This window comes from Bufo gargarizans, chromosome 6, assembly GCF_014858855.1.
Source record: "Bufo gargarizans isolate SCDJY-AF-19 chromosome 6, ASM1485885v1, whole genome shotgun sequence".
NCBI classification, from domain to species: Eukaryota; Metazoa; Chordata; class Amphibia; order Anura; family Bufonidae; genus Bufo; species Bufo gargarizans.
This window is the reverse complement of record NC_058085.1, coordinates 366,893,597-366,945,359: the sequence shown is the minus strand read 5'-3', so window position 1 is coordinate 366,945,359 and position 51,763 is coordinate 366,893,597. Positions and strand designations below refer to the sequence as shown.

The 51,763-nt window shown below is 44.4% G+C and overlaps 1 protein-coding gene across 1 annotated transcript; it reads right to left on the bottom strand.

The window, feature by feature from the left end:
* Positions 1-19,531: 19,531 nt before the first annotated feature.
* LOC122940665 (transient receptor potential cation channel subfamily V member 6-like) lies at positions 19,532-47,573 on the bottom strand. The gene is made up of 15 exons (XM_044297355.1): positions 47,474-47,573; positions 42,493-42,590; positions 39,280-39,402; positions 37,188-37,325; positions 33,129-33,227; positions 32,388-32,560; positions 32,070-32,216; positions 31,271-31,483; positions 26,735-26,821; positions 25,359-25,435; positions 23,969-24,134; positions 23,303-23,369; positions 22,402-22,670; positions 20,550-20,656; positions 19,532-20,270 (listed from the first exon to the last, which is right to left on the bottom strand). Exons 1-15 carry the CDS (start codon positions 47,539-47,541, stop codon positions 19,826-19,828), a joined length of 2,277 nt encoding a protein of 758 aa, XP_044153290.1. The 5' UTR covers positions 47,542-47,573; the 3' UTR covers positions 19,532-19,825.
* Positions 47,574-51,763: the final 4,190 nt, after the last annotated feature.

Here is a 51,763-nt window from a genome sequence, read left to right as displayed (position 1 = left end):
GACCGCGGGGATCAGAAACTTTAGTGTCCCTCAAATATAGATTTTACACCCCCCCCTGCACCCCTGCATGATTTTTTGCCGGCGGGTGGTGCAGGGGGGGAGTTGTGGGCGGTGGGGGCGGTGCGGGAGGTGCGGCAGGCGGGATCGCGATCCCCCGCCCGCCTCCCCTTGAAAATTCGTTGGTGTAGAGTGGGTATACCAGGGTGCCAGCACATTGCTGGCACCCTGGTATAAACGGCTGACATCGGTGATGCGATGTCAGCCGTTTAACCCTTTCCATACAGCGGTTCGTACGGACAGCTGTATGGAAAAAGTTAACAGTAAGAAGTAGCTCCCTCCCTCTCCCATCGGGGGGCTGCTGTGCCTTTGCAGCCCCCCGAATGGAGAGGGAGAGAGCTCCCAGACAGCCCCCCGAAGCCCCGTCCTTACCCTTCCCCGTCTGCGCAGTCCTGACCACTACTGAGCAGACGGGGAAGGTTCCCATGGCAACAGGACGCCTTCTCAGGCATCCTGCTGTCCATGGTGCTGAACAGATCTGTGCTGAAGGCAGAGATCTGTTCAGACAAAGTGTAAGTAAAATACAGTACTGTACAATATATATTGTACTGTACTGTATTATACAGACATCAGACCCACTGGATCTTCAAGAACCAAGTGGGTCTGGGTCAAAAAAAAAGTTAAAAAAAGTAAAAAAAAAGTAAAAATCAAAAAACACATTTATCACTGAATAAAAATTAAAAAAATAAAATTCCCTACACATGTTTGGTATTGCCGCGTCCGTAATAACCTGATCTATAAAACGGTCATGTTACTTTCCCCGCACGGTGAACGCCATAAAAAAAAAAAACTATTAGGAAATTGAAATTTTGCCCACCTTACTTCCCAAAAAAGGTAATAAAAGTGATCAAAAAAGTCGCATGTACGCCAAAATAGTACCAATCAAACCGTCATCTCATCCCGCAAAAATCATACCCTACCCAAAATAATTGCCAAAAAACTGAAAAAACTATGGCTCTAAGACTATGGAAACACTAAAACATGATTTTTTTTGTTTCAAAAATGAAATCCTTGTGTAAAACTTAAATAAATTAAAAAAAGTATACATATTAGGTATCGCCGCGTCCGTATTGACCGGCTCTTTAAAAATATCACATGACCTAACCCCTCAGGTGACCACCGTTAAAAAATAAAAATAAAAACGGTGTAAAAAAAGCCATTTTGTCATCTTACGTCACAATAAAGTGTAATAGCAAGCGATCAAAAAGTCATGTGCACCCCAAAATAGTGCCAATCAAACCGTCATCTCATCCCGCAAAAAATGAGACCCTACGTAAAATAATCGCCCAAAAACTGAAAAAACTATGGCTCTTAGACTATGGAGACACTAAAACATTTTTTTTGTTTTAAAAATGAAATCATTGTGTAAAACTTATATAAATAAAAAAAAATGTAGACATATTAGGTATCGCCACGTCCGTGACAACCTGCTCTATAATATTACCACATGATCTAACCTGTCAGATGAATGTTGTAAATAACAAAAAAAAAAAACGTGCCAAAAAATCTATTTCTTGTTACCTTGCCACACAAAAAAGTGTAATATAGAGCAACCAAAAATCATATGTACCCTAAACTAGTACCAACAAAACTGCCACCCTATCCCGTAGTTTCTAAAATGGGGTCACTTTTTTGGAGTTTCTACTCTGGGGGTGCATCAGGGGGGCTTCAAATGGGACATGGTGTCAAAAAAACAGTCCAGCAAAATCTGCCTTACAGAAACCGTATGGCATTCCTTTCCTTCTGCGCCCTGCCGTGTGCCCGTACAGTGGTTTACGAACACATATGGGGTGTTTCTGTAAACTACAGAATCAGGGCCATAAATAATGAGTTTTGTTTGGCTGTTAACCCTTGCTTTGTAACTGGAAAACAAATATTAAAATGGAAAATCTTCCAAAAAAGTGGAATTTTGAAATTGTATCTCTATTTTCCATTAAATCTTGTGCAACATCTAAAGGGTTAACAAAGTTTCTAAAATCAGTTTTGAATACCTTGAGGGGTGTAGTTTCTTAGATGGGGTCACTTTTATGGAGTTTCTACTCTAGGGGTGCATCAGGGGGCTTCAAATGGGACATGGTGTCAAAAAAACAGTCCAGCAAAATCTGCCTTCCAAAAACCATACGGCGCACCTTTCACTCTACGCCCCGCTGTGTGGCCGTACAGCAGTTTACGGCCACATATGGGGTGTTTCTGTAAACGGCAGAGTCAGGGCAATAAAGATACAGTCTTGTTTGGCTGTTAACCCTTGCTTTGTTAGTGTAAAAAATGGGTTAAAATGGAAAATTAGGCAAAAAAATGAAATTCTCAAATTTCATCCCCATTTGCCAATAACTCTTGTGCAACACCTAAAGGGTTAACAAAGTTTGTAAAATCAGTTTTGAATACCTTGAGGGGTGTAGTTTATAGAATGGGGTCATTTTTGGGCGGTTTCTATAATGTAAGCCTCGCAAAGTGACTTCAGAGCTGTAGTGGTCCCTAAAAATTGGGTTTTTGTAAATTTCAGAAAAATTTCAAGATTTGCTTCTAAACTTCTAAGCCTTGTAACATCCCCAAAAAATAACATATCATTCCCAAAATGCTACAAACATGAAGTAGACATATGGGGAATGTAAAGTCATCACAATTTTTGGGGGTATTACTATGTATTACAGAAGTAGAGAAACTGAAACTTTGAAATTTGCAAATTTTTCTAAATTTTTGGTAAATATGGTATTTTTTATGCAAAAAAATTAACTTTTTTGACCCAATTTTAGCAGTGTCATGAATTACAATATGTGACGAAAAAACAATCTCAGAATGGCCTGGGTAAGTCAAAGCGTTTTAAAGTTATCAGCACTTAAAGTGACACTGGTCAGATTTGCAAAAAATGGCCAAGTCCTTAAGGTGAAATAGGGCTGAGTCCTTAAGGGGTTAAGAAGGGGCATTTATACTGGCACACTATGGGTGCAATAAGACGGATCTGTTTGCTATTGTGTAAAAAAAAAAGATCCATCCCCATTGACTAGCATTGTGGGTCATGACGGATACGTCAAGCTCCGTATCCCAGGATGGAAATAAAACTACAACATGCTACGGTTTGCTCTCCAGTATGAGAACAGAACGGAATACATTTTGAAGCGCTCCGTTCTGCTCAGTTACTGACAATGAATGGGGACAAAAGGGAAATGTTTTTTTCCGGTATTGAGACCCTATGACGGATCTCAATACTGGAAAATATTAACGCTAGTGTGAAAGTAGCCTGGATTTTGTGAAATTCACTCATCTCTCATTATATATGCTGCAGATATGCCATGTCTTTGCTTCTTTTTGGAAAATAAGCAAAAAAGCTTAACAAAAATCATCATGTGAAAACCTTGGTGGACATTTATTAAGACTGATATTTTGTATGCCAGTTTTAAAAGGAACCTGTCAGAAGGTGATTCACCTTTCACTAAGAAATCTTTTGCTTCTGGTTCCTATATACTGTAGCAGGCATCCTGCTGGCTCTGCTGGTGTGAGATACACCACAATTGTTAAAAGGCGCTACCTCTTCATATTTGTGGCTCATTTCAGCGGTTTTTGCACCAGAATTAAATTCTACACCAGCAAAGGCATATTTTAACTGGTCTCCTGATTTAAATTATAATAAATTTGCCAGGCTAGCACTGACCACTTCCTGCCTGCTCCACTCACTTTTTGGGAAAGTGGCAAGTGGGATGCAACACCCCCAAAAAGTTGCACATTTTTAGACAAGGGTGGCATGTGCCAAAATTTGTGACTTTTTTGGTGTGTGGCTTTTGTGTCATACGTGACAAATAGGTCATTGTGTTTTTCAAAGCTAAAATATTATTTAAATTAGGAGCACCATGCTTAAAGGGATTCTGTCATCAGATTTAACCCCTATAACCTAAACGTATGCTCATGTCCAGACTAATAAGAAAAATCCTAAGCTTATTAAACCTCACTGTGGCTCTATTTGCCCAAAAAACTGTTTTTTATAACCTGTTAATCACTTACTTAAGGTGCCCAAGGGGAGATCCGTTAATACAGGGTGCCCGGCCGCACCCCTCGCCGTCTGGTGCTCAGTGCCGCCTTCCCTGTCTTCAGCGCTGCCTTCTACAGCTCAGCACCGCCTCCGCAATCCTCCCCGTCCCTCTGCCAGATCACTGCGGACTCCTGGCAGCTGCTTCGTTGATACTACGGGATAAGGTGCCAGTTTTATTGGTACTATTTTGGGGTACATATGATTTTTAATTGCTCTATATTACGTTTTTTTGTAATGCAAGGTAACCAAAAAATTGATGTTTTGGCACCGTTTTTATTTTTATTTTTATAGCGTTTACCTGAGGGATTAGGTCATGTGACTTTTTTTTTAGAGCAGATCGTTACGCACATGGCAATACCTAATATGTCTACTTTTTCTTATTTATTTAAGTTTTACACAATAATAGCATTTTTTAAACCGAAATAATGATATTTTAGTGTCTCCATAGTCTGAGAGCCATAGCTTTTTTATTTTTTTAACGATTCTCTCAGGTAGGGTCTCATTTGTTGCAGGATGAGGTGACGGTCTGACTGGTACTATTTTGGGAGGCATACACCTTTTTGATCACTTGCTGTTGCAATTTTAGTGATGCAATGTGACAAAAATTTGCTTTTTTTTTACGCTGGTTGTTACGGACGTGGCAATACTTAATATTTATATATTTTTTTACGTACCGTAAATACTCGAGTATAAGCCGACCCGAGTATAAGCCGAGGCCCCTAATTTTACCCCCAAAAAATGGGAAAAATTATTGACTCGAGTATAAGACTAGGGTGGGAAATGCAGCAGCTACTGGTAAATTTCAAAAATAAAAATAGATACCGTACCAATAAAATTCGATTTTGGGGAAAATAACAGTTCATGCGATTTTTTTGCGAATTTTCGCAATCAAGAAAATACCCCTCCCTACTTCATACTTGGCCAGGGAGGGGGGGGCTGTCCAGGGGGAGGGGGGGATGTCCAGGGGAAGGGAGGGCTATCCAGGGGGAGGGGAGGCTGTGCAGGGGCCGGTACTTACTGCCGGTGTAAATCTCGCGGTCTGCTCCCAGTGTAAATCTCGCGGCCCGCGTGTCTCGCGAGATTTACACTGGGAGCTTAACAGAGGTGCCGCGCAGACGTGCTGGGAGCTGACCGGAGCAGCTGTAAAGGTAAGTAACAGCTTCTCCGGCCTCCAACATGTCATGGTCTGTATTATGGCAATGTAAGTTGCCATAATACAGACCTAGACTTGAGTATAAGACGAGAAGGCTTTTTTGAGCACAAAAATATGTGCCAAAAAACTCGTCTTATACTCGAGTATATACGGTATTTCACTTTAGCACAATAATGGCAGTTTTGAAACAAAAAAAATTTAGTTTTAGTGTCTCCATGTTCTGAGAGCTATATTTATTTTTATTTTTTGGGCGATTGTCTTAGGGTCTCATTTTTTGCGTGATGAGGTGATGGTTTTATTGATACCATTTTGTGGGACATACGCCTTATTGATCGCTTGGTGTTGCACTTTTTGTGATGTAAGGTGACAAAAATGGCTTTTTTTTACACTTTAAAAAAAAGAATTTATGGTGTTTATCAGACAGGGTGGATCCTGTGATATATTTATAGAGCCGGCCATTATGGACGCGGCGATGCCTAATATGTGTGTTTTTATTTTATTTTCTGTTTTTTTTTGTATAAAATAAGGGGAAAGGGGCATTTTTTTTCTTTTTTACTTTATTAATTTTATTAAAAACACTTTTTATTTTCCTTTTTTTTTCCGTTACTTTATTTATGACATTCACTTTTGGGGGTCTGATACCCTCTGCAATGCATTACAATACATCTGTATTGTAATGCATTGCCTGTTAGAATATGACACTGAGTTATAAACGAACAGGTTGCCTAGAAGACCCAGCCTGAGGCTGGATTTCCTTGGCACCTGTAGAAGGCAGTTCCCGATGCCGTGCAAGGCATTGGGCAGCCTCTGCATGGCATCGGGCTGCCTTGTGTCGCACCAGGTCCCTGCCACAGCAGCACGGGGACTCGATGTGATCGCTCACCCGACACAAACCTCTTCTATGTCGCGGTCAGTGCGGACCGCGGCATAGAAGGGGTTAACCCGCCGGCGGATACACGGCCTGCCGGACCCCTGCAATGATCTTGCGCGCACCGCTTCGGTGCCTGAGCCATCACTATGACGTACTATTACGTCAAATTGCGGGAACGCAGTGGTTCCCATGAAGTAGTAGTACGTCATAGGTCGGGAAGGAGTTAAATTGTTCTACAGTTTGTTTTGGGTTGTATTAATGTAAATAAAAGTACATCTTATTTGCCGTTCTGCGGTGCAGTTACATTGTACTACAGCTTTTTTTGGGGTGCAGTAGTGGAAAAAACAAGTACGTTTTATTTGCCGCTCTGCGGTCAAATTGCATTGTTCTACAGCTTTTTTGGGGTGTATTAATTTCCTTTTAATTTAATTATTTTATCTAACAGTTTGTCAGACAGACAAGTGACAGGTCCTTCAAAGGGAACAGGCAGTGGCCAAAATGTTTCTGTCGCAGGCAGCAGAAGAAGGGGGGTGGCAGCAGGAGTCGCAGCGAGAGGCCTGAGCTCCCAGTGTCATCTAGCGGCCGTGTCTTCACCAGCAACCCAGCGGTGCTTGAATGGTTGACTCGGTTTTCTACTTTGTCGCAACAGACATCAGACACCCCCAGCCAAGAGTCGGTGGGTTCTTCAGACACAACGCTTAGTTAGCATGGCCCGGGAGCAGGTCCTGTGCACTCACCTGTCCTCAACCTGCCTTTGTCCTTTTCTGTTCCCTCTGCTAGAGAAGTATTATATGCTGTGTAGTGTTGATCGAGCATGCTCGGCCGAACACCAGTTAGGCTTGAGCATCTCGATGCTCGGCACATGGCGGTACTCAGCTGAGTACTGCATGCGCTCGAGCTCAATGCTCGAGTCTCCTACCCGCACGTTTCTTGCCTGCTACTCAGCCAATAAATGTGCGGTTAAGTATTGACCTCACTGTCATGCCGTAGCCATGTTGGTTACTGGCATTAGAGTGATTGGCTGGCCGGAACGCGTCATCGGGTGCTATATAGCACCCGATGACGCATTTTCGACTCAGTCTTAGTCAGGGAGAGCTGAGGATAGGAAGGACAGACAGTGTAGGGAGTGTTATTGGAAGATTTTTATTTGAAAAACTTTTCAGAGACCCAAAAGTCCTTTTAAGGACTATTGTGCGGACTATTGTGCAATATATATTTTTAGTGCTAAATAGCGTCTAATAGGCCGCTGCGGACAGTTAAATTATCCCCTCCACATCTCCTGTTTAAAGTGTGCGCATACCAAAAATATCTGACATCCAGTGTACTTTTTCCGTAGACGGTGTCCGTTGCGGACAGTGACATTAGCTGCGCCACATCTCCAGTGTAAAGTGTGCGGATCCAAAAAATATCTGTGACATACAGTGTGCTTTTTCAATAGACGGTGTCTGCTTCTGACAGTGACATTACCAGTGCCACATCTGCTGTGTAAAGTGTGCACTTCAAAAATTTATCTGTGACATACAGTGTACTTTTTCCGTAGACGGTGTACGCTTCTGACAGTGACCTTACCAGGGCCACATCTGCTGTGTAATGCGTGCACTTCAAAAATTTATCTGTGACATACAGTGTACTTTTTCCGTAGACGGTGTACGCTTCTGACAGTGACCTTACCAGGGCCACATCTGCAATGTAATGCGTGCACTTCAAAAATGTATCTGTGACATGCAGTGTACTTTTTTGCATAGGTGCTGCAGACAGTGACATTACTGGAGGTACCTCTCCTGTATAATGTTTCCTCATCCTAAACACCTGTGACATTCCCTGTAATTTTTCATTAGCCGCTTGTGAGAGCATTGACATTATCTGCATGATATCTCCTTTGTGACGTTTCCACATCCCAAATACCTTTTTGAATTTGTTTGCGCATACACTTCCAAATCCTGCGCTACTGTATGTGTGACAGACTTTCATTCATATACATTTGTTATGAAGAAGGCGAGCAGTAGGGACAGGGCAGTGGCCATGATGCTGATAGTGCACACAGAGGCCGTGGCACTGGGCACGGTGAAACTGTGCCTGCTGCCAGAGCACAAGAAAAACAATCATCCACGATACCTAGCTTCATGTCCCAGTTTGCATGGCGGTGCAGGACACCACTCTTGAAGTCAGACCAGTGCGACCAGGTGGTCGGTTGGATTGCAGCAGATAATGCTTCCAGTCGCTTTAGCACCACCCTGTCTTCCACCAAGTCCAATCTCAGTAGCCAAGAGTCTGCTCAATCCAATCCTCACCCTGATCCTCCTTCCTCCCACCATGGAGAGTCTGGGCAAATAAGTGATCCCACACTCAGATATTCCGAGGAGCTCAACGGCAATTACTGTCTCAAGAGGTTGATGAAGAGGATGAGACACAGCTGTCAATCACTGAGGTAGTGGTTAGGTCAACAAGTCAGGAGGATGAGCAGAGTGAGGAAGCGGAAGAGGAGGTGGTGGACGATGAAGTCACGGACCCAACCTGGGAAGGTGGCAAGCCGAGCGAGGACAGCAGTACGGAGAGGGGGGATCTGCTGCACCGCAACAGGCTGGAAGAGGCAGTGGGGTGGCAAATTGGAGAAGGCAGGTCACACCAAACAGGCCCACAACTGTTCCCTGGAGCACACCCTTGCGGAAATATCCCTTGCCAAGGGGTAGGTGTTCCGAAGTCTGGTGCTTTTTTGAGGGAAGTGCGGACGACAAAAGAATTGTAATTTGCAACCTATGCCATACAAAAATGAGCAGGGGCGTGAACACTAGCAACCTCACCACCACCAGCATGATCCGCCACATGGCATCCAAGCACCGTAATAGGTGGGCCGAATGCCTTGGTCCAGAATCTGTGTCTGCTGGTCACACCACTGCCTCCTCTTCCCCTGTGTTACATGCTGGCCAATCCCCTGTTGAAGCCTCCCGCCCTGCACCAAGCAGCATCAGCGACCACATCCACTTCTGTGTCCCAGCGCAGCGTACAAATGTCCTTACCCCAGGCATTTGAATGCAAGCGCAAATACCCAGCCACCCACCCACAGGCAAGAGCACTAAATGCGCAACTTCCCAAATTACTGGCCCTGGACATGTTGCCATTTAGGCTTGTGGACATTGAGGCTTTTCACAGCCTCATGTCGGCGACTGTCTTGCGTTACGCAGTTCCCAGCCGTCACTATTTTTCAAGGTGTGCTGTGCCCGCCTTACACCAACATGTGTCCCGTAACATCACCTGTGCCCTGACCAACGCAGTTTCTGGGAAGAATGGACAAGTGCATTCGGCCAGGGACGCTACATTTCCCTGAGGGCAAACTGGGTGAATGTTGTGGAGGCCAGGAGCGAGTCGTACCCTGGGATGGCACAGGTGCTACCGACGCCAAAGATTGCAGGCCCTAATTCCATCAGGGTTTTCGCCAGCACCTACGTTAGTGGCTTCAACCTTCCTCTCCTCCTCCACTTCCACCTCCGAATTATCCGCGTGCAGCACCAGTCAGCCATCAGTCGGTTGCTGGAAGCAGTGTAGCACTGCAGTGGGGAAGCAGCAACAGGCCGTGCTGAAGCCAATATGCTTAGGGGACAAACAGCACACCGCTGCAGAGCTGTGGCAGGGGATAAGAGACCAGACTGAGCTGTAGCTCTCGCCACTCAACCTAGAACCAGGCATGGTTGTGTCTGATAACTTGGTGGCGGCTTTGGAGCTCGGCAAGCTCACACGCATCCCATGCCTAGCCCACGTCTTCAACTTAGTGGTTCAGTGGTTTCTCAAAACCTACCCCAATTTGCCTGAGCTACTGGTGAAGGTGCGCTGCTTGTGTGCCTATTTCCGAAAGTCATCGACAGCTTCAGCTGCTGTGCAACATAAGCACGCGCTGGAACTCGACGTTCCACATGTTGGCCAGACTTTGTGAGCAGCAGAGGGCAGTAGTGTAATACCAGCTGCAACAAGGTTGTTGCTTTTCCAGTCAGCTACCGCTATTTACAAGCGAGAAGTAGGCATGGAAGTCTGACCTCTGTGATGTTTTAAGAAACTTTGACGAATCAACACAGATGGTGATCGTCGATAATGCAATTATCAGCGTCACCATCCCACTTCTGTGTCTACTCAAACGCTCGCTGCTCACAATTAAGGAAGACGCTTTGCATGTGGAAGAGGTAGAAATGGGGGAAGACATTACACAGGGTGATAGCCAGACCACCATCAGTTTGTCTTCTCAGCGTGAATTGGACGATAAAGAGGAGGAGGAGCAGGAGACGGTTGCCTCCGCTACAGAGGGTAGTACCCATGGAAGTTTAATTCCATCTGTTCAGTGTGGGTGCGCAGAAGAGGATGAGGAGATTGAGAGTGCTCCTCCTGATGACGACAGTGAAGTCTTGCCTGTTGGTACTCTGGCACACATGGCTGACTTCATGTTAGGCTGCCTTTCCAGTGACCCGCGCGTTATATGCATTTTAGACAACACGGATTATTAGTTGTTCACCTTTCTCGACCCCCACTACAAAGAGAACTTCTCATCTCTCATTCCTCTGGTGGAGAGAACGAGTAAAACGGTGCAATACCAGAAGATCCTTGTTGATAAATTGCTCCAAAAATTTCCATCTGACAACGCTGGTGGCAGAGTCTGTACTTCCTTGGCCAACCGAGGAGGGGAGACAAGGGGAACACACAGCAGTTCCAACAGAGGAAGGGCAACACTCTCCAAAGCCTGGGACAGTTTCATGACACCCCGCCAGCACCCTCACCCTGATGCGCGGCCTAGTGTCACAAGGAGGGGAACATTTTGGAAGATGGTTAAGGAGTTCATGACAGACTGTGTCAGCGTCCTCAATGATCCCTCAGTGCCTTACAACTACTGGGTGTTCAAGCTGAACACGTGGCATGGCGCTCTACGCCTTGGAGGTGCTGGCCTGCCCTGCCGCGTTTTGTCTGAGTGGGTATTTAGTGCTGCTGGTGGCATTATAACAGATAAGCGTATCCGCCTGTCAACTGAAAATGCTGACAGGTTGACGGTTATAAAAATGAACAAGCCCTGGATTGATCATGACTTCTCGACTCCACCAGAGGAAAGCTGATGAACATAAAGGCACTTTAAATATGTTGTTTATAATGTACTGTATACACCAGGCATGCTCAACCTGCGTCCCTCCAGCTGTTGCAAAACTACAACTTCCAGCATGACCGAACAGCCTACAGCTATCAGCCTACAGCAGGGCATTGTGGGAGTTGTAGTTTTACAACAGCTGGAGGGCCGCAAGTTGAGCATGACTGGTATACACTGTATTCCCATGCACCCCTTCCACCACAAACAAGGGTATATGGTTGAATCTTCCTTTTCTCATCCTCCTCTTGCATTATATCAACATGCTTATTTGTCGCATATATGCCCTTTGCATATAATGTTTTACAGGACCTCGCATATAATTTTTTTTAGGAGGATCAGCTCAGCTGCAGGCCCTCAACTAAAATGTTTTACAGGGTCAGCTCACTAGCAGGCCCTCACATATAATGTTTTACAGGGTCAGCTAACCAGCAGGCCCGCACCTAAAACCTTTTACAGGGTCAGCTCACCTGCAGGGCCTCGCATATAATTTTTTTTAGAGGGTCAGCTCACTAGCAGGCCCTTACCTACAAGTCCAGTCTCATTATCCAAGAGTCTGTTCAACACAATTCTCACCGCCGGGGGTACCGTAACTAGTTATCACGGAGGAGTCTTGTTCGTGATCGGAATTAACCAGACAAAAAGCTCCACCAACTAAGAACGTCCATGCACAACCACCCACAGAATTGAGAAAGAGCTATCAATCTGTCAATCCTTTCCGTGTCTGGGCCAGGTGAGGTTTCCCGTGTTGAGTCAAATTAAGCCACAGGCTCCACTCCTGGTGGTGCCCTTCTGTCAATTCAACCATACTCCCCCCGAAACCCAAAGACTTTGGTTTCCCGGAAGCTGTTCGGCGGGTCACGGGAATAACGTTGCCGGATCACCGGTCGTAACTACGATGGTATCTGATAGTCTTCAAACCTCCGACTTTCGTTTTTGATTAATAAAAAAACTTTCTTGGCAAATGCTTTTGCTTTGGTTCATCTTGCTCCGCTCCAAGAATTTCACCTCTAGCGGCGCAATACGGATGCCCCCGGCCGTCCCTCTTAATCATGGCCCCAGTTCCAAAAACCAACAAAATAGAACCGGAGCCCTATTCCATTATTCCTAGCTGAAATATTCAGGCGACCTGGCCTGCTTTGAAGACTGTAAATTTTTTCAATGGTCAGCTAAGCAGCAGGCACTCTCCCATAATTTTTTTTAAATGGTCAGCTCAGCAGCAGGCCCTCAACCATTATGTTTTAGAGGGTCAGCTCAGCAGCAGGCCCTCACCTACAATCTTTTACAGGGTCAGCTCACCTGCAGGCCCATACCTAATTATACCTAATAGGTAATTTGCGCACATGCTGCCTTGCTTGGAAGTGGTAGCCGTAGCTGTTTCTGAGGCTCCCTCTCGGGAATCAAAACCTGATTCCCTGTTACCCGTTGTGACCCTGGTTGGAGCTGAAAATAACATCAAAAGTTAATAGGGCAGACATCCGAATGGATCGTCGCCGTCACAGGGACGTGCGATCGGGCCCAGGTTATCTAGAGTCACCAAAGCGGCAGCAGGCCCTCGCCCCATAATGTTTTAGATGTTCAGATCAGCAGGCCCTTGCTCCAAAGGTCACCAGAGGGTCACCAGCAGGCCATCAATCATAATTTTTTAAGACTGTGTATGATGCCCTCATTTATGTGTAATAAAGGGTGTATTGGAGTGCCGGTTTCTTGTAATTTTTGGCAGCCCTTTCACTTAGTGCATAGGCTTTATGAGTGTAGGAGTCCCACTACCTGAACAATTGTACCACAATGTGAATGAGGCCCTCCTTTATGTGATATACAGGTTGTATCGGAGTGCCTCTTCCTTGTAATTTTTGGCAGCACTTGCACTTTATATACAAGTAAATATATAGGAAAGAATATTTCCTAACAATTTTTCTTCTAAAATTGATTTTATCTTTGGTTTTGTGCATATTATTGTCAGTCTGTAAAAGTGGCGTACTACTCGGACAACATCTTTCCCAGCAGCAACCTGGGAGTCTAAGATGCATCCAGACATTCTCCTCATGCTGTTCCCGAACCATTTCGGGGGTGTTTTCATCAATTTCTGACCCTTTCTATGAACCAGACACCCTCCCCTCTTCAGAGCAGGGGCTGCCTGATTTAATGCTCGGGTTCTCCCATTGACTTCCATTATACTCGGGTGCTCGCATCCCAATGTGTTCGGCTTTGCAACCATAACATAGTGCTCGATCAACACTAATACTGTGGGTTCAGCACCACTTTTCAGCGAGGACAAGCTACTAGAGCACAGTCAGCAGCTACTGCCAAGCCAAGATCTGGAAGTGCCATTACAGTTTCCTCCGGTAGGTGGGCAAGTAGTGAAGAGGAGAGTCGCGTGGGAGCTGATGTTGTGAGCGGTCAGGCTCCTGGCCCTGAGACCATTAAGGGGGACATCAGTGACGTTCAGACAGTAGCGAGTGATAATGAAGCCAATCGCACTTGGGAGCCGGGTGAAGAAGGGGCTTCATCATCATCAGGAGAAGAGGGTGGCAACATGCGAGTGAGGCAGCGGCTGAGCCAGCAAGGTGGTAGCGTGGCCCGGAGTCAGCAGGGTGGCAGCAGTGGGAGGTCGGGAGCCAAACATGCCTGGGGTAGACTGCCCACTTAACAGGATACTACCTGCCCGGGAAGAAGAGGTGCAGGGGTTCATAGCAGGCAGTCAGTACGGAGTATTGGGGGGAAATGTCATACTGGGCGGTGTGGCAATTTTTTGTTAGGCCGCCAGAGGAGGTGAACATGACCATTTGCCGAATTTGTGGGCAGAAGGTGAAGCGTGGGCAGGGTGCCAATTTTGGCACCACTGCCCTGCGTCTACACATGCAGCATCATCATAAAGTTGCCTGGGCGAACTGTGGCTATGAAATGGTGGTCCAGCCTGCCGCAGCAACCGCTGCATCACCCAGTGGCATGCGCCCAATTTAATGCAGTCAAGGCTCCACCACCGCAATCAAAGGGAACTGTCTTTCCTTCCAATCATCTGCTGGTCGAGTTGCTGGTGCTGCAGTCCCTCCCTTTCAAAGTAGTGGACTCTGCACCTTTCAGAGAACTGATGGCTTGTACCGAGCCAAGGTGGAGAGTCACAAGCAGTCATTTGTTTGCCAAAAAGGCAGTACCAGCCCTGCACACATATGTTGAACAGAACGTGGGCGAGTCCTTCAGCCTGTCGGTGTCTGCCAAAGTGCATGGCAGCGCCGACGTGTGGAGCTGTAACTACATTCAAGGACAATACACATCCTTTATGGCCCACTGGGTAAATGTGGTTCCTGCCCAGCCACACCAGCACTGTGGTCAGGTGACGCCGCTTCCGCCTCCACGTTCTCACGTCATTGGTCCTGCAACAATGTCTGGCGCCTCATCCTCCACTGCAGGGACAATTCCCAGTGCTCCACCAGCATACCACATGTGCAGGGCACGGCGGTGTCATGCTGTTCTGCACCTAGTTTGCCTGGGCGAATGGAGTCACACAGGGGAGGAACTGCTCCGCATCCTTCATCAAGAAATCGAATCCTGGCTTTCTCCTTGACAACTCAAAATCTGAACGATGGTATTTACGCTGCGTCAAGTAGCGCTGAGCCATGAGCCCTGCATGGCGTACATGTTCAATCTGGTTGTAAAGCGTTTCTTGAAGTCTTCCGCCAATCTGCAAGACATTCTGAAAATGGCAAGGAAACTTTGCATGCACTTCAGACACTCATACAATGCAAAGCACACACTCCTTGAGCTTCAGTGGCAGAACGGCATCCCCCAACATAGGCTGATATGCAACGTTTCCACCCGTTGGAATTCTATCTTCCATATGTTGGACCGATTATATGAACAAAGAAAGGCCATAAACAATTTCTTGATGATACAGGCAGACAGGAGTACTCCCCTGTGTAACGTAGATGTTAGCCAGTGGCAGCTCATGAGTGACACCTGCCATTTGCTCGGGCCCTTTGAGGAGACCTCTTTATTTGTCAGTTGCCAGGACTATGGAATGAACAACATCATTCCACTGATTCATGTCCTGGAACAGATGCTACTAAATCTGGCCAGCCAGGGGACAGAAGTGGCAACTACACAGGGGGCTGAACTAGAGGAGGAGGAGTACAAGCAAAGCGTAGAGAAATGGGTGGTTTTTCTACACAGGTGAGAGGAGAGGAGGAGCATGAGCAGCCGGAGGAGCTACAGGGCGATGAGGAAGATGAAGCAGATGACCCAGACACACCGTGGCAGTATGTAGTGGGAGTCCCTCCAAGTCACTTGTGCAAATGCATGCTTAGTTGCTTGCATAGTGACAGCCGAATTGTCATTATTGGGAAGAGGGATAATTACTGGCTCTCCACCATGTTAGACACTTGCTACCGGTCCAAAATTGGGGCTTTTTTTTTTTTTTACACCCGCCTAGAGGGAGGACGAACTTAACTACTATCGAGACATCCTATGTAGTCAGTTGTCCGCTGCCTTTGTGCACCATCGCCCATCCTCGTGCTGGTCTGCCCGTGGAGGCCCTCTGCACTCACATTCCACTGCCATGGCTGCTGGGGGGGCGGGTTGGGAGACAGGAGCAGTACCAGCTCCATTAGCAGCAACTTAAGTCTAGAGTCACTGATTAGCAGTTTTCTTCACCCGCCTACTGAAGAAACTACTCCCCAGCAGCAGGAGCTAGACATAGAGCAGAACCTGAACCAGTAGGTGGTGGCATACTTGGAGTGCACCCTGCCACTCAACATCGAAGATCCCCTGAACTACTGGGCAGTCAAACTCGATTTTTGGTCTCAGCTGGCTGAGTTTGCCCGGGACAAGCTTTCCTGCCCGGCCAGCAGTGTGGCATCAGTGGTGTTTAGTGCTGCGGGGGCCATAGTTATCCCAAGGAGAAAACTTTGGAGAAACTGACCTTTGTGAAGATGAAGGACTCACAGATTGAACATAACCCTGTCCAAAAGGGACTATACTAGACTATGGTAATTAAGGTAGGATTCACATAAATACCACTTCATCTAAAACATAACCTTTAATGATATAAAAATAAAACGCCAATATACCCTTATTACAAATGAAAGGAAAATAATCCAAAAACTAAATTTAAAACCTCAAGAGAGGTAACTATTCCATTATCAGATGAATGTAGAAGGATTGGCAGATACGTTATAGGCCTAAATTGGGGGCAATATCCCTCGTTCTAGCCCTATATCTGTCGCCCTTCCTGCAAACGGAATAGTCGTCCCCATAGGGGCGATCCCGTGTCTCGTGCCACCTGATAGCCCTTGGGTGACCCTGACACGGGGAGGAAGAAAATTCCAACAATGTGGAATAGGGCCCTAGATAAGGACCTGGACTATTCTAATTATCAAAATTGTTTAAACTCCTGTGGTTTTTTTTTTTGTATTAGCAATACTGATGGATTACTGACCAAATGCTGACCAAGTGAAGGCGGATGCTCAACAGACAGGATTCATTTTTTTGGGGGGGTTATTGTTCTGATGGATCTGAGGAAGGGCAAAATAATCAGTGACGTCAACACAAACTTACTGCTGACCCCATCTCCAGGGGAGCTCTACTTGTAAAAGCGTTTAATGAAACAGAGTCTGTAGACATCTATGTGGAATCAGCTGGCCACTTTGTAAAAGGAGAGCGTTCCTTCACGCTACAGTAGGATCTTGGGCCTCTGTATGTTTTTTTTATACCTGCCGCTAACATCGACCTGTAAGGCTGAGTTCAGACTTCAGTTATTTGGTTAGTTTTGGTTCACAATATTGTTTCACTACCACAGCAGACTCCCTCTGCGTGTTACTGCAAGGCACAGTGTTCTACACCACTATACAGGCTCTCTGCAGCCAGGAAATAGTTGGTTTTAAACGCGATTCCCCAGAAATAAATTCGGATCAAATCTAATATTTTCGGAAAACTCGGCGAACCGACCAAATCAAATTTTTGAGAAATTTGCTAATTTCTAAACACAACCATAGATGCTGTGATGAACCCTCTGTAGAGCCTCTCCAGAACCTGCATTATAACATAGCATAAAATGAAAAATAATTGTTATGGATGAAATTCTTTGGGAACAGGCTCAATTCATTTGGGCAATCAATATGTGCAACTACAAAACAGATTGGCATAGGGATTTTTTTTTTCTAACAGACAGGAAATTAACAAGAAAACAACACTGATTCTCTGTAAAATACAATGCCTGTGTGGTTATTAGTAGCATTCTAGGCACACTTTAGAATAATTTGTCCTTATTCTAAAATGTTCCACACGTGGTAAAATCGGTGACATACTGTAGCTATAGTATGTAGGATGCAGAGTTTCATGATTAGGTGCTCTAGTAACTTCAACAGCTACACAAGCAGACAGAAGCATTACAAATGGTAAGTTGAAAGTCAGAGGCGCTCCAGGTAAATTTTGACCAGGGCCTACGATCAAACCCCAGGAAACCTTTCATTAAGGCCTCATGCAGACGACCGTTTTGCGGTCCGCAAAAACGGGTTCCGTGATCCATTTTTTCTTCCGTGGGTCTTCCTTGATTTTTGGAGGATCCACGGACATGAAGGAAAAAGTCGTTTTGGTGTCCGCCTGGCCGTGCGGAGCCAAACGGATCCGTCCCGACTTACAATGCAAGTCAATGGGGACGGATCCGTTTTTGACGTTGACAATATGGTGCAATTGCAAACGGATCCGTCCCCCATTGACTTTCAATGTAAAGTCAGGAGTCCCTATTATACCATCGGATCAGAGTTTTCTCCAATCCGATGGTATATTTTAACTTGAAGCGTCCCCATCACCATGGGAACGCATCTATGTTAGAATATACCATCGGATTTGAGTTACATCGTGAAAACTCATATCCGACAGTATATTTTAACACAGAGGCGTTCCCATGGTGATGGGGACGCTTCAAGTTAGAATATACTACGAACTGTGTACATGACTGCCCCCTGCTGCCTGGCAGCATCCGATCTCTTACAGGGGGCTGTGATCCGTACAATTAACTCCTTAAGTGCCGCACCTGAGGGGTTAATTGTGCGTATCATAGCCCCCTGTAAGAGATCAGGGGCTGCCAGGCAGCAGGGGGCAGACCCCCCTCCCTCCCCAGTTTGAATATCATTGGTGGCCAGTGCGGCCCCCCCCCCTCCCTCCCTCTATTGTATTATCATTGGTGGCCAGTGTGCGGCCTCCCCTCTCCCCTCCCCCCCCCCCAGATCATTGGTGGCAGCGGAGAGTTCCGATCAGAGTCCCAGTTTAATCACTGGGGCTCCGATTGGTAACCATGGCAACCAGGATGCTACTGCAGTCCTGGTTGCCATGGTTACTTAGCAATATTAGAAGCATCATACTTACTTGCTGCGCTGTCTGTGACCGGCCGGGAGCTCCTCCTACTGGTAAGCGACAGATCTGTGCGGTGCATTGCTTAATGATCTGTCACTTACCAGTAGGAGGAGCTCCCAGCCGGTCACATACAGCGCAGCAGGTAAGTATGATGCTTCTAATATTGCTAAGTAACCATGGCAACCAGGACTGCAGTAGCGTCCTGGTTGCCATGGTTACCGATCGGAGCCCCAGCGATAAAACTGGGACTCCGATCGGAACTCTCTGCTGCCACCAATGATCGGGGGGGAGAAGGGGAGGTTTTATGCAGACAGATCTGCGGATCCGTCTGTATCAATGTAGCCTACGGCCACGGATCACGGACACGGATGCCAATCTTGTGTGCATCCTTGTTTTTTCACGGACCCATTGACTTGAATGGGTCCGTGAACTGTTGTCCATCAAAAAAATAGGACAGGTCCTATTTTTTTGACGGACAGGATACACGGATCACGGAACGCAGATGACAAACGGTGCATCTTCCGAGTTTTCAACGGACCCATTGAAAGTCAATGGGCCCGCAGAAAATCACGGAAAACGGAACAACGGCCACGGGTGAACACAACGGTCTGTGCATGAGGCCTAAATTGTACTATTAGGCTGGAAAATTTGAATCAGACCTCAGCCTAAAATTTTAATCAGGCCACAGAAATAGTATCCTAGGGAAAATTTTGACCAGGTCCGGAGAATTTCTAGTTGCACTTATGGCGACATCACTTAAAAAGAATATTAACAGTTTGCACATTTATTATAAAATAAAATTTTTGTTAGTCAAGTACATTTTTGTGTAATTCCTCTTCAGTAGGGAGATGGTTAAAACAGGTTTGCTTCATCTAATAAAACGTCCACATTGTCTACTTCTTAGGTAGTGATACACAACATTATTATATGACAGCTTCCCCCAGGATTCTGGTAGCCTTAGCCAAAAAATATATAATACTGTTTTTTGATGGGACCAATTACCCCTCCATAATCCTTGACTTCTTGTCCACAGTTTCTGTCAGGTCCTTTCGTCATGTATAGCAACATTATTTGTAAAAAGCAAACACATGTGTTTGGGTTCAAAACCAGAATTTAACTCATTGAGTTAAGTTTTTTTTCTTGAGGAGAAATTTTTGTACTAAATATCTCCACAAACTGTTCAGAAGACACCATTGCGACTTTTGAGATCCAATGATTCTAACTATTGTATTAGAACACTGAGGTATTATTTTATCAGACATGGTGTATTTCTTCCTCAGCATCACTATTGGCTTCTTGTGGTACTTGTAGTTTTTGTATAGTAACTGATCTCAATATCTGCCACCCACGACCGCTACCTTTTTGTACTATTGATGATGCTGCAGCATTTGAATGTTGCAAATCTGACCTTTGTGGCTCTACATATACTTGTGGTAGTTTAAGGTGGGTCTTGTGTGTGCTGTGTATGGAGGTTCTGTCCTCATCTAATGGCCTAGATTGACCAGTTCTTGGTGACTCATGTGCTTCCACCTCTGTGACCGTCACAATGGGAAGATGGAGTGTCCTGGTTGAAGAAACAGTTTTGTCTGATTTAAGGACATCGTGAGAGTTCTTATCAAGGTGGTCTCCTTCAGGTCCTTGGAAAGCTTCAACGTAACGACGGATCTTCTGCTGACTGAGGTCCTTCCTCACTACCACTCTGTAACACAACCAGAAGTTAATTCTAAGCAGTTTCTCAGACCTAACTTTTTTCTCTCCAAATGAACCCCATAGATACATAACAATAAGTTGTACAGAAGGGCTAGCTTTACATTGTGCGCCTGGGCCAAGTACCTACACATACCAACCCATCTGATATACCACTATCTTTAGCATTACCTATTAAATGTCAAATGATCCCTCATTTTCAATCTAATACAACTCTGATATCTTTACCCAAAAATTTAATTTTGAAAAAAGGGCTTTGACTTGAACTCACCGTAGGTACCAATGGTCCACTAAGCCATACTCTGTGCCACACACTCCGGTTCGAGGCCAGAGACATCGTGGGAGCTTCCTCTCTAACATAACAGTGGTAGCAGCAACCTGAAGTAGCAGAAGAAAGGCGGGTGATGAAATAAGCTTCCACAACCACAGGGCAATCTACAATATCCAGCATATCTTCATTTCTGTGGCATAATGAATGATGGTTTACAAAAAGATGCTCCTGTATCTTTCTTTACTGATAGAGATGAGTGAATTTCCCAAAATGTGTTTGGGGTCTGATTCAGTCTGAATATATGAAAATTTGCCCCATTTGCCCTAAAAAAAATAAAAATAATGTACGACACCCTGTGGTCTCATAGGACTGGATTCAACCCCGTTCAAGGTCTTTTCATGCCAAGACAGCATTAGTAATGTCAGAGTGACAGTGACATATATCTATTATTAAATGAATGGAAACCAGTGGTAACACCGCCTGTTTAATAACATACAGCACTGATATTTATTTTTTTATTAAAAAAACTAACAATCTAAAAAATTACCCCTGTTTTCTGATCTGTAAAATAGCGGCTGCCATTTGTTCAAAAGGTTTGTAATATGGATTTAGACAAATCAAATTCGATACAATTTCCTCAAATTTGCCAAATCCAAAACTTCTGTCATTTCTACCGCATAAATGTTCAATTTCATGCGGTAAAAATCACAGAAGTTTTGGATTTGGCAAATTTGGGGAAATTGTATCGAATTTGATTTGTCTAAAATCATATTACTCATCTCTAGTGAGTAGGTCTAATATTTGAGTTGACAGCATGATATTGATGATTGGAATGGCCCATCAAAAGCCTGGCCACAAGAGGGCTCAGGATGTTCACCTGAAATTAAATTTAGTGCAACATGTTATTCTTTATTATACAACATATGATCTGAGGATGAATTTGCTCATAAGTAGGGATGAGCGAACCCGTGGAAGTTCGGGTTCACCGGGTTTGGCCGAACTTCAGGTCAAAGTTCGGGTTCGGGAACTGAACCCGGACCCTATTAAAGTCAATGGGGACCCGAACTTCACTTTTTACCACATGGTGAGTGCGGTGACATCATCGCAGGTCCTTTTGCAGGTCCTGCAGAAAGAAGAAGATACTGGCTGCACAATCAATTGAATGAGATGAGTTTTTAAAAATTATTTTTAACCCCTCAATGGCCATTCTATCTAGCATTCGGTCTTAAGAATGCTATTATTTTCAGTTATAACCATGTTATGGAAAAAAATAAAATCACACAAACACCGAACTTCAGTGAAAAAGTCCGGGTTCGGGTCTGGGTACCCGAACTCGCAAAGCTCGGTACGAACCCAAACTTTGCAGTTCGGGTTCGCTCAACCCTACTCATGAGCTGTAGGTTAGTCTCAGAATCCTTCTGGTGGGCCCATTGTACTCAGTGCCTACATCCTACATCTTCACTTTTTTTTGGATCCCCCTTCCTAACTACTCAATTTTACAATGAGGCACATGCTTTATTCTCATAACATTTTCAATTAAGATGTGCAATGGGCAAAAAGGAGAGCAAAACTTATCAAAACTAAAAATTAAGTGTAAAGTTATAATACAGTAAAATACATAGAAAAGAATGTTAATGTATTGAGGAGTTGCACTAGCTAAATAGTTGTAAGCTAATTCAATTTTCCTCAGGATCCTAATACGAACAGATTCAACCCTCCTATAACCAGAGTGGTGACGATATAGCTCAGTAGCGCCACTGTGCAGAATGCTCAGATACCACTAGATTCTGTTTTTGCTTCCAAAGAACTTTTTTTAAACATACAAATCTTCAAACCTTTGTAGGTACTGTACCTGAGCTCTCCACAGCTCATCTCTGTCCTGTGCCACTCTCCAGTGAGTATCCCCCATCATGGCTATCAAGAGGTTTAACATGAGAAGATTGGCAAGAATGGTGAAGGCAAAGTACACGATTTGGAATATATCAGGGAGATCAACATCGTAGTTTGTTGGAGCGTTGATAACATTGAGGAAAAGTTCATAGGTGGTGAACAGGGCCATAGGGTAGCCGTAGAAGTAGCCAAACTGGTTGGGGTCCACGGTCTGGAATATGATGTAAAAAGCTGGGGGAGATAGAGAGCGTCATATTGCTACAACATTTCAAATTTTCTTTAATAGCATTTCCTCTGTTTTGTTAAAAGGGGTCTGTCAGCAATTTTAATCTTGCTATATTGCTGACAACTCTAATTAGGGGTAGGGGGACAGCAGTACAAACATACTTTTGTAACTCTTGTGAATAGTAAGTTTTATTCTGACAGGTTCTGCACCAGCAAGTACCCAGGGGTCAGAGCTTTAATGTGAAGTGCTCTATATTGCTTTGCATTGAGGTGTTTTACAGACCCTTCCTTCTGCTCTGAGTGGCAGGAGGCCAGGAGACCACTACAGATGTCACTACTGGAGGAAAGGTGAGGTTATGAAGCAACTCAATCCAGTAAAAGAGAGAGAGTGAGCAGTTTATGTTAAAGCTCCACCTCTTGGGCACTTGCAGGAGCAGAATTGGGCAGAATAAAAGTTCATATCCACACTACTCCTGATAATAAAAGCTCCATAAAAATATATGTTTGTAATGCTCTCCCTGACTCTTACCTGGTGCCAGCAGCAGTTTAGCATGGTCAAAACCGCTGACAGACTTCCTTTAAAGAAGAAATGTTCTTTCTGGTATTTTCCATGAAAAAGTTCAATGAGTTACACTTACAGGTAGCAAATCCAAAGATCACCACAACCATCAGCCAGCAGAACCTCAGAAGGTCCCCAAAAATCATCTAGGAGAAAAAAAAAAAAAAAAGGAAACTTTTATCAAACGTTGCATTATTTTTGCTGATTTCAGAAACTGTCTGAATGTCGAACCGAGAAGGAAGTGTCTTGTTGGCCAAAATTACAGACTTACAAGGTAACAAAATTATAGGTGATGGCTAGGATGAAGATTATCACCTAGAGTTGTTCATTAATTGAAACCTGATACTGAAGCATATTTTTTCTAAATTGTAGATTTTTAAATTCTCTTTGCTTTACAGCAACCACATGGATCCTAGGAGCCTGTAGGCTGAATATGTTCATTGACTTCTATGGGAGCCTGTTGAGGGGGTGAGCTGTGACATCACCAATTGTGAATGGTGGATCCTGTGCTATACCTAGGTGTGTATATATATATACACATATACACACACACACACATACATATATACACCTTTCATTGTAATCCTATCTGTGACAATGAGATAACTGTTGTTAAGTGATCAGGAAATTTTCTGATAATACATTCCCTTTAAGAGGCAACATGTTCGAGGGTCCTCTTTTTCCTCTGAATTTATATCAAGAGGACTTTAGATGAGACCTACCGTACATCATGAAATTTGCTTACCTTTTGAATCATAATGGTGAAAGGTCCAAGCATCTCGAATCCACGTGCAAAATACATGACGTAACACCAACCCAGTACTAGCAGGATAGACATGGGGATGACCTCTCCATCGGTGCCAGTTAGTCTTAGGATTAGTAACACCAAGACCAGACATGGGAAGCAGGTGCTGTTGGTCCATAAAATACATATGAATAGAGCGCAGTCTACACAGTTTGTATGTTTAGTACTGATTCTATTTGTGCCAAAAGCAAAATAGATTCTCCCTACCTAACATAACAGGGTGCCATGACCCTCATTCTGCAGGGTGAGGTGGCCCACAGTGGCCACATTTAGAAGGAACATAAATGGAGAGATGGCTGCACATGTTGGAGACTGTCTATTGAGCCTATTTGAATTGGATTGCTGAACAGGATTCAGGGGATCCTCATCTCGACAGGAGAATAGGACTTGACAGTAGAGAAGGACTTGGGAATAGTTGACTGTAAACTTAAAGGGGTTTTCCAGGATTTCACTATTGATGGCCATCAATATCTGATCAATGGGGGTTCGACATCCCAAACCCCTTTCGAACCACTGTTCCAAGTATCTCTGATGCTGAAAGTCAGCTCCAGATCTACACAGCTACCTACCAAGTGTAGTGGAAGGAGCTGGTTACTGCAACTCTACTTCTATGGAAGTAAATGGTAAACAGCTTCTTCCACTAAACAATGTGTAGATCCAGTGCTGACTTTTATTAAGGCTTGCAAAACAGCGGCATCTGTCTGGTTGAATCCCGGCACTAATGTTGGAAAAATGCCAGATCCCTGCGGGGTTCCCTCTACCGGAACAATTTAACACTAGTGTGAAACTAGCCTTAGTCAGACAATAGGCTGAACTGGATGGGAACATGTGTTTTTTCAGCCTTACAAACTGTGCTACTATGCCATAAAAGGTCAACGATAACAACATTGCTGACCTATACTCAGGATCGGTCACCAACATCTGATTGGTTGGGACTGAACTCCTTGCATCCCCACCAATCAGCTGTTTGAAGGGACCATGGTGCTCCGGTGAATGCTGTGGCCTACTCACATCTTACCAAACATAGCCCCATTGTTGTAGTGGTTGTGTCTGGTATTGCAGCCCAGGCGCATTCAGTTGAATGGGGCAGAGTTGCTCATAGGCCATGTGACCAATGAACATGACATCACTAGAGTGCCGTGGCCCTTCAAACATCGTCGAAGGTGCCAAGAGTCAGACCCCTACAAATCAGATATTGATGGGCGATCCTGAGGATAGGTCAACAATATGTATATATAGTGCTTCTGGAAATCCCCAAGAACTGTGAACTAAAGGCCAATAATAAATATCTACAATATTGTCACCAAGAAGACCAGACTGAGATGCCTACATAATAAGTGTGAATGGTCCTCCTTGTACTGCTTGAGTGAGAAATCTTGCTTCACGTATCTGAAACAGGTCCGGGATCTACAGAGAGATATTATAGATACAATTAGCTATGGTACATGGCATGAAAGAGCACTTGTCTGCTCTCCTCACATACATTCTTCCATTTTCTTAGAAGTCTGGGTTGTGCCGTCCCTCTGTTATTTTTCTTATACATTTTTAAAATAAATTGACAATTGGATGTTTCTACACAAACTGACTGCAATCAGAGCCAACAAGAAGAATGGTAACGTCCAATTGTAAATTTATTCATAAATTTCTACGCGGAATTACAAAGTAACGGCACAAAACAGTTCTAGAATTAAGGCTCCAGAACTATAGGGAATTCAAGTATTTAATATACTGTGTTTCCCTGAAAATAAGCCCTACCCCGATAAGCCCTAGCGCTATTTTGTAGGGTTTTTGGAGTAGGCTTAAAATATAACCCCTACTCCAAATATAAGCCCTCGATACAGCCGTATTTTATTTTATATAAAAGGGAAGGTGGGGGAAATGTGCGGGCTGCAGCAGCTCGGGAGCGCTCACTAATGGCTCCTGAGCCACCATGAAACTGTGGGCGGGCAGGCAGGCTTCAGTTAAGTGAAGCTGCCTGCCCGCGCATACATCACGGCACTAAGCAGCATCTGACGGGCGGCTGGCAGCTTCACTAAATGCTAAATTATGCCGGCAGCCCGCGCTTCCCTTCACTTTCACGTTGGGCGGCTGGCGGCTTCTCTGTATGCCCTGTACTGCCGCCAGCCCGCACGTTCTGGAGGCAGCAGGAGGATCTCCTTCTCCTCTCTGCTGCCTGGAGGAGCTCCCTACATCTCTCCCGTGCCGTATCTGCTCTCCCTGGTACCGTAGATTGCTGCCTAGGTCCCTTGGGTAAGGACAGCTCAAGGGCAATATATGGTACCAGAATGAAAAAAATGTGTGGCAAATATGACTATAACCCCTCTCATCCATAGGAATGCACCTATGTATTGCAGTATATGGGTGCATTCCTATGGATGAGGGGGGTTATAGTCATGTTTAATATACACACACTGTCCAGGCACTGTTCTGTAATATGGCATGTGTCTATATAAAATATGTTCATGGAGCCAAAATAAGCCCTACTCCAATAAGCCCTAACCCCTTTTTTTCGGAGAAGAAAAATAATATAAGACCTGGTCTTATTTTCGGAGAAATACGGGTAGCAGACACGTCAAGAGAGTCGAATCACAACAACGTACATGAATGTACCAACAAGTTGGAGACCCCTTCAATGGAAACCACCCTCAGGAAGCATATTTAGGTTGTGAAATAGTTCTGTTGGTCCCCTGATGCTCCAGTTCTTACCTTTAATAATAGTATTATAATGGCTCCTATGACACTAATGATTTCTCCCGCCAGACGTAGGTAATCTTCCGACGTGACATACGCTTCCTACAAGAAAACCATAAAATTCACCATTCAAGTGAGGTTGGGTGAGATCTTCCCTGCATCGTCTAATTTTATCGATTATTTGGAATTAAGATGGTGCGAGGAAGTAGATGGCTAACCTTATGAATTATGAAGGGACTTACCTTTAGATACACCCCAGTGGTAGAGGTAGGGTAGGTTGTCCCCACACTGCTTGTTGAGCACAGGTTGTCCAATTCTAACTTTTCATATCATGTCCAGATAGAATAGTGCTCCAAAGTAAAACTTAAAAATAGCTCCACCCTCTTAATTCTTCATCCCAATGTCTTGCATGTGTGAATTTTCTGTAGCCTTCAAGGGGTTTCTGAGGACAGGTCATCAATATCTGATCGGTGGGGGTCCGGCTACCATCACCCTCACCAATTAGCTGTTTGAAAAGGCAGTGGTGCTTTGCTGTCTACCTAAGCCAATGACGTGACGTTCGCATTCAGTCAACGCACAATGGCCTATTGTTCTGAACATATTTAGCGCATATTTACAAATTATGACTATTACTTGGGCACTATATGGCAGTGTTTTTTTTATATTTTTTCAATATTTCAAGAATAGGACACCACACAATGGCCCTTTGACCGAAACAGATCTTGATTTGCCTCTACCCCAACATGTTCCCAAATATGGGACTGGTCATTTAAAACGACCACCCAAAAGGACTACTCCAAAAATGTTATGGGCCTACTCCTTGCCAAATACCATGGAAGGTCATATAGATCCTTTTAACCAAAAAGGTCAAAAAATAGAAAGTAGAGGACCTGACCAAACGTCCCCAACCTCACGTCAAGGTCTGTACATTTCCATACCAAAGGGGGTGGCTGTTCTCCAGGTCCATGTGAAATGATTTGGACTGCCTGCTCAGGCAATCACCGGCCGCTGAAGCGACGAGACTCTGCCAGTGATTGTCCGAGCGAGCAGTCCAGGCCATTCGCTGTGGGACAAGTCTAGGACCAGGGAATAAAAAGAATTTCGGAACAGAGAGACAGGAGATCGGCGAGGTGGCTAATTATTATTAGTATTATTATTTTTTTTACGAATTCCTTTCCTTAAAAAAAAAAAAAAAAAAAAAAAAAAAAATTTACATGTAAAGGAGTCTGTAGTCAAATCAGTGTTCACTACATATTGACGGATATAGGTAAAACTAAGTTATGGTCTGACAGAAGAGGACAACTGAAGGTACAATATTTTTAGCAAATTTATGTTATTTAGGGGGAAATACTATATAACGACAACTAGGTGAAAACAGCACTTCCTGAGGGAGCAGGAGCGGTGTCATGGCGAACGACACTACAAACATAAAATACCCTTCAAAAATTGTTATCACTTGAAACAATCCTCTGAATGCACACAAATAATCTTTTGTCTGCAATGGACTCGTCAGTCACCAATGACTTTTAGATCAACAAGTACGTGTGGACGGACTCTGAGTCATATGGAAACCAACAGTTCTCATCCAGGACCCTCCCAATATGGACGATGACCACAGCGCTAACTGCGTAATGCATATGGAATATGAAATGTACATTCTCACTTGTCTGATATTTTCTGCTCTACTCACATACAAATCAAAAGTAAACATTCTGATGCTTTTTACTTAGGCTACTTTCACATTAGCATTTTAAATTCCGCTATGGATATCCGTCATAGGATCTCAATAGCGGAAGAAAACACTTCAGTTTTGTCCCCATTCATTGTCGATGGGGACAAAAACGGAACAGAACAAAACTGAATACACTAAAATGCATTCCGTTCCGTTTGGTTGCGCTCCCATCGCGGACAGAATAACGCTGTCCGCGATGCGACACAATAGAAAAACAGATCCGTTCCCCATTGACTTTTAATAGTGTTCGTGACGGATCAGTCATGGCTATAGAAGACATAATACAACCGGATCCGTTCATGACGGATGCATGCGGTTGTATTATGGTAACGGAAGCGTTTTTTGGAGTCCCATGACGCATCCGCAAAAAACGCTAATGTGAAAGTAGCCTTAGAATATGTGGATTCTGTGGAATCACTTGACAAGACCGGAAACCTTAAGGGGCACTTGTTCCCATGAGCAACCCTATTAAACCAGGCATACTGCCCAGTAGGGTTGATCGGGAGGGAGTAAATAAGTCCTCTATTGCTGCAATCTACTTTTATTCTTATACAAATTAGGTGCTCAGAAAACAGAGAGGCTGGCCTAGCCCCTCGGAGCACCACTTCATCTCCTTCAAGTCCACGTCTCCAGGGGCGTAGCTATAGGGGGTGCAGAGGTAGCAGTTGCTCCCAGGACCAGAAGCCTGATGGGGCCCAAAGACCCTTGTGCTATATAAGAAGACACCGGTATTATAGAAAGTGCATGCTGGTCAAGTTACATCTCTGGCTGGAGGGAAGGTTAGGTCAAGAAATGGCATGTGGGGGTGGGGGGTAGGGTGTCATTTAAGTTTTTGCCTTAGGCAGCACGAAGCCAATGTGCATCCCTGGCCCTGGCCACAAAGCACTGAGGGGAAGGGGGCCCAAGCTGAACTCTTGCACCAGGGCCCATGAGCCTTTAGCTACAGCCCTGCCCATCACCATTCTCCCGTATGGCCCGATTGACAGGGCCAGGCATCCTCACTGTTCAGATGCCTGGACCCCGAAATCTTGTGCTAGTAAGACTTCATCAACGCATGCGCAGTTGATCCCAGGAGGCTCTACCAACTGAGTTCTGCTCTGAGCACAAGACAATGATCTAATTTTCCTCCCGAAACAGAAGACGCTCGGATTTGCTCATCTAGAAGTGAAGTGGACAGTCTTCTCTTCCTAGGGGAGACCAAGATCAATGGTGCTTGCGCAGTGCTGTTCTCAGTGGGGGAGATCAGCTGCATATGCAACCATTAAGAGTCACCGACACAAGATTTTCAGGTCGAGCATCCGAACAGCAAGGAGGGCTCATTTGATTCACCATGATCAATGTTATCAGGCAGCATTCCTGGTTTAATAGGGTTAATCATGGTGACAGATGTTTTTTAAAAGGGGTATTCCCATCTAGGACATTGATGGCATATTCGTAGGATGTGCCATCAATATCATCTAGTTGTGGAGGCCCACATCTGGGATCTGCTGCAATTTCCAGAATGGGGGCTCCGAAGTGAAGGGAGAACAGCTTTGACCACCCTCCATTCAACGATATGGGAGTTCCAAAAATAGCCAAAGGCTGGCTCTGCTATTTCCGACAGTGTCCTAGTGGTGAATAGAGATGCAGTTTCCCGGTTTTGTGCTCCGATCATCACGATCGGACTTCCAAAAATGTGCGAGTGCTCTCGCTTGGCTATTTTTAGCTGTGCCACAGCAGCGAATGAAGAGCAAGCTGTGCATGCAGAGTGTGCCCTCCTTCACTTCGGTGGCCCTATTTTGAAAATAGAAGAGGGTCCCAGAGGAGTAGCTAAAGGCTCATGGGCCCCTGGTGCAAGAGGTTAGCTTGGGCCCCCCTTCCCTTAGTGCTTTGTGGCCAGGGACGCACATGGCCTTCGTGCTACCCGAGGCAAAATTTAAACAGCACCCCCATGCCAAATTCTTGACCTAACCCCTTTCCTCAAGCCAGAGGACTAACTTGAACATTCTGGGTGCCAATGCAAAATCTATAACTGAGCCCTCCCAGCATGCACTTTCTATAATACCAGTGTCTTCTTATGTGGCACAACGGTCTTTGGGCCCCCTCAGGCTCCTGGGCCCGATAACGTCTGCTACCTCTGCACCCTTTCTAGCTACGCACCTGCCCCTACCTGACATTGATGGCATATCCTAGCAATATGCCAATGTCCCAGATTTGAATACCCCTTTAACTTAGTGTATGCATGTATACAGTGTAGCCTAGAAAGCTACATGTGTGCCTACGGTATGCTCTCAAGAACCTGTCACCTGGTGTGGGTTTGCAAAACCACCAGCATACTGTTATGCAGAGACACAAACTTGCCCATAGCAAACCCATCCGGCCACCACAAACTAAATGAAATTCAAGCCTACCTGGAGAAGAATCTAGGACTCTTCTTCTTCATGTGCAAAGGGCTCATGTGCTGTGCTCCAATAAAGCCAAGGATGGTACTTCTCGCTTCACCGCTTGATGTGCAGTGCAGGTGTAACGTCCTTGGCTTCAATGGCGCCCTGCATCTGATGATGCTGTAGAAGAGTCCTGGCCTCTTCTCCCAGTCAGTTTGAATTTAATTTGCTATGGGGTAGGATGGTTTGCTATGTACAGGCTTGGGACCCTAAACCGCAGGTGCCTAACAGCATGCTAGGGATTAAGTGGCCACAAAACAGATGACAGGTTCCCTTTAAAGAATGCCAGCAGCCCTTTGAATGTAGCTGTTGATGTGACTGGATGAGAAAACATATTGTAATTCAAAACTCAATGCAACATTCCAATGGGCCTTGAGTAAAGATTAAGGTTCTTACATTTAGAGGCTTCTGCACCATAATCTTGATATCCCTGGGATCAGTCCTGTTGTCTGGCCTTGGTTTGAGAGGTCGGTTCGCGCAGCTTAGAGACACAATGGTCATGTATATGATGTAAAGAGCAGTCAAGGTCCAAAAATATGGCCGGCCAAACCTCTGCCACTTTCTGTTGACTAGCTCCTTGACTGGAGATAGGTCCAATATCCGCCGTGCCTAGAAAGAAAAGAAACCTCTCATAAGAAAGAAAGGTCACATTTATCAACGTGGACATTTTTATGTAGAGCTGCCACACTGTTATTCCAGTAATATATCTACTGTTCTGATGAGGATTGCCCTGCCAATAACATTGTCTCCACACAGCAGGAGTAAACCGACTATATAGGAGGTCTTATCATTTCTGCTACAGAAGGACACAACTTTGTATTTAATTTTCAATGGTAAAGAAAAAACGCCCAAAAATTGTCTTCTATGAATAGAGTTTAAAAAAAAAATACCCCTTTCTGATGTAAGGGTCCCTTTAAGCAGATCCAAAACTACACTTCGATCCAGGAATATGCTCCAAATTCCACCAACTCTTTCCTGGAGAGGTCTACTGTCTGGGTTAGGAAAATGCCCTACAGTCTTACATAAGGTCAGGAAGGCAGCAATCGCAATGCAGACCAGAAATGGCATTCATAATGACCGCCAGTTTTTAGCCTCTAGACTGTTACCATCTCAAGGTTTAGTGTTCCAACCAATTACAGGTGGAACTACCCTTTAAGTACCCACAATGCACCTTGATGCCTTCTAGTATGCGTACCTCTCTTTTCTTTCCAGAAACCACCAAATCCAGAACAGACTGAGGATCTTCCCATGTGTCTATGTCAGTAAGGTCATAGAGATAGCAGCTAATGGGACCGAATGTCCACTGTAGTTGTCTTCTCTTTTGAACCAAGTGCTGGAACATCTAAGAAAAAAAACTGAGCTTCAGTGTGAAGGTTGACCTGGAAAGATTTACACAAATCCCAATTTACCTTCATTGAAAGGCCAATTGTCTCCTAACAGGAGTCTATTAGGACCAATTTGGAAATTGCTTCAAATACATATATCGAGGCACCATAGTCTTCTGCATACATACCACAGTGTTACCTTCCACAGCTGCCATTTTTAAAGGAGTAAGGCCTTCAATATTGTGTATGTCCTCTAGTCCTGGACCATACTTCTCCTTGTGGTAGCTTACAATAAGATCATACATCTGACAGGCAGACATCTTGTTTGGCTGTAGTGTCAGGATATGGAGGATGTTATTTCCTAAAGTGAGGACAATAGAAGAAAGTTGTGCTTTCTTAAAGGGGTTAACCGGCTTTTAGGCATTTTTGGCTGCCCTACCCAGATTGTTGGACTAGTTGGAGAAATCATACTTCCCTGCATCTCGTCACTCCATACCGGAAACCTGGCATCCACTGGTCTTCCAGTCCCAGGCCTGGACTGTCAACTTTCGGGTGTATGAGGTCATGCACCACGTTGCAGCCAATGACTGGCCTCAGTGGTGACATGTCCCCAAGCAGCACGTCACTGCAAGGTCACCCCTGAGGCCAGTCATTGGCTGGAGAGGTATAGATAACCCATCCATCCAGAAGTTTAAAGGACGGGGACGGAAGGCCACTGACCATAGCCAGGGATCCAAAACGGAGTGACAGGGAGCAGGAGAGTATGGATTTTCAACACACTGGGGATTAGGGAAAAAAAAAAAACAATATATGAAAAAAAAAAATCTGATAATCTGGTATTTTGGTCATACTGTGGGTTTGCAGGAACTCCAGACCTTTAAGTGCCTTCACACGATGCAAGAGAAACAAAAATATGCTGGATTTCTCACCATGGGAATCTTTGGCCTGTGCATCGGCTCCATGCTGCAGCAACAGCCGCACCAGCTCTGCATTACCCACACATGCAGCAAAGGAAAGAACGTGCTCCCCTGCAATAAGAAAATATGTCAAATCTACTCCATATCCACTTAGCACTTTCTACAAGCCATAATCGAGAGGCTCTCTGCAAGAATTACTGGAGGACTCATAGTGCCCATGTTTTCATGGATGGCTGCTGCAGGAGAAATGCCTGGCTGGCCATGACAAAACCATGGGAGTTTTGGAAGCTGGATCCGCAACAGATTCCTTCTCCCTGGCTGTGAGTGGTCCGCTCTGATTGGATTGCGCTCACAGCGAAGGAGAAGGAGACGCCCACAGCAGAAGACTACGTCTCTGCCCCGTTGCGAAGTTACAGCTCATTACAATACAGTGCGCCAAAATATAGGGGGACCACAGCGGGGGGGTTTGAAAAATTTTTTTTTTTTTTAAAACACACACAACCACAAAAAGAAAAAATATATCCATGGCATCAGTGGGGGCCGCCCTACAAGGTAATACCATAATTATCTATGTCAAAACTGATGAAAGGTCCTCTTTAAGGTCCCTGTTTTACTAGGGGTCTAATATTTTGAGAGCTTGGGTTCCCCATGGGACTGAACCGTCAATGGGGCTGCTGAAGAAGCTTGAGGGCTAACCTCCTTCCTACCGACCCAGAACTATGGAGTCCCCCCTCTGAGCTCTTGGGGTTACAAGGAACTATTAACCCTGATTTATGTGTGGAGTTATAAGCCTCATCTTTCCTATTGCCCATTAAAAGGTGCAGGGTGTGAATCTCGCAACACAAAAAAGGGTTAACTCTGCACTGAGACTCCCAATGAATGTGTTAGTTTATTTGCCCCTTTGCTCTATTTTGTTCGTGATTAGATTTAGATAGCTGACTCTAGGAGTAGATCACCCTATGATACACTCAGGAGATAATCCCATCACATGTGTCTCCTCTCTCCCTATTCTTTAAGATACTGGGGAGGGGATGTCTGTTTGCACGCTGTTCATGTTTGATTGAGTTATGTTGTTAGACTTCTTGAACTGTATATATACTGAGTTGGTCTTTAATAAAGAGAGTTCTTATATTGCTTCACCCTCAACATAGAGTCTCATCTCATTTGGTGGGGGGGGGGGGTACAGCTATATTTACTCTGGGGATTGCTATCGGTATTATACTCTCCTGGGATTACAACACAGTTCTACCCACTGGAAGCTGGATCATGGTCGTGGGCCCAGGGTGGGTGGAGGACAGCGAGACCCCAGCCAAGCTGTAACGCTGGAAGTAGGGACTACAGTGCTGATGGTGTCCGGTGGAGTGCTTGAAAGTACTCAGTGAGCACTAGGAAGCATCAATTGGCGAAGGCACCCAGTCGGGGTGCCAAGCGGTCCGTCACACAGACTACAGACACTGTGTAGTTGGATCCTACAGTTATACTCCATTTCATTTACCCCCAACTTCTTGTTCACATACATTTCGCAAGTAGGGGACAGATTGAAGGGAGTAATGATAGCAACATCAGACTATGCTATTTTTTTTGCAGTCTGTAGTCAAGGGGACTCATAGATCAGCAAAAAAGCTGTATACATTAACCCCTTCCAGACCTAAAGTCCAGACTTTAAAGATGGCGCCTGTTCAGAAGCTGGTGGCATAGCCGCTGGGTGCGTGCGGTTTTACACGACAGACACATGAAGGCAATGTCTTTGATCGGCGATAAAACTGATCATGGACATTAAACACCTCAGATGCCGTGTAAAATCGGTGAAACCCTGGGAAAGCTGCACTCCCTGGACCCGAACTGCTTTCCTGCATTGAGATCATGGGAATAATTTATACACACACACACACATTTTTTATTACCCCCATATTAAAGTTAAACAATAAAAAAAATAAAGATCATAGACATTGCTGCATCCTAAAATGCCAATACTATTAAAATACACCCACCTAAAGAATTATTAGGAACACCATACTAATACGGTGTTGGACCCCCTTTTGCCTTCAGAACTGCCTTAATTCTACGTGGCATTGATTCCACAAGGTGCTGATAGCATTCTTTAGAAATGTTGGCCCATATTGATAGGATAGCATCTTGCAGTTGATGGAGATTTGAGGGATGCACATCCAGGGCACGAAGCTCCCGTTCCACCACATCCCAAAGATGCTCTATTGGGTTGAGATCTGGTGACTGTGGGGGCCATTTTAGTACAGTGAACTCATTGTCATGTTCAAGAAACCAATTTGAAATGATTCGAGCTTTGTGACATGGTGCATTATCCTGCTGGAGGTAGCCATCAGAGGATGGGTACATGGTGGTGATGAAGGGATGGACATGGTCAGAATCAATGCTCAGGTAGCCCGTGGCATTTAAACGATGGCCAATTGGCACTAAGGGGCCTAAAGTGTGCCCAGAAAACATCCCCCACACCATTACACCACCACCACCAGCCTGCACAGTGGTAACAAGGCATGATGGATACATGTTCTCATTCTGTTTACGCCAAATTCGGACTCTACCATTTGAATGTCTCAACAGAAATCGAGACTCATCAGACCAGGCAACATTTTTCCAGTCTTCAACAGTCCAATTTTGGTGGAGCTCGTGCAAATTGTAGCCTCTTTATCCTATTTGTAGTGGAGATGAGTGGTACCCGGTGGGGTCTTCTGCTGTTGTAGCCCACCTTTCTTTCCCATTCTGACATTCAGTTTGGAGTTCAGGAGATTGTCTTGACCAGGACCACAACCCTACATGCATTGAAGCAACTGCCATGTGATTGGTTGACTAGATAATCGCATTAATGAGAAATAGAACAGGTGTTCCTAATAATTCTTTAGGTGAGTGTATATTACAAATGTATCCTGTACAGTCAACAGCGTATCAGAAAATAAAATCAAAATGGCTGACAGTGCATTTTTCCCCCAAAAAATGGAATAAAAAGTGATTAAAAAGTCAAACACGCTCCAACATGGTATCATGGAATTGAGTTATTTTCCCCCCCAATTTCACTTAATCTTTTTTTTTTTTGCAGCTTCCCACTGCATCCTATGCAATATATAAAATCATGCTCTTAGAAAGTACAACTTGTCCCTGAAAAAACAAGCCCTCATACGGCTATGTGAACAGAAAACAAAAAAAAAAAAAGTTCAACCAAGGGATAGGTGGGGACCGAATCCCAGAAGGAAGTGACTCAGATTTCTACATGTTTTCATAAGCATTAATGTTGTTTACTTCTAAGAATTCATCTAAACCCTTTTTAAACCCGTCCCCTGTTCCTGCTGTGACCACGTCCTGAGGAGTCTATTCCACAGATTCACCGTTCTTACAGTAAAGAAGCTTTGACGCTTCTGGAGACTGAACTTTTTCTTCTCCAGTCGGAGGCAGCGCCCCCTTGTCTTTTGACGGCATTTTACATGGAACAGTTTTTCACCGTATTTTTTGTATGGCCCATATATATTTGTACAGGTCAATCGTGTCCCCCCTTGGACGTCTCTTCTCAAGACAAAAGAATTACATTTTATTTAAATCTTTCTTCATAACCAAGACCCTCCATGCCCCTTATCAGTTTAGTCGCTCTCCTTTGTACTTTTTCCAGCTGCAGTGCGTCCTCCTTATGGCCAGTCAGAAAGTACAAAAAAGAAAATGCAAAAGGAAAATTGCAAAGTCCTTAATGGGTTAAAAAGTAGGAAATGTTTCCGTAGATGGAGACACATAGCCTTATGCTGACATCCCCAGCGCTTATCTAGGTCTACACGTGTGTCGCGCGATACGGCACAATTACACTGCAACATTTGTTGCGCAACAATTTTTATAATGATAAGTCTATGGTGTCGCATTGCGACATGCTGCATCTGCGACGCGACTGTTGCGTCGCAGCATGTCGCATGCCGCAATGCGACCTCAGACTTTCATTATAAAAATTGTCGCGCAACAAATGTTGCAGTGTAATTGTGCCGTATCGCGCGACACATTTCGTCGTGTAGACCTAGCCTTAAACAGCTGGAGATTTCTTCAGTAGATACCACTCACCATAATAGAAGGAATTGGGTTTCAGTTGGAAGAAGGTGCCCACCGCCTGCGCCGCACACACATCGGCTTTACTGTTAATCAGTTCCTGAGCAATCGCCACGTTCTGGCGCATGACGGCGATGTGCAAAGCTGTCTGACCTGTCAGAAGAGGAGAAGACCGTCTCAGAACATGGCAGCAACCTGACGTCAGGCCTCGTCAAGGTATTTGGTTATACAGCAGAACATGTAGCACCCCCACAGCTATTTCCCGAAGGAGATTTATAAAAAAAAACTGTCAAATAGGAAAATTTTCTTTGTTGTCCATAGCAACCGCAGTGCAGCTTTCTTTATATTATCTGCTCTTAAAAATGAAAGCGGCGTTGCGATTGGTTGCTATGGGCAACAAAGACAGTCTCCATACAATCTCCCTCTCTGGGTTTCATAAAAACTGTCTCTGTTGCCCATAGCTGACCAGTCCACCCTGAACTTTCACCTTCTTAGTGCAGTTTAAAGGGGTTGTTGTCATGAAAAATATTCTACAGTTTTTAAAAGCAGCACCTGGATGTGATTAGTTTTGTAATTGCATGTAATTAAAAATTCAGTATAGTCACTGAGTTATTCAATAAAATCTATCTGTATAGCGCCACCTGCTGTTTGCCCTCTTCCTAATTTCTCTGTCCTGCTCACGGAGATGGACGCACACGCTCAGTTCCATCCTTGAACTGCCACAGGCTGCGGGAGGAAGGACATGCACCCTTACAAAGGACACTAACCTTAGCTGCCAGCTTGCAATAAATTTAGCAGAAGAATTGGAGCAATGAATGAGGAGATCTCTGGATCCACGTGAGGTCCAGGGCTGGTCCTAGCGTTGTTAGAGATGTCATGCACTAGATTATGTCTGGTTTTCATTTTTTACAATATTCATGGGAGAACCCCTTTTAAAAAGACAAGGATAACTCCGTTTTGATAAACCAGGCTAGTGACGTGCCACAGACTTATAAAGCTGTTAAAAAAAAAAAATAAAAAAAGAAAAGTGCCATTATTGACCATAGCAACCAATCACGATACAGCTTTCATTTTTCAAGAGCAGAATGCAAAATGGAAGTTGCGCTCTGGTTGCTATGGGCAACAAAAACACAAAAACAGTCTTTAAGGCCGTGATGCAGCAACTGCGGCCTTCCCCTTCTGTGTAGGACGCTGGTCGCATGAATTCAGAGGTCACACCTCCGTGAGCCCTAAAATTTGTTTGGCCATTGGCTGCAGTGTTATATAGACTGCAGTGACAGACCAGCAAAAAGTTAATAAAGTAATTAGTTACTATACTACAAACTAGTATATGACTTCAGATATCCAGATCTTCAGGATACCCTGCACCAAGCAATTAATTTCCCTGCAGCGCCACCACTGGGGAAATGAGGCATTACATTGATCCCATTGAAGTCAATGGGTTTTCCACGTAAATGTGAAGACATGGTGGTTCCTCCACTGTGACACTCACTCATTGAAGCCACTGTGAACGCCGATTTATAGATTAAAGTCCTGAATGGCAAAACCACCGAATTAACTTAAACAGGTTTTCCCATTATTAATGTAAAAAAAAAAAATATATATATATATATATATATATATATATATATATATATATATATATATATATATATATGAAAATCAGACATCATATAGTACATGACAACATCTACCAAAGCTAGAACCAGCCCTGAACCTCACATGGATCCAGAGATCTCCTAATTTACTGTTCCAATTTCTCTGCTCGAGCTATCAAGCTGAGAGCTCCCTCCCTATCACAGCTCAGGATGCAGTTGACGGATGGAACTGAGCATGTGCGTCCACCTCACTGAGGTGGACGCACATGCTCAGTTCCATTTAAAAAAAAAAAACTGGGAGGTTTGAAAACCGCTGAATACTTTTCGTGGGACAACCCCTTCAACCAGTTCCGGGTCCTCCAGTTGCTCTTCCTAGCCATTTTCTGCACGGTCTAATATATAAGATCTCAAGGGGAGGACGCCTTTCTATTAACTTTGTGATTATTTTTTTTTAAATGTTGAACCTGTGTAAGTAATATTAGACAGCAATAATGGTAATTAGCACCCACCTTTGTACAGGTTGGAGGTCATGGGCATGTTAACGAGCTCAGGAGCCCGTTCCAGCAGAACCTTCACAGACTCCAGGTTATCGTGCAGGACGGCCAGATGTAGCGCAGTCTCCCCGGCGGCTCCTGGTGAGAGGTTTATCATTGTGAGACATGGAAGGTGGTACGAGATTAAAATGTAACAGAGCAGGTTTTATAAATGCTGATATTCCTGATAAACGCCGCCGTGAAGTTTATACAAGTATCAGTTCGTATTAGGTTATAGTTCTGAAGTGCTGCGGAATATGTCAGCCCAATATAAATAAAGGTCACTCCTATTTTCCAGCGAATTCAGGGGTTGCAGGAATAAAAATGCCAAGAGCAATAGCCGAGATAAAAAACGGTCTTCCATAGGTCCTAAACGTATAGAAGTCACAGCATAAAAAGCAGACATAGAATATAAAACACAAAAGTAGAATAAAAGGTGAAATAATGACTACGCTTCCAGAAGTCTGAGGAGCGTTGTGAGCACCAACCCTTAGGGTTTCTTAGAGATCAGCACAGATTCTTGACATGTCATCGTTCCAGGTGACCTCATCCTCAAATATGTGCTCTTACCTTATATACCCCACTTGTTTACCATTTTTCTGTCAAAACTAGTGGAAAAAAACTGGATTCATGAAGCTTTGATACCACGCCTGTTTGGAACTGGTACTGTTGATTTCTCCTCATATTATAAGAAAAGGGATGTGACCCAGCCAGCTCTCCCTGCTTCTACAGAAACAGCTGAAGGAACTACAGCCGGTTCTCAAATGGGGAGAATCAGACCTCCAGCCCAACCTTCAGGGGGCACAGCGTGTGGGGCTAATATATTCAGAAGCCATAGTTTGTGTTTGTGTTGTGTGTGTGTGTGTGTGTGTGTGTGTGTGTGTGTGTGTGTGTGTGTGTGTGTGTGTGTGTGTGGAGGTAATGCAGTACTCCAGTACATGGGTATCTGCAATAGTTTGGTAATGTGCTATGATTCCATGCTATGTTATATGTAGTCAGAATATCTGTGCATGGTGTAGGCACAGCAAGGGTTAATTATCCTGACCCAGCCCTCTTAGGGAGTTTAGGGTGTGGGCTGGCTCCACCCGTAGTCCCAGAGAGTTCTAGTTAGGCTAGGTCTACACGACGACGACATGTGTCGCATGACCATAAGTCAGATAAGGCACAACTACACTGCAACATTTGTCGCGCAACAATTTTTATAATGATGGTGTATGGTGTCACAATAAAATCCATCACAAATGGATGTTTTGCGACTGTCGCGTCGCAGCATGTCGCAGTGCGACACCATAGACTATCAATATGAAAAAATGTTGCACGACAAATGTTGTCGTGTAGACCTAGCCTTAGCCTGAGGGAGAGCTTTAAAGAGGTAGGGAGCAGACATAATATGCAACTTTCCTCAGGTCTCCCGCTTCAGGAATCTGGATCCTCAGCTTTTGCTATAGCAAGAGAGGAGGAAAGACAAGTTTGGAGAATCTGCATGGCCAGGCAAAGAGTCAGTCAGCAAGGCAACCTGTGTAAAGCTTTCCAGACCCTGCTACTGTGGAGGTGTAACAAAATAAGACACCCTACACACCACAGTAACGACTTGGCCAGTTGTATCATTGAACCTGCATGATGCTGTGTAAATTGCAGGAGTTATTGATAGAATACAGTTTCCATCCAGAGATTCTAGAGAGAGAGAGAGAGACTTAAGTAACGAGAGGGCCATTACTTAAGAGATGCACATACATCTGGAAAAAAAGATTTTTACTGTGTACAAACTGTTGGATGTACTAAAACTCCTATTTTGCATTCAAATAAAGAAGGACATTTGTTTTCCTGGTTACTGACTGCTACTATGCCATCATGGCCTGGGGAGACCACTGCGACACATCCTTTAGCCGGGGACACTACCATTTCCATCCTCCACTCCAGTTCCTCGGGGGCTCACTGCACTAATATATTCAGATGCCATAGCGTGTGTGTAGCTAATATATTCAGGGGGTACAGTGTGTAGCACTGTTATATTCAAGGGCAGTGTTTGTGCTTAGACATTTAAGGGGCTCCATGCGTTCAGAAGCCCGTGGGACTATAGAGGCTGTAGAGCAGCAAACAGAGATGAGTCAAGGCAGAAGTAGTTGTCATAGACGTGTGGGCCAGATGGAGAAAAAAAAAAAAATATTATATTCACAGTGTGGCAAACCAATTCAGAACTCTAGGCTGGAAGGATATATGCTTGAACAATTTCCACAGCTGGCAGTATGTCTTATACACTAATCGTGGGTTCACATAATGCTTTTGTTGGTTCACATCACCTTTTTGCCATGTGTTAAACATATACAAAAACGTATACCTTAACGGATGACTCTGATTGATGTCATACAGCGGCATATATAGGATTCAATTGTAAAAGAAAGTACACTTTTTGGGCCGGACTCTGCAGGAGACAAAAGCGTGGAGTGCTGCGTTTTTGTATCCTTTTTTTACAACGTATACGTCAAACAGATGGTGAAAAGGCGATGTGAACCCACTCTTCCATATGCACGCATGCAATGCCAGGATGGTCATGAAAAGGGGGCCCTGTACAAAAATTTGCTGTGGGGCTCAGTCAGTTCTAGCATACAACGGAACATGTCCCAAATCTCTGTATGATTTTGTATGAAGCCTGTGTGGCGGCGATTGCAGAGTCGACGAGCTATCACTGGCATTGTTCTTTTTCCTTTTCCCATTTGTGCCCATTATGGATGTATACCTTGTGGCTTTTTTGCCCTGTTTTTTTTACTACTATGTTTTGGATCTTATGGGTTAATTATTTGCTAATTTACCACTGATGGCTGACTGACGTTGAGGTTCTCCTCCTTGTCCTCATTTAGGATATCATCTGCTGCTATTTTATGCATTGTATATTTTATTCTGTGTTATATAATTGTGATAATCTACGGAGGTTTGTCTACTATTTGGTGTTGTTTGTATGAAATTGGAGCCATAGGTCTAGGAGCCGGCAGAAATCTAGGGCCTCAAAGAGGTCTAGGACCCCTCTGAAGCCTACAACCCCACAAAAGCCTGTGACCCCACACAACGGTAAGGTTACATGAAGCCATACAGGGCCAGGTGTATGAGCTCTTATACCTTAAACCCAAGATTTAGGGAAGAGAACTGCAGAATGAAATATGGTAGGAAATCTAGAATATGAGCAGCACTTACCTGTCTGTAGCGGATTAATAGCTTTACATGATAGAAGCTTCTTCAGCGCTCTTACGCGGTTCCTCTGTGCACAGTACAATAGCGGAAGCTCCTGAATTCTGCAAAGCAAACAACCCATTGTTATTCCTCCCGTCTCCGCTCATTGTATGGAAACTGAAAGGTGACTCCACTCAGAGCACATAACTGAAAGGTGCATTTACACGGACCGAGAATCGGGCAGATTATCGGGAACGACCGTTCCTGCGCACAGTCATTCCAAACAATCTGCCCGTGTAAATGTGCCGCCAATCAACCAATGAACAAGCAAAATGCAGATCGTGCGGTCTAAACAGCGATCTGCTGCTCCGAAGTCATGATTCTGTATCGATATAGCGATCCCTCGTCCTCATACTGTGAAGTAGACATCTGCATTCTCCTTCACCGAGCGAGCAGCCGACTGTCTGGAAGGAACGCTTGCTTCCCGACAATCGGCTGCAGAATCGCCCCGTCTAAATCCACCTTAAAAGTATCATTACACAAGGCGATGATCGCTACGAATGAGTTGTTACTTGGTGTAGTGAACGTTTCAACAATGACCCCTTAGGCGCTCCAATTATCGTTCACAAAATGGTAATTACGATCGCATTCTCCATGGTTTGTAAAGCAGGCAGTTGCATTCACACAAAGGGAAATTTGAGTGGCGTGTTTAAAACGCACCCACGGCGTAATCGTGCGTGCAGTGAACGGTTCCTGTTTACACGTATGAAATCGTTAACGTCCAACTATATTTTTGTGCCCAAATAAATGGTCAAACCAACAAGAAATCTACCGATTCATTGCTTTTACATTGACTGATAATCGCGCAGTTATTTACACGATAATAGACTTGTATAAAAGGTACTTTTAAACGTTCCTCACACACAGGACGGGGGGGGGGAATGGGGTCAGACCACGAGCAATCTAAAGAACAGGGGTCCCAAGCCCAAAGTTTGAATGGAGCGGTAATGTATATGTTAGCTTCGTTCACTACTATGTGGGTGACATAGAAGTACATGGAGGAGTGGGCTGATAAGTGCTCTACCGCTCCGACCCCGGTGAATCAATCATATACGTATCACCTATGCTGTTCATTAGTGATGAGCGGGAGGTGTCATATTCGATTTCGCAATATTCGATTGAATTTTAGTCTTATATTCATCGAAATCGAATATTCGTCATTATTTTATATATCGCAAATGATATGCAAATTAATTATTCGCGGATTGCGATTTTGACTGTATAAGGCAACTTTCCTATTGGTTCGCTATTTAGAATATTCATATTTTTTTTCCCCCCTATCTGTACAGTCGTTCGCATACTCCTCCCCGACAATCGTCCCCGTCACCATGGGAATGCCTGTGGGTTAGAAAATACCATCAGATCAGAGTTTTCCCCGAGATCGTGAAAACTCAGATCCGATGGTATATTCTAACCCACAGGCGTTCCCATGGTGACGGGGACGCTTGTAGGGGAGGAGTATGCCAAAGTGGAAATAATAAATAAAAATACTATAGCACTATATGAGCTAAATTGCAGTCTATTTGTGGATTTCACAAACATTCGCTATATTGCTATAAATTTGGGTTTTAGAATATGACGAAGTTATAGCAATATAGCGAATATTCGTTATTTAGAATATTCGTCATTTTTTTTCCCAATCTGAGTTTTCACGATCTCAGGGTAAACTCAGATCCGATGGTATTTTCTAACCCACCTGCGTTCCCATGGTGACAGGGGGGGGCACTTGTCGGGGAGGAGTATGCAAACGACCGTACAGATTGGAAAAAATAAAAATAAAATGTGAATATTCTAAATAACGAATATATTCCCTAAATTGCTATATATTAGTTTTTTACAATATTCGTCATTTTTTTTCCATATGCAAACATGATTCCTTCCTGCTTAAGTTGTTTGTGGGCCAATGACTCATTGATCCACAAGAAAGGAGCAGGGAGGAATCATGTTTTCAGATGTTAAAATATGACGAATTTTCGATTTAGCGAATATATAGCACTATATTCGTAATATTTGCGAATTAGCGAAGTTGCGATATTCCCAATTAATATTCGCTATTCAAATATTCACGCTCAACACTACTGTTCATGGGATAACCCCTTTGAAGGGAGTCAACCACCTAAGAAATTTGCTGATAAACCGGGCTGTTCCGGCAGAAAATAATCCCCTGGAGCTCTCGGCGCTTGCCCTTTGATTATAATGTGGTCCGGGGAAGATCCGGCTGCTACTTTGCTGGTGCTGTGACACGCTGCAGATTTTCCGCACGCCGTTCTACAGCTGAACCTGTGACACGTCCACCATGTTTAGGACATCACACATGCTCAAGCCTTCTCCTCTCCAACATCTGCCATCGGGACGCCCTCGTGCACAAATTATCAGGCTGGTCCTGCTGAAAATGCTGTGATCGGCCAGCATTCATCTAATGCACTTGGGAACCTTTCAGACCACCTGCACACGTTGCGGAATATGCACATTTTTTTCTGCGCCAATTCTCTTGCAGAAAAACTGTAGTGTTTTAAAGTACCAGCAAAATATATGACATTACACAGATCTCAAGTACACTTTGCAGATTTTTCATCTGTATTGCGCTTTTCAAATTTAATAGTGTGTCAATTATGTTTGCGGTTTTAGCTGCAGATATTACCCTTTTCAATGGAAGGGGCGAGATCCGAAGCAAAACCGCATCAAATGCTCTTAGGCCCCTTTCACACGGCCGAGTTTTCCGTGCGGGTGCGATGCGTGCGGTGAACGCACTGCACCCGCACTGAATCCTGACCCATTCATTTCTATGGGACTGTGCACACGAGCGGTGATTTTCACGCATCACTTGTGCGTTGCGTGAAAATCGCAGCATGCTCCTCTTTGTGCGTTTTTCACGTAACGCAGGCCCTATAGAAATGAATAGGGTTGCGTGAAAATCGCATGCATCCGCAAGCAAGTGCGGATGCGGTGCGATTTTCACGCATGGGTTCTAGGTGACAGTCTATTCACTGTATTATTTTCCCTTATAACATGGTTATAAGGGAAAATAATAGCATTCTATATACAGAATGCTTAGTATAATAGTGCTGGAAGGGTTAAAAATAATAAAAAAAGTTAACTCACCTTCTCCTCTTGTTCGGGTAGATGCCGGTCTGTTCTTTAGCTGTGGCCTGAAGGACCTGTGGTGATGTCAGATCACATGCTCCATCACCATGGTGATGGACCATGTGATTGGAGCATGTGATCTGACGTCACCTCAGGTCATTCAGCCCACAGCTAAAGAACAGACCGGCATCTACCCGAACAAGAGGAGAAGGTGAGTTAACTTTTTTTTATTATTTTTAACCCTTCCAGCACTATTATACTAAGCATTCTGTATATAGAATGCTATTATTTTCCCTTATAACCATGTTATAAGGGAAAATAATACAATCTTCAGAACATCAATCCCAAGCCCGAACTTCTGTGAAGAAGTTCGGGTTTGGGTACCAAACATGCGCGATTTTTCTCACGCGAGTGCAAAACGCATGACAATGTTTTGCACTCGCGCAGAAAAATCGCGCATTTTCCCGCAACGCACCCGCCTCTTATCCGGGCAAAAAACATGACGCCCGTGTGAAAGAGGCCTTAGAATCACTGCGCACTTCACTTATTTGGGCAGTTATGGGTCCAAAACTGACCAAATAACTCAAGTATGAACTCAGCCTTACAGGTCAATGTTAGCGCCAGGAAGAAGCGCACTCCTTTTACACCGTCGGCAGCGGATTCCACATAGATGTCTACAGAACCTGTTCTATGAAACGCTTATACAAGTAGAGCCCCCCGACAGAGTGGAGAGGGGGTCAGCAGTAAGTTTGTGTTGACGTCACTGATTATTTTGCCCTTCCTCTAAATCGTCTGAATAATAACCCCCAAAAAACGGATCCTGTCTGTTGAGCATCCGTTGAACGGCAAATATATTTAACTTTTGCCACTAATACACGACAAAAAGGGCTGTAATTTTCGCACTTCACCACACAACGGCTAATAAGGCCCTTTTCTTCCCACTAATAAAAGCCCAAAAATGCTTTAGAACATATAACTGCGCCGCACAAGGGCAAATAAGAGGTAGAAATATTCCCTTGTAATAAACCCAGTTAATGCCTGTATCACACAGCACTTGCACCCCAATAACAAGAACGGTTTGCTGGAATTACAGAGCTGTATAATGGCAATTTGGATCCGCAGTCGGTGCAGCAAGGTGTAATAGGATTGTTCATATTACCGAGGCTGTAACCTCCCCTACTGAACCCTGTTCTGCTTCGATACTGTGGAATGATTCCTCCCTATCATTTCCCTGCACTTGTAAATCTTTTTTTTTAGCCCAATTAACTCTTTCCTAGCACTGTCCCTAGCGCCTGCTGACGTCTCTCCCTGCACTAAGTACAGTGGAAAATGGCAGAATCCAAGATGGCCGAGACCATTTATAGGGCTGTGACATGTCTTTTTTTTGCGGTGCGGACAGACCACGGACCTTTTTAAGTTGTATGGGTCCAGGCCCGCTGCGCGGATGTTGCCCGTGCATTGGGGACCGCAATTGCGGTCCCCAATGCACGGAACGGCCGCCCAACGGCCGTGTGCATGAGGCCTTAGATCGGTGGCGGTCTGACTCCCGAGAGCCAGGCCGGTCACTGAATGGGACGGAGAAGCTGTAATTACTCCTGCCCGCCTCTGCGATATCGACAGCGAGCAGGTAAACCGTGAAAAGAACGCAGTGCTCACAGGAGCTGATCGGACCCCCACGATCTGATATTGAGGACCTATCCCGAGTACAGGTCCATTAATTTAACCAAATACATTTTTCGTGGATAAATATGGCTGCTTCTTCTAAAAGCCCCTCTAAAGATTTAGTTAGGGATCAACCCCTGGCGGGAGCTGTATTGGTGACCATATTGGTTGTCACTCAGATGAATTTACGAGGTCTCACCTCTTTTGCTGTCGCAAGTTGATCTCAGAAGTGCTTTCCACAGCTTTCCGTGTCCACCACAGAGTCATCTTGGTCCACAGTCCTCTTATACTGTCTCGCAGGTTAATTCCATGGGTCCTCAGGCAGTAGCACCATCCCTTTAAGAGGTAGAAGCTTGACCACAAGCTCAAGAACAGACATGAATGGGGCTCATCATCCGGGTTGGGTAAATAATTTGCAGTTCACTGCGTTTTTTTTCTGAAGAACTCATAAATCGCAGTCACAGTCTCCACCCCCAAAGACCATCTCTTGTCAAAGGACGTCAATCCTATGGAGACACCTGTGAGGTTCAAATGTTCATAGTGTTCAGGCATTGTCCTCAGCTCAAAGTGCACAAAATTCTCATTCGGCCTCATGCACACAAACGTTTTTTTTTCCGTTTCCGTCCCTTTTTTCGCGTTCCGTTTGTGGTCCGTTCATTTCAATGGATCCGCAAAAAAAGGAAGGTACTCCGTATGCTATCCGTATTTCCGTTTTTTTGTTCAAAGATAGAACATGTCCTATTATTGTCTGCATAACGGACAAGGATAGTACTGTTCTAACAAGGGCCAGCTGTTCCGTTCCGCAAAAAACGGAATGCACACGTGCGTCAGCCGCATTTTTTGCGGACCGCAAAATACTGAAAAATCCATACGGTCATGTGCAATAGGCCTAAGGCCTCTTCCACATGACCGTATGTCTTTCAGTTTTTTTTCCAGTAGTGTTCCGTTTTTCCGTATGGCATATACAGTAATTACATAGAAAATATTGGGCTGGGCATAACATTTTCAATAGATGGTTCCGCAAAAACGGAACGGATAAGGAAGACATACGGAGTACATTCCGTATGTGTTCCATTTTTTTTTTGCAGACCCGTTGACTTGAATGGAGCCATTGAACGTGATTTGCGGGCAATAAATAGGACATGTTCGATCTTTCAATGGAACGGAAATATGGAAACGGAATGTATACGGAATACATTCCGTATTTTTTTTGCAGACCCATTGAAATTAATTGTTTCGTATACGCACTGTAAAAAAACGGCCTATAAACGGAAAAAAAAACGGTTGTGTGAAAAACGGTTATGTATTTTGCGGTCCGCAAAAAACAGGTTCGCAAAAAATACGGATGACGTCCATGTGCATTCTGTATTTAGCGAAACGGAGCAGCTGTCCCCTAATAGAACACTGATATCCTTGCAATGCGGACAATCATAGGACATGTTCTAATTTTTTGCTGAACGGAAATACGGAAACGGAATGCACACAGGGTAACCAGTTTTTTTTTTTTTTTTTGCGGAACGGACACGGAAAGAATATACGTTCGTGTGCATGAGCCCTAAATAAATCTGAATTTTTTAAATAATTTGGGTTGAATTTACAAATTCAAAATAGATTTTCTCATTTTTAGACCTTGGAAGATTGTAGCAATTAATCTGCAGAGAAAATCTCACCCTTGGGTACATTCTAGACTTTGTAATAGGAACATTGGGGGTCATTTACTAAAAGACCGGTGTTTTGCGCATTTTTTGCGGCCCCATTGAAGCTAATGGGTCCGCATCTGAGCCGCCAAGACGGCAGCTCGGATGCGGACCCAAACAACGGTCGTGTGCGTGAGGCCTTACGGACAGGGGTGATACTGTTCTATTAGGAGCCAGCAGTTCCATTCCGCAAAATACGGAATGCACACGGACGTCACCCGTATTTTTTGCAGATCCGTTTTTGTGGACCGCAAAATACATACGGTCGTGTGCATGAGGCCTAAAATGAATGGGTACGTGTGCTGTCCGTGGAGAACATGTACAACACGCAAACGCTGGACACGGACGTGTGAATGAGGCTTCAATGTTAGTATTTTTGCCGGGGCCGATAGCCCAGCCCTGCCCCTTACCAGTGACGAGGACGGCGTAAAAACACCTATGCGGCTACATACTGTTACTTGAGCTTTAAAAAAATAAAATAAAATAAATAATATTATTAAAAACACAAAAACGGGGTCTTGCCAGCTTTTTCTTACAGTATAGCCTTCTTAGTAAATGACCCCCATTGAATGTATGAGCCAATATCACAGCAAATCATTCTATCAATCAGAACCATCCTGTCACCAGAGAGATGGAGACCAAATAACCAAAATATAAAAAAAATATAATAAATAAAAAAAAAAAATATATATATATATATATATATATATATATATATATATATATATTTTTTTTTTAACAAAATGTGTAATAGAACAAAAGGAAAAGGATATAAGACAATTACATCAGCTGAATTGAAGTGTAAGAGATTTTTTTTTTAAATAATGTAAAATAAAAAAAAAGTCTAAAATAAATAATATTAAACAAAAAACATTTGAATGAACCGGATACGGAGAGTTTCGCAGACCATTTATCTGCTTCAACTCCTGAGCTTCTGCACCAGGAATTTTATTTGCACAAGACTTTAAAAAATAAAAATAAAAAATAATATTAAATCGGGATATCCTCCCACCTGTAGCTGTTATTAAACTACAGCTTTAGCATGCTGGGAGTTGTAGTATTGCGCTGGGTGATACATTGTATCCTATACACAATAGTGAAGCACTTCTCGAGGATGATCATAGGTGACTCACCTGTCCCAGCAAATGTCCAGCTTCTTCCAGTGACGAAATTCCCATATCCGGACCCCCCTCCTCCCGGAAGCCGTGTTTTAGGAATAGCCCCCCTGCGTCCAGCTGTCCTCGGACCCGGCGGCTTTGGGCGTCTGGTCAGACCCTGTGTTAGCTCCAAAGGCTGTTAACCAGAAGAGCATAGTGAAACCTGCTGGGCTGGTTACTTGGGACACACAACTAGCTGAGTGGGGGTTAACCTGACACAAAGGGCTTCCCCCTCTCATTATCACCTGAGAGGTCATCAGCAATTAAAGGCCTGCATTAACCCTTCACGGGCTCAGGAAGAGATTGAGTTACTGCGGAGGCCGTACACGTCAGGTCACTCCTGGCTGCAAACATTAAAATGGCAAATGTTGTGCCGCCAGTCAGTCAGGGGCCCCTATAGCAGAATAAGGGCTCATGTTATGTGCACAAACGTATTTTATTTTTTTCGTGTCCGTACGCTTTTTTGGGGCCTGTTTGCGGAACCATTTGATTCAATGGGGACGCACAAACAACGGAAATGACTCCGTGTGCATTCCGTGTCCGTGCGGCCAAAAAATAGAACATGTTCTATTATTGTCCCCATTACGGAGAAGGATAGGACTGTTCTATTAGGGGCCACAAAATGCAGAACGCACGCGGACCGCTAAACAGCCAATGGTCATTTACATGATGGGGCCCCCACTACCCAATGTATGAAAATTAAAACAGCAGCATAAGTAAGAATAATTAAAGGTATAATAGCGCAAAATATTATAAAACCCACATTATAGCGAAAAGCCGCCATATTGTCCGTGCACCTCAAAGGGCCATCCCAACCTCCGGGCCTCGTAGCAAGTGCAATGGCTATAGCTATACCCATCTGCCAGTTGCAGCTAAGGGAACAAAAATGACATTGCCATTCTCAGAAGGTGTTTCCTTTCTGCTGCAGCACTCTTTGTATCACAGCTCAGGGACATGACCTTTCCGCTGCATCGTTCTCCCTATTACAGCTCAGGGGGCATGTCCTAGAGGCAGCATTTCTCTTCCTATCACAGCTCAGGGGGCATGTCCTTTCTGCTGCAGCCCTCTCCCTATCAACGCTCAGGGGGCATGTCCTCTAGGCAGCATTTCTCTTCCTATCACAGCTCAGGGGGCATGTCCTCTAGGCAGCATTCTCTTCCTATCACATTTCAGGGGGCATGTCCTCTAGGCAGCATTCTCTTCCTATCACAGCTCAGGGGGCATGTCCTTTCTGCTGCAGCCCTCTCCCTATCAATGCTCAGGGGGCATGTCCTCTAGGCAGCATTTCTCTTCCTATCACAGCTCAGGGGGCATGTCCTCTAGGCAGCATTCTCTTCCTATCACAGCTCAGGGGGCATGTCCTCTAGGCAGCATTTCTCTTCCTATCACAGCTCAGGGGGCATGTCCTCTAGGCAGCATTTCTCTTCCTATCACAGCTCAGGGGGCATGTCCTCTAGGCAGCATTCTCTTCCTATCACAGCTCAGGGGGCATGTCCTCTAGGCAGCATTCTCTTCCTATCACAGCTCAGGGGGCATGTCCTTTTGCGGACAAGAATAGGCAGTTATATTAAAGGCTGTCAGTGCCGTTCCGCAAATTGCAGAATGCACACGGACGCCATCCGTGTTTTGCGGATC

Coding starts and splice junctions, on each gene's coding strand:
- LOC122940665 (XM_044297355.1), bottom strand. CDS start 47,541: ATGACTCTGTGGTGGACACGGAAAGCTGTGGAAAGCACTTCTGAGATC. Junction 32,561..33,128: donor ACAGGCCAAAGATTCCCATG/GTGAGAAATCCA, acceptor TCCTCACTTTAG/GAAATAACATCCTCCATATC. Junction 31,484..32,069: donor TTTCTGGAAAGAAAAGAGAG/GTACGCATACTA, acceptor TTTTCTTTCTAG/GCACGGCGGATATTGGACCT.